Raw genomic sequence first — 72,089 nt, 5'->3', positions numbered from 1 at the left:
ACTGGCACAAAAGTAGACATATAGATAATGGAACAGAATAGAGAACACATAAATGGACCCACAAATATATGGTCAATTAATCTTTGACAAAGCAGGAAAGAATATTCAATGGTTAAAAGACAGTATCTTCAGCAAATGGTGCTGGAAAAACTGGACAACAACATGCAGAAGAATGAAACTGGACCACTTTCTTACTCCATACACAAAAATAATTCCAAAAGGGTGAAAGACCTCAATGTGACAGGAAACCATAAAAATACTAGAGGAGAACACAGGCAGCAACCTCTGACTTCAGCCACAGGAACTTCTTTCTGGACATGTCTCCAGAGGCATGGGAAACAACAGCAAAAATGAACTATTGAGACCTCATCAAGATAAAAAGCTTCTGTGCAGCAAAGGAAACAATCAACAAAACTAAATGGCAACCAACAGAACAGGAGCATATATTTGCAATAACATATCAGATAAAGGATTAGTATACAAAATCTATAAAGGACTTATCAAAATCAACATCCAAAAGACAATCCAGTGAAGAAATGGGCAAAAGACCTGAGTAGATGTGTTTCCAAAGAAGATATCTAGCTTGCTAACAGACACATGAAAAGATGCTCAACTTCACTCACCATCAGAGAAACACAAATCAAAACCACAATGAAATATGATCTCAGACCTGTCAGAATGGGTAAAATGAACAATTAAGGTAACAACAGGTGTTGGCAAGGATGTGGAGAAACGGGAACCATTTCACACTGTTGGTGGGAATGGAAATTGGGTACACTCTGGAAAACAGTATGGAGGTTCCTCAAAAATTCAAAATAGAACTACCCTACGACCCAGTAATTGCACTCCTAGATATTAATCCAAACGATACAAAAATGCTGATTTGAAAGTGCACATGCATCCCAATGCTCACAGCAGTGCTATCAATAGCCAAATCATGGAAAGAACACAAATGTCCACTGACTGAAGAATGGATAAAGAAATTTGGTATGTGTGTATATATAGCATATATATATATATAGCATATATATATATATAATTATATATATAATATGTATAATATATAATATGTAATATATAATATATAATATATATAATTATAATTATAATATATATTAATATATATTAATATAATTATATATATTATATATAATATACATAATATATAATATATAATAATATAATATATCCATAATATATAGTATATATTATATAATGGATTATTACTCCATGATAAAAAAGAATGAAATCTTGCCATTTAGAACAATGTGGAGGGAACCAGAGTGTATTATGCTAAGCCAAATACGTCAGTCAAAGTCAAATATGTGATTTCACTCATATGTCAAATTTAAGAAACCAAGCAGATGAACATAGAGGAAGGGAAGGCACAATAAGATTAAAAAACGAGGGAGGCAAACCATAAGAGACTCTTAAATACAGAGAACCTGAGGGTTGCTGGTGGGGTGTTGGGTGGGATAATGGGTAAATGGGTGGTAGGCATTAAGGAGGGAACTTGTTGGAATGAGCACTGGGTGTTATAGGTAAGTGATAAATATCTAAATTCTACTCCTGAAATCAATACTACATGGTAGGTTAAGTAACCTCAATTTAACTAAATAAATTTAAAAAACAAAGAAAATAATGAAAGAAAATACATATACAGCACTATACTGCATTTATGAACAGAAGTCCATGTATAAGTGGGCATGCACAGTTCAAACTTACATTGTTAATGGGTCAAGTGCAATACTAAAAATCTCTAGGTATAATTTTAACTGACAGAAAACAAGTATCTAAGCATAGTAAAAATACAGAAGGATTAGAACACACCACCCTTTCAAAGTTAATAATTTTAAGATTTCTGTGATACGACTTCATGTTACCCAGGACTTCCTAAGTCGGATTAGTAGCACCAGCCAAAAAAATTAATTTTGTAAAAAATCCCACAAAAGACAAAAAAAAAACTATACTATGCAAATTTCTTTAGGTCGAGACTACATACTATGTTTTGTTAAATACTATTCAGTGTAATGTAATATTTATTATTACAGACAATAAACAAACTAAAAAAAATAAAGAAATAAAAAATGACATAATTTTCCAATCAATATCCTTTTGTTATACATCTAACTACATCTGAATATTCTTATCTTTTATGTTATATAAGCTTATTTTGGGATATTTTTAATATATGTATACTTCAAAGATTGTGGGGTCAATTTCAAGTCACCACAAAAATCCAATATCACAATAAAGACAAATGCATTTATTTTTGTTTCTGCATGCATATAAAAGTTGTTTATAGTATACTGTAGCCTATTAGGCTTGTAATAGCATTATGTGTAAAAAAAAAGTATGTAGCTTAATTAAAAATATTTTATTGCTAAAAATAAAATTAACCATCATCTGAGCTCTCAGAAAGGCCATATCTTTTTGCTGGTTGAGTAGGGTCTTGTCTTGATGCTGATAGTTGCTGACTGGTTAGTGTGGGTGGTTGCTGAAGACTGGGTGGTTGTGGAAATTTCCAAAATAAGACAACAATGAAGTATGCCACATTGATTGTCTTTTTACTTCATGAATGATTTCTCTGTAGCATGTAATGCCTGTTTGATAGCATTTTATCCATAGTAAAACTTTGAAAACTGGAGTCAATCCTCTCAAACCCTGCTGATGATTTAGCAACTAAGTTTATGTAATATTCTACATTCTTTGTTGTCATTTCAACAATCTTCACAGAATATTCACCAGGCATACATTTTATCTCAGGAAACCACGTTCTTTGCTCATTCATAAGCAGATACACCTCATCCATTAAAATTTTATTATTAGATTGCAACAATTAAGTCATATCTTCAGGATCCACTTTTAATTATCTTGATATTTCCAAAACATCTGCAGTTATTTCCTCCACTGAAGCCTTGAACCTGTCAAAGTCCCCCATGAATATTGGAATCAACTTCTTCTGAACTCCTGTTAATGTTGATATTTTGATCTCTTCTCATTAACCACTAACGAAGAAGATTTTTAATTTACTTGCCCAGATCCATCAGAAGAATCAATACTTACAAAAGCCATAGCTTTATACAATGTATCTATTAAATAATAAATGGTGAAAATAAAAATTACTCCTTAATCCTTGTGCTGTAGAATGGATGATTGATATTGTGTTAGCAGGCATGAAAACACTAATATTGTACATCCCCTGCGGATGTCTTGGGTGACCAAAGTGCCTTGTGAATGAGCAATAATATTATTTTGAAGGGATTTTTTTTCCTGAGCAGTAGATCTCAACTGTGGGATTAAGATATTCTGTAAACCATGTTGTGAATCGATATGCTGTCACCCAGACTTTGCAGTTCCATTCTAGATAACACAAGCAGAACAGATTTAGCATAATTCTTAAGGATTTTCAGAATAGCAAATGAGCATTGGCTCCAAATGAAGGTTACCAGCTTTCTTAACCCTTAACAAGAGAGTCAGCCTGTCCTTTGAAGCTTTGAACATAGGTATTGAATTCTCTCTAGTTATGAAAGTCCTAGATGGCATCTTCTTCCAATGTAAGGCTTTTTCATCTATACTGAAAGTCTGTTGTTTAGTGTTCCACCTTTATTAATTATCTTAGCTAGATATTCTGGATAACTTGCTGCAGCTTCTACCTCACCACTTCATGCTTCATCTTGCACTTTTTTTGTTTTGAAGATGCATTCTTTACTCAACCTCTGCTACTTTCAAACTATTCTGCAGTTTCCTCACTTCTATTAGTCTTCACAGAACTGAAGAAGTTTAGGGCCTTACTCTAGATAAGGCTTTGGCTTAAGGGAATATTGTACGTGGTTTACTCTCTTATTCTGACCACCAAAACTTTCTTCATATCAGCACTCTTTTGCTTTCTTATCATTCATGTGGTCACTTGAGTTACACTTTTAATTTCCTTCAAATAATTTTACTTTGCATTCACAACTTGGATTGCTGTTTGGCAGAAGAGGTCTAGCTTTTGGTATATCTTCACTTTTAACATGCCTTTCTTACTAAGTTTAATCATTTCTAGGTTTTTATTTAAAGTGAGAGGTGTGATACTCATTCTTTCACTTGCAAATGTAGAAGCCATTGTAGTGTTATTAATTGGCCCAACTTCAATATTTCGTCTTATGGAATAGGGAGCCTCAAGGATAGAAAGAAAAGTTGGGAAACAGATGACCAGTGGAGCAGTTAGTACACACACATTTACTGATTAAATTTGTCATCTTATATGGGTGTGGTCCAGCATTCCTCAAAACAATTATAATATTAACTTCAAAGAACACTGATAACCACAACAAAATATTTCTATGTCATTATTATATAATAATGAAAATGTCTGAAATATTGTGAGACTTCCCAAACTATGACACAGGGACACAAAGTGAGAAAATGTTGTTGGAAAAATGGTGCCAATAAACTTGCTTAATGCAGCTTTGCAACAAACCTTCCATTTGTAAAAAATAAAATATCTGCAAAGCACAATAAAATGAAGTGTAATTAAACAAAGTAGTTTGTATCTCAGGAATAATTTATTTTCCAGATTTGCACTACAAATCCTCATTATCATCGAAGGGAAATTAATAAAAGCAAAATTTAAAATGTGTACCATATATATGAGGTCATGTAGAAAGATTAATGTCTTTTAAGCTTAAAGTTTCATCAATAACTATATAATGATAATTCCATTTATTAATAGGAATGTTAAGTATATTCCTATGCTTAATAAAAATTTAAAATCAGATATGTATATTATGTCTTTACACACTACTCCTAAGGTGATTTGAATAGACTTGCTGTTTTTTGGGATATTTCTTTGACTTCTCTTGGTGTGTTAGAAAGGAGTTTTGCTTGGGAACCAATATCTTAAAATATTCTGTTTCTGTTTATCATCAAACTCACCATTGTAAAGTCATTATGGTAATTGGTATTTTCCAATGTCAAAAAATTAACGATGAGGTATAAATTACAAAAACTGTTCTTCATAAAAAAATATTTTCCATTCACTTTTATTGAGATGTAACTGGCCTACAGTACTGAATAAATTTAAGGTGTACAACAAATTTAATTGACTTACATATCTGTGAAATGTTTACCACAATAACTTTAGTTACCATCCATCATCATGTAGACACACAAAAAAAGGGGAAAAAAGGTTTTATTACTTGAAATGAAAACCTTTTAGAATTTATTCTCCTAGAAACTTTCAAATACACCAAACAGTGGTGTGAACTATAGCCATAATATTGTAAATTACATCCCCAGTGATTATTAATTTTGGAAGTTTGTATGTTTTAACCACCTTCATCCCATTCCTCCAAACTCTTGTTACCACAAATCTGATGTTTGAAGAGTTTGAGAAGAATTGGCATTAATTATTTAAATGTTTGATAAAATTCACCAGCAAAGCCATCTGATCCTGGATATTTCTTTTTGGGGAGATTTTGGATTATTGAAAGCTATGCAGGTTTCCAAGTGCTGAGATCAGGCTCCTTTTTTGAACAACTACACTTAGCAGAGTGTGAGGCTATTAACTAGCTCCCCTGCCCAGTTAGAGCAGGAGAACCAGCTCTAAAGGTGGCAAACCTCTTTGTTTCTGGTCTTGAGTCCAGACAACCTTCTCCCTAAATCCTCAGGCCAAATGGGCCCACTGGATTTGCTATGCAGATAATCAACCCTGCCTTATGGATTCTCTACTCAAATGTTGCTGCCCTACAAAGCTTCCTAGGTATTGAGGAAAGGCTCTCTGGTTGTGGGGAGCCAGGAGCTACACTCCAGAGTATATAGGGTCATTTGATCTCCCATGCCCAGGAAGAACAGGAAACCGAGATGCAAGCAGCCTCCCAGGTGTTTCAGTCAGGCATTCTGGTCATATTGGAATAGGAATAACACTCATCCATGGTTATGGTTATGAATTATAATCCCTTCCTGATGGTGGGGTGGAGAAGATCAGAGTCTAGGACCTAAAAGGCTCTTTGTTTGAGGTCCCAAATGAGGTAAGCCTGTGTGCTGACAAGTTCCCTAATTAGACTACAGATAAGAAGAGCCATTGATTGAGATACAACTTGAGTGTTAGGTATGATCTGGGTCTGCCACGATTCAAATGCTGATGTTGCAAGCTTTTCCACACTTCTCCATCATAATCCATTTCCTAGTGTTCAAGCTCTGCTGACTCCCCCATAATCCCCATTAGGCCAAACCGAATTAAGACTCCCAGGAAGTAACTCACAATGCTTGGAGAGACAGAAATCAGTTCTGGACTCTCTTTTCCTACTAGAGGAATTTTAGGCTCAAAGGAGACCTTTCAGTGTGATGATATACTGTCCTTGAGGAGAGTCCAAGTAGTCATTGTGTAACTGCTCATATTACACTTCTAATATGATCCATTTCCATCTCTGCAGTTCAAGGGGGTGTTTCAGCCTCACTCCCATATTCTGGGATTTATCCAGTGATGTCTTCTCCATGAACATATGTGACTTATTGATTGTCTCACTATTTTGATGACATCACTAGGCCCATGAATTCTTTATTTAGATTTGTAATGATGTAAACCTAGGCAGAGCACGTATATACAAATGAACATATGTACTTCCACATTCAAGAAGAATGAGTATTACCTTTTTTCTATTCTTCACACTAAGTGTAATTATTTTGTTATGAAGATAAATGAAGAATTAAGAAAATCTCAGCTAAACAAAATATGTCTGTCACTATTGAAACTTCCTTATAACATGTACTAAAAGCAATCCTTCAGGATGAATTGAAAGGTCACTAAAGAATGACTCAAATCTACACCAGTAAATAAAGAACACAAGAGAAGACATCTACATAGGTAAATTTAAATGTTAGTATATGGAAATTTTCTCTCTTTTCTTTTTTTTCTCTTTTTATGGGATCAGGCTTTGTTCCTCTTTTTTTTCCAAGGTTACTTCAACAAGCAAATCAAAGGACACATGTTAAAGGTCCAGACACTCCACCACAGAAGGTAGGAGAGCTATGCAGAGGATTGGCAAGTGAGATAGAGCAGCCAAAATGCAACAGCAGAGTGCATGCAACATACACAAAAAAAACCTTCCTGGAGTGCCAGATTCTGGACACTGTAAAACCCCATTTTAATATAGTAGTACTCTCAAGTGCAGGACACATAAGCTTTTAAAACATGCAAAAGATAGAAAATTAGCCAAAAATACAAAATGGAGGAATTCCCCCCAAAAGAAAGGTCAAGAATAAATCACAGCTAGAGAATTGCTCAAAACAGGTATAAACAATATATCTAAACCAGAATTTAGAATAACAATCATAAGACTAATACCTGGGCTTGAAGAAGGCATATAACACACCAGAGAAACCCTTGCTGCAGAGATCAAAGATCTAAGAACCAGTGAGGCTGAATTTTAAAATGCTATAACTGAGATGCAAAATAAACTTTATACAGTGACAGTGAGGATTAAAGAAGCAAAGGAGAGAATAAGTGAAATAGAAGATAAAATTTTGGAAAATAATAAATCATAAAAAAAGAGGGACAAGAAATTACTAGGACACGAGGAGAGGGGAGATTTAGAGGACTAAATGATTCCATGAAATGAAACTAGATATAGATGATATAGATATAGATATAGATATATAGATATCATAAAAGTCCCAGAAGAAGAGCAAGAAAAAGGGGAAGGGGATTATTTGAAAAAATTATAGCTGAGAACTTCCCTAATCTGGGGAAGAAACAGGCATCAAAGTACAAGAGATACAGAGAAATCCCTTGAAAATCAAGAAAAATAAGTCAACACCATGACACATCCTAGTAAATCAGGCAAAATACAAAGATAAAAAGAGAATTTTGAAAGCAGTTAGGGACAAACAGTCCTTAACCCACAAGGGCATACACATAAAATTAGTAGCAGAACTGTCCAATTAAACTTGGTAGGCCAGGAGTCAGTGGCATATTCAATATGTTGAATAGAAAAAATATGCAGCCAAGAATCATATTTCTAGCTAGGCTGTCATTCAGAGTACATGCAGAGATAAAGACTTTCCCAGACAAACAAAAGTGAAAATAGTTCATGACCACTAAACCAGCACTGCAAGAGAAACTAATGGAGACTCTGAGTGGAAATCAGCAGAGTCTACAAAGGACCATAAAATATCACCACAAACATAAAATCTACACATAACACAATGGCACTAAATTCATATATTTCAATAATCACCCTGAATGTAGATGGAGTAAATGCCCCAATCAAAAGACATAGGTAATCAGAATGGATTACACCTGAGGACACCTGTAGATTGAAAGTGAGGGGATGGAGAACCATCTATCATGATGATGGACATTAAAAGAAATCCAGGGAAACTAGATTTTAAAACAAAGACTGTAAACACAGATAAAGAAGGGCATTATATCATAGTTAAAGGGGTCTATCCATCAAGAAAAGCTAATAATTTGAAATATTTATGCCCCCAACTTATGAGAACCGAAATATATGAATAAATTAATGATAAACATAAGTAAACATATGGATAATGATATCATAATTGTGGGAAACTTTAGTACTCCACTTACAACAATGGAAAGCATCATTTAAGCAGAAAATCAACAAGGAAACAATGGCTCTGAATGACACTTTGGACTAGATGGACTTGACAGATATATTCAGAAAAATTCATCCTAGAGCATAATACACATTCTTTTCATGTACATGGAGCATTCTACAGATTAGATCACATATTGGGTCACAAATCAGCCCTCAACAGGTGCAAACATATTGAGATCATACCATGCATATTTTCAGATCATGATGTTATGAAACTTGAAATCAACCACACACACACACACACACACACACACACACATACACACAAACACACACAAATTGGAGAGCCCTCAAATACATGGAGGTTAAAGAACATCCTACTAAGAATGAATGAGCCAACCAGGAAAGTAAAGAAATTTTTTAAAAATGGAGGCAAATGAAAATTGAAACAAGACAGTGTGATCCCTTTGTTATGCAAAAAGGCAGTCCTAAGAGAAAAATGCATTGCAATTCAGGCCTATCTCAAGAAGCAATAAAAGTCACAAGCACACAACCTAACCTTATACCTAAAGAAGCTAGAAAATACATCCAAAAGCCAGCAGAAGTGATATTATAAAGATTAGAGCAGAAATATGATATAGAATAAAGAAAAAGTAGAACAGATCAAGGAAACCAAGAGTTGCTTTTTTAAAGAATAAACAAAACTGATAAAATCCTAGCCAGATATACCAAAAATAAAAAAGAGTACCCAAATAGATAAAATCATGAATAAAAGAGGAGAGATCTCAACTACTACCACAGAAGTACAAACAATTATAAGAGAATAATATGAAAAATTATATGCCAACAAACTGGGCAATCTGCAAGAAATAGAGAAATTCTTAGGTACTCCCACACTAAAAAAACTCAAATGAGAAGAAATAGAAAATTCAAACAGGCCTATGACCAGCACAAAAACTGAATTGGATATCAAAAACCTCCCAACAAACAAGAGTCCTTGACTTGATGGGTTGCTAGGAGAATTCTACCAGATATTTAAAGAAAAGTTAATACCTATTCTCCTCAAGCTGTTCCAAAAAATAGAAGTAGAAAGAAAGCTTCCAAACTCATTTTATGACAGCATTACTTTCATGAACCTGGATGCAAAAATTCTCAACATGATATTAGCAAACCAAATTCAATAGTACATTACAAGAATTATTCACCAGGATCAAGTAGGATTCATTCCTGGGCTGCAGGTCCGGTTCAATATTTGCATATCAAGTAATGTGATACACCACATTAATAAAAGAAAGGGTAAGAACCATCTGATCTTTTCAATATATGCAGAATAAGCATTTGAGAAAATACAGTATCCTTTCTTGACAAAAACCCTCAAGAAGGTAGGGATAGAAGTAACATATGTTAACATCATAAAAGCCATGTATGAAAGGCCCACAGCTAATATCATCCTCAATGGGGAATAACTGACACCTTTCCCCCCTAAGATCAAGACACAAACTGAATGTCTCACTACTGTTGTTCAACATAGCACTGAAAATCCAAGGCTCAGCTATCAGACAACACAAAGAAACAAAAGGCATCCAAATTGTCAAGGAAGAAGATATACTTTCATTTGTTGTAGCTGACATGATACTCTATGTGGAAAACCAGAAAGCTTCCACCAAAAAATTGCTAGAACTGATACGTGAATTCAGCAAACTTGCAGAATATAAATTCAACATACAGAAATTAGTTGCATTTCTATACACCAATAATGAAGCAGGACAAAGAGATATCAAGAAATTGATCCCATTTACAATTGCGCCAAAACCCATAAAATACCTAAGAATAAACCTAACCAAAAAGGTGAAAGATTTGTACACTGAAAACTATATAAAGTTTATGAATGAAATTGAAGACACAGATAAATGAAAATATATTCCATGCTCACAGATAGAAACAACAAATATTGTTAAAATGTTTATACTACCCAGAACAATCCACACATTCAATGGAATCCCTATAAAAATAACACTAGCAGAGAAGATGGCAGCGTAGGAGGACGCTGGGCTCACCACGTCCTGCTGATCACTTAGACTCCACCCACATCTGCCTAAATAACCCAGAAAACTGCCAGAAGACTAGCATAACAGATTCTCTGGAGCCAAGCATAGACAAGAGGTCCACAGAAGAGGGTAGGAAGGGCAGAGAGGTGGTGCATGCTACATGGACTGGCGGGAGGGAGCCAGGGTGGGGGGCAGCCTGCCCAGCAAGGCAGAGCCCTTGAGTCTGGCTTGCAAAGCAGAGGGGCTGGCAGGAGTGTGTTCTGACAACCAGAGGGACTTAACATCTGGAATGTTATAAGTCAAGAGCTATGCTCGGAGAGTGGGAGGGCTAGAGGACAACGGAAGGGAGGGTTGTTGAGCCCCAGAGGGCAGAGATCAGCTTTGTGGGGAACAAAGGCACTGGCCAGCGCCATGTCCCTCACCCATCCTCCAGCCAAAATCGCAAAGGGAACCAGTTCCTGCCAGGGAACTTGCTTACACTGTGCAAAAACCCAATGCTGTGCTTCTGTGGATCCATCCCTCTGACTGTCTGCCTCCCTCCCAGTGCGGCAGGGCCACTCCTGAAGTAGACCACCGAAGGCAAAGCAAGCTGAGGCTGTCCCTCCCGCCCCTGTGCATCTTGCAGATCCACCCTGGCTAATATGCCAGATCCCATCAAAGCAGCACCACAAGCCTGGCAGTGTGCAAGTAGCCCAGACAGGGGCCACACCACTCCAGTGAATCCTGACCCTGGGAGAGGGGAAGATAAGGTACACACCAGTCTGACTGTGGCCTCAGTGGTGGGCTGGGGGCAGACATTAGGTCTGACTGTGGCCCCGCCCACCAATGCAAGTTACTCCAGACAAGACACAGGAAGAGCCCTGCAGTTCCGTGACACTCCAGGGACTATCCAAAATGAGAAAACAGAAGAATTCTCCTCAAAAGAAATTCCAGGAAGTAGTGACAGCTAACGAACTGATCAAAAATGATTTAAGCAATATAACAGAGCATGAGTTTACAAAAATAGTCGTAAAATTAATCGTTGGGCTTGAAAAAAGTATAGCGGACAGGAGAGAATCTATTGCTACAGATATCAAGGGACTAAGAAACAGTCAGGAGGAGCTAAAAAAATGCCATAAATGAGCTGCAAAATAAAATGGAGGCGACCACAGCTCGGATTGAGGCAGAGGAGAGAATAGGTGAATTAGAGGATAAAACATGGAAAAAGAGGAAGCTGAGAAAAAGAGATTTAAAAAAAATCCTGGAGTATGAGGGGAGAATTAAAGAACTAAGTGATGCAATAAAATTCAACAATATATGGATACTTGGGATTCCAGAGGAGGAAGAGAGAGGGAAAGGTGCTGAAGGTGTAATTGAAGAAATCATAGCTGAGAACTTCCCTGATCTGGGGAAGGAAAAAGGCATTGAAATCCAAGAGACACAGAGAACTCCCTTCAGACGTAACTTGAATCCATCTTCTGTATGACATATCATAGTCAAACTGGCAAAATACAAGGATTAAGACAAAATTCTGAAAGCAGCTAGGGATAAATATGCTCTAACACATAAAGGGAGACAGATAAGACTGTGACAGATCTATCTACAGAAACTTGGCAGGCCAGAAAGGAATGGCAGGAAATCTTCAATGTGATGAACAGATAAAACATGGCCAAGAATCCTTTATCCAGCAAGTATGTCATTCAGAATAGAAGTAGAGACAAAGGTCTTCCCAAACAAACAAAAACTGAAGGAATTCATCACCACTAAACCAGGCCTATAAGAGATCCTAAGGGGGATCCTGTGAGACAAAGTACCAGAGACATCAATAAAAGCATGAAATCTACAGACATCACAATGACTATAAAACCATATCCTTCTATAATAACACTGAATGCAAATGGACTAAATGCTCCAGCCAAAAGACATAGGATATCAGAATGGATAAAAAACAAGATCCATCTATTTGCTGTCTACAAGAGACTCATTTTAGACCTGAGGACACCTTCAGATTGAGAGTGAGGGGATGGAGAACTATCTCCCATGCCACTGGAAGTCAAAAGAAAGCTGGAGTAGCCATATTTATATCAGACAAACTAGACTTTAAATTAAAGGCTGTAACAAGAGATAAAGATGGGCATTATATAATAATTACAGGGTCTATCCACCAGGAAGAGCTAACAATTATAAATGTCTATGCACCTAATACGGGAACTCCCAAATATATAAAACAATTCATCACGAACATGAGCAACCTCATTGATAAGAATGTAGTAATTGCAGGGGACTTTAATACTCCACTTACAACAATTCATAGATCATCTAGACACAGGATCAATAAAGAAACAAGGACCCTGAATGATACATTGGACCAGATGGACTTGACAGATCTATTTAGAACTCTGCATCCCAAAGCAACAGAATATACTTTCTTCTCGAGTGCACATGGAACATTCTCCAAGATAGGTCACATACTGGGTTACAAAACAGCCCTTCACAAGTATACAAGAATTGAGATCTTACCTTGAACATTTTCAGACCACAATGTTATGAAGCTTGGAATCAACCACAGGAAAAAGTCTGGAAAACTTTCAAAAGCATGGAGGTTAAAGAACACCCTAATAAAGAATGAATGGGTCAACCAGGCAATTAGAGAAGAAATTTTAAAATATATGGAAACAAATGAAAATGAAAAGACAACAATCCAAATGCTGTGGGATGCAGCAAAGGCAGTCCTGAGAGGAAAATACATTGCAATCCAGGCCTACCTCAAGAAACAAGAAGAATCCCAAATACAAAATCTAACAGCACACCTAAAGGAAATAGAAGCAGAACAGCAAAGACACCCCAACCCAGCAGAAGAAGAGAAATAATAAAGATCAGAGCAGAAATAAACAATAGAGAATCTAAAAAACTGTAGAGCAGATCAATGAAACCAAGAGTTGTTTTTTTGAAAAAATAAACAAAATTGATACACCTCTAGTCAGGCTTCTCAAAAAGAAAAGGGAGATGACCCAAATAGATGAAATCATGAATGAAAATGGAATTATTACAAACAATCCCTCAGAGATACAAGCAAGTATCAGGGAATACTATGAAAAATTATATGCCAACAAATTGGACAACCTGGAAGAAATGGACAAATTCCTAAGCACCCACACACTCCCAAAACTCAAACAGGAAGAAATAGAAAACTTGAACAGACCCATAACCAGCGATGAAATTGAATCAGTTATCAAAAATCTCTCAACAAATAAGAATCCAGGACCAGATGCCTTCCCAGGGGAATTCTAGCAGACATTTAAAGCAGAGATAATACTTACCCTTCTAAAGCTATTCCAAAAAATAGAAAGGGAAGGAAAACTTTCAGACCCAATCTATGAAGTCAGCATTACTTTGTTTCCTAAACCAGACAAAGACCCATTAAAAAAAAAGAGAGAGAACTACAGGCCAATATCCCTGATGAATAAGGATGCAAAAATTCTCAATAAGATACTAGCAAATCGAATTCAACAGCATATAAAAAGGATTATTCACCATGATCAAGTGGGATTCATTCCTGGGCTACAGGGCTGGTTCAACATTCACAAATCAATCAACGTGATACATCACATTAAAAAAAGAAAAGAACCATATGATCCTCTCAATCGATGCAGAAAAAGCATGTGACAAAATTCAGCATCGTTTCTTAATAAAAACCCTCAAGTAAGTCGGGATAGAAGGAACATACTTAACCATCATCAAAGCCATTTATGAAAAGCCCACAGCTAATATCATCAATGGGGAAAAACTGAGAGGTTTCTCCCTGAGATCAGGAACACGACAGAGATGTCCACTCTCACCTCTGTTGTTTAACATAGTGTTGGAAGTTCTAGCATGAGCAATCAGACAACAAAAGGAAATCAAAGGCATCAAAATTGGCAAAGATGAAATCAAGCTTTCACTTTTTGCACATGACATGAGATTATACATGGAAAACCCGATAGACTCCACCAAAAGGCTCCTATAACTGATACATGAATTCAGCAAAGTTTAAAGATACAAAATCAATGCACAGAAATCAGTTGCATTCTTATACAGTAATGAAGCAACAGAAAGACAAATAAAGAAACTGATCCCATTCACAATTGCACCAAGAAGCATAAAATACCTAGGAATAAACCTAACCAAAGATGTGCAAGAGCTGTATGCTGAATACTATAGAAAGCTTATGAAGGAAATTGAAGAAGATATAAAGAAATGGAAAAACATTCCATGCTCACGGATTGGAAGAATAAATATTTTAAAATGTCAATACTACCCTAAGCTATCTACACATTCAATGCAATCCCAATCAAAATTGCTCCAACATCCTTCTCGAAGCTAGAAAAAGCAATCCTAAAATTTGTATGGAACCAGAAAAGGCCCTGAATAGCCAAAGTAATTTTGAAGAAGAAGACCAAAGCAGGAGGCATCACAATCCCAGACTTTAGCCTCTACTACAAAGCTGTAAACATCAAGACAGCATGGTATCGGCACAAAAACAGACACACAGACCAATGGAATAGAATAGAAACCCCAGAATTAGACCCACAACTGTATGGCCAACTAATCTTTAACAAAGCAGGAAAGAATATCCAATGGAAAAATGACAGATTCTTTAACAAATGGTGCTGGGAGAACTGGACAGCAACATGCAGAAGGATGAAACCAGACAACTTTCTTACACCATTCACAAAAACAAACTAAAAATGGATAAAGGACCTGAATGTGAGACAGGAAACCATCAAAAGCCTAGAGGAGAAATCAGGAAAAAACCTCTCTGAAGTCAGCCATGGCAATTTCTTACTTGACACATCTCCAAAGGCAAGGAATTAAAAACAAAAATGAACTATTGGTACTTCATCAAAAGAAAAAGTTTCTGCACTGCAGAGGAAACAATCAACACAAGCAAAAGGCCACCGATGGAATGGGAAAAGATATTTGCCAATGACTTGTCAGTTGAAGGGCTCGTATCTAAAATCTATAAAGAACTCACCAAACTCCACACCCAAAAAACAAATAACCAAGGAAGAAATGGGCAGAAAACATGAATAGACACTTCTCTAAAGAAGACATCCAGATAGCCAACAGGCACATGAAAAGATGCTCAACGTTGCTCCTCATCAGGGAAATACAAATCAAAACCACACTGAGATATCATCTCACACCAGTCAGAGTGGGTAAAATGAACAAATCAGGAGACTATAGATGCTGGAGAGGATGTGGAGAAATGGAACCCTCTTGCACTGTTGGTGGGAATGCAAACTGGTGCAGCCGCTCTGGAAAGCAGTGTGGAGGTTCCTCAAAATTTAAAAATAGACCTCCCTATGCCCCAGCAATAGCACTGCTAGGAATTTACCTAAGTGATACAGGAGTGCTGATGCATAGTGGCACTTGTACCCCAATGTTTATAGCAGCAATCTCAACAATAGCCAAATTATGGAAAGAGCCGAAATGTCCATCCACTGATGAATGGATAAAGAAATTGTGGTTTATGTACACAATGGAGTACTACGTGGCAATGAGAGAGAATGAAATCTTGCTTTTTGTACCAACGTGGATGGAACTGGAGAGTGTGATGCTAAGTGAAATAATTCATACAGAGAAAGACAGATACCATATGTTTTCATTCTTCTGTGGATCCTGAGAAACTTAACAGAAGACCATGGGGGAGGGGAAGGAAAAAAAGAGGTTAGAGAAGGAGAGAACTAAAGCATCAGAGACTCTTAAAAACTGAGAACAAACTGAGAGTTGATGGGGGGTGTGTGGGAGGGGAGGGTGGGTGATGTGTATTGAGAAGGGCACCTTTTGGGATGGCACTGGGTGTTATATGGAAACCAATTTTACAATAAATTTCATATTAAAAAATAACGGTAGCATTCTTCATAGAGCTAGAACAAACAATCTTAAAATTTGAATGGAAACACAGTAGACCCTGAGTAGCCAAAGTAATGTTGAAAAAGATAACCAAAGCTAGGGGCATCACAATTCTGGACTTCAGGCAGTATTACAAAGCTGTAATTATCAAGATTATTATTAATTATCAAGACAGTAAAGTAACAAAAAGATAAATGTTTCTGTGTACATATATCAATAGAACAGAAACAGACACATATATCAATGGAACAGAATAGACAACCCACAAATTCACCCACACATATATCACCAACTCTTCTTTGACAAAACGGAAAGGGTATCCGTTAGAAACAAGTATTTTACCAAATCGTGCTGGGGAAACTAAACAGCAACATGCAGAAGAAAGAAACTGGACCACTTTCTTACACCATACAAAATAATAAATTTAAAATGGATGAAAGTCCTAAATGTGAGACAGGATATCATTAAAATCCTACAGGAGAAAACAGGCAGCAAACTCTTTGAACTCGGCCCCTTCAACTTCTTACTTGACACAACTCCAGAGGGAAGGGAAAATTAAGCAAAAATGAACTCTTGAGATCTCATCAATATAAAAAGCTTCTGCACAGCAAAGAAAAAAATCAACATCTCTAAAAGTCAACCAATTGAATGGGAGAAGATATTTGCAAATGACATATCGAATAACGAGTTAGCATCCAAAATCTATAAAGAACTTAATCAAGCTCAACACCCAAAAGCAAATAATACAGTAAAGAAATGGGCAGAAGACATGAACAGACACTTTTATGAAGAAGACGTCCAGATGGCTAATAGACACATGAAAAGATGCTCAACATCACTCATCATCAGGGAACTACAAATCAAAACCACAATGAGATACCACCTCACACCTGTCAGAATGGCTATAATTAACAATTCAGGAAACACCAGTTTTGGCGAAGATCCAGACAAAGGGTAACCCTTTTGCAATGCTTGTTGGAAGGCAAACAGGTTATGCCACTTGAAAAATTATGGAAGTTCCTCAAAAAATTAAAAATAGAACTACCCTATGACCCAGATATTGCACTATTGGGAATTTAGCCAAAGGATACAATAATGCTGATTCAAAAAGGGCACATACATGAACCCCAATGTATATAGCAGCACTATCAACAATAGCCAAATTATGAAAAGAGCCCAAATATCATGTCCATCGACTAATGAATGGATAAAGATGATGTGGGGTGTGTGTGTGTGTGTGTGTACACACATATATACATACATAGAATGGAATACTATTTGGCGATTAAAACAAATGAAATCTTGCCATTTGAAACAATGTGGATGGAACTAGAGGGTATTATGCTAAGCCAAATAAGTCAGATAAAGACACACATCATATGATTTCACTCATATGTGGAATTTGAGAAGATCAACATATGAACATAAGGGAAAGGAAGGGAATAATATAGAGAAAAGTGAGGGATGATCTATGTTTATATATACATAACAGATCAAAGAAATCAGATGCCACATCTTTGAAAAAATAATAAAACGGAAAAGGGAAAGAACCAAAACTAATAAAAACATATCTGAGAAAGGAGAAATAACAATGAAAACCACAGGCATACAAACAATCATCAGAGAATATTATAAAAACTATATACCAACAAAGTGGACAATTTGGAAGAAATGGATAAATTCCAGGAAATATATAAGCTATCAAAATTGAGACAAGAAGATAATAATCAGCAAAGGAATGAATCAGTAAACAAAAATCACCCAAGAAACCAAATGCCCGGGCCAAATGGCTTCACAGATGAATTTTATCAAACATTTAAGGAAGAGATGATACTTATCTTCTAAATATGAAAAAAAAATAGAATATATAGGAACTCTTCCAAAGTTGTTATATGAGGCCAACATAACCCCAATACTAACACGAGATAAAGAAAAACCAACACTGAAAAAGAAAGGTAAAGGCTAATATCCCTGATGAACAAAGATGCAAAGATTCTCAAAAACATATCAGCAAACTGTCTCTAACAATACATTAAAAAAAATCATTCAACAATCACGTGGGACTATTGCTGGGTTACAAGTGTAGCTTGATATTTTCAAATCAATCAATGTGACACATTACAGTAATAAATGAAAGGGCAAGGGTGCCTGGGTGGCTCAGTTGGTTAAGCATCCAACTTCAGCCTAGGTCATGATGTTGCCATTCCTGAGTTCAAGCCCTGAAGCAGGCTCTGTGCTGACAGTTCAGAGCCTGGAGCCTGTTTCAGATTCTGTGTCTACCTCCCTCTCTCTGCCACCCCCTCCCCCACACTCTGTTTCTGTCTTTCTCTCTCAAAAATAAATAAACATTAAAAAACTAAAAGAAAGAGCAAGAACTATATGGAGAAGTTAAGGTGATGGAGTAGTTAGAGGAGCCTATGCTTGCCACATCCCTCTAACACTGCTAGATAGATATCAAATCTTTCTAAATACCCAAGAAATCAGTCTGAGGACAGACGGAACAGACTGCACAACTAGACAGAGAGAAGATGCCACATAGTGAGAAGGTAAGAGGTGCAGAGACATGGTTTGGGAGAGAAATAGATCATGGGTGCTGTAGAAGAGAGGGAGCCCTGGTCACAGAGGGGAGAGAAAGAGAGATACAGGGAGAGAGAGAGATAGCACAGGGTATTTCACAAGGAAAACACTTCCCAACACCTTTGACTGGGAAAATAAGAGAGGCTGGGAAAAACTTTCTGAGTTTTTATAACCAGCAGGGCTCAAAGTCTGGAGTTGTAGAGGTCCACAGAGTGGCTAGTGTGGAGCTCTGGGGACACAGTCATGCTACTCTGAGGAAGGACTGCAGAAAGTCTGAGAGCAAATGGCATGACCTGAGGATCCCCTGGGATGCACTGAGATAGATGGTTACCCCTTCTTGGAGTGCATCTGGTAGAGATGGCATTACATCTTTAGGAACAAGAGATAGCAGGTGCTGTTTCCTTACCCTACCATGCAGCATAGGCACCAAAACACCTGCTTAGGTTAGCTACTGTGGATATTGGATCTTTGCTGAACTTTGCTCCACACCCTTGTACTTCGGTGTGACTGCCCTTCAGGAACAAACCTGCGTGAGTCCCAGCATTGAGAGACCCTCCCCCAGAGGACCAGTGTGGGTTACCACCATACCAGGTCACTAAAGTTTGGAGTTTTAAAAGTCAGCTGGCCTGCTTAGGATAGAGTCCAAGGTGCACTGCACTGGCAGGTGGGCAGGTGGCCTAGACACAGACAGGGTGAAAGCAACTATCAGAGAGATGCCAGGGATGTACAAGGAGAGATTGTTCGGTCTTTTGGGAGGGCTCTCAAGACAGCAATTGAAGCGAACTCCCCTCACCAGGAATAAGGAACTGGCTGGCCCCATTCCCCTCCCCCTCCACTCAGCATAAACTAACTTCAGTCAGCAGCACAGTGCAAACACTGATAACAAAATGCTATCCTAAACTGCTTACAAAAAGACCTACCCTGCTGCACTCTGCTGGTGATGGTTTTTTTTTTTTTTTTTTTTTTTTTGGCAAGTGTGCTTCAGAACCAGCAAAATGGCTCACACCTCCAAAAGACCAGTACAACGCCCCCCTACACAAACACATCACATCTACTGACCATAGATTTCTGCAAAGGTCTTCAGGTCTATTGGAAATACCATCAGGTCTCTTTTAACAAGCTGACCAAAGCACACCTAGTTAAAACTCGCCACTCTCTGTCCAAGGTCAAAACATTCTCCACTACAGACAAGGAGAAACTCTGCAGAAGAATGGCCTGAGGAAAACAGCAGCCAAGACACAGCAGAAGAGTGCACACAGCATACACCAGTAACACTTCCAGAATCAGTAGGCCCTGGACAGCATATGCCCTTTCCTTCATAACACACTATCCTGACACACAGAAGAAGACAGAGAACTAGAAAAAATATGTCAAGATAGAGGAATTCATCCCAAAAGAAAGAATAAGAGGTCATTGCCAAGGATGTAATTGAAACAGATATAGGTAATATATCTGATCCAGAATTCAAAACAACAAAAATGAAGATACTAACTGGGCTTGAGAAAAGCATAGAAGAAAACAAGGAGTCCCTTATCACAGGGATAAAAGACCTAAAAACTAGTCAGGCACAAATGAAAAATGTGATAACTGAGATTCAAAACTGACTGCATATAATGACCACAAGTATGGAAGAAGCAGAGGAACAAATAAATGATATAGAAGATAAAGTTATGGAAAATAATGAAGCTCAAAAGAAGTTGGAAAGTAAAATATTGGATCATGAATATAGACTTAGGGCACTCAGTGACTCCATGAAACATAACATTTGTATCATAACAGTCCCAGAAGAAGAGAAGTAAAATGGGGGAAAAGGTTTATTTGAGAAAATTATAGCTGAAAACTTCCCTAATCTGGGGAAGGAAACAGGCATCCAACTCCAGGAGGCACAGACAACTCCTATCAAAATCAACAAAAGCAGGATAATACCAAAATATATTGCAGCTAAATTTGCAAAATATTGAGATAAAGAAAAAATCCTCAAAGCAGCAGGACTAAAGAATTCCCTGATTTATAAAGGAAGACAAATAAGGTTAGCAGGAGATCTCTGCACAGACACTTGTCAGGCAAGAAAGGAGTGGCAGGATATATTCAACGTGCTGAATGGAAAAAAAATGCAACCCAGAATGATCTATCCTGCAAGGCTAGATAAAGAGTTTCCAGACAAGCAAAACTAAAGGAGTTCCTGACCACTAAATCAGCCCTGCAAGAAATATTAAAGAGGACTCTTTGAGTGGGACAGAAAGACCAAAAGCAACAAAGACTAGAAAGGAACAGAGAAAATCTCCAGATACAATGACCAAAAATTTAATAAATTTGGACTAAATTTATATTTATCAATAATTACTCTGAATATAAATGGAATAAATATTCTAATCAAAAGACATAGGGTTTATAGATAGATTTTTAAAAAAGACCTATATATATGCCAACTACAAGAAACTCATTTTATACCTAAAGACATCTGTAGATTAAAAGTGAGGGGATGGACAAATACTTAACATGCTAATGGATGTAAAAAAAAAAAGCCCAAGTATCAATACTTATATTATAAAAACTAGGTATTTAACTAAAGACTGTAACAAGAAGTGAAGAAGGGCCCTATATCATACTAAAAGGGGTGTATTCCACAAGAAGATCTAACAATTGTATCTATGCCTTCAACTTGGAACACAAACACGCACACACACACACACACATATATGTATGGAATTTTTATTTATATATATTTAATATGTAATATTATAATATAATATATAATATTATATAATAATAAATATATATATACACACATAAAACAATAAATAACAAACATAAAGGAACTCACTGATAATAATACAATAGTAGTAGAGGAATTTAACACCCCATTTACATCAATGGATAGGTCATCTAAGCAGAAAATTGACAAGGAAATACTTGCTTTGAATGACACACTGGACCAGATGGGCTTAACAGATATATTCAGAATATTTAATCCTAAAGCAGCTAAATAAACATTCTTTTCAAGTGCACTTGGGACATTCTCCAGAATGGATCACATAGTAGGTCATAAATCAGGTTTCAACAAGTACAAAAAGATTGAAATCATACCGTGCATATTTTCCAAGTACAATGCCATGAAACTTAAAATAAACCAGAAGAAAAAATTCAGAAAGACCACAAATACATGAAGCCTAAAAGCACCCTACTAAGGAATGAATGGGTCAATCAGGATTTTGCAGAAGAAATTAAAAAATGCATGGAAACAAATGAAAATGTAAACACAATGGACCAAAACCTTGGGATTCAGCAAAGGTATTCATAAGAGGGAAGTTTATAGTAACAAAGGCATGGCTCAAGAAGCAAGAAAAATCCTAAATACACAACCTAATCTGACACCTAAAAGAGATAGAAAAAGAACAACAAATGAAGCCTAAAGCCATCAGAAGATCAACAATAAAGATCAGAGCAGAAATTTATGTTATAGAAACAAACAAACAAACAAACAAACAAAAGCCGGTAGAACAAGTCAATGAAACCAGGAGCTGGTTATTTGAAAAAAATTAATAACATTGGTAACCTCCTAACCAAACTTATCAAAAAAAAAAAGGACCTAAATACATAAAATCACAAATAAGAGAAGAAAACACAACCCACACCACAGAAATACAAACAATTATGAGAACATTATGGAAAATTATATGCCAATAAGTTGGGAACTCTTAAAGAAATGGATAAATTCCCATAAACATAAACCATCAAAACTGAAACAAAAGAAAACTTGAACAGACTGAAAACCAGCATAGAAATTGAATCAGTAAACAGAGATCAACCAACAACCAAAAATCCAGGGCCAAATGGTCACAGAGTAATTCTAACAAACATTTAAAGAAGAGTAAATATGTCTTGAGTGTAGGCTGTTCCCAGTCTCATCATCCTCCTTGAACAGCCATGGGGCTCCCAATGAAGGCAGAACCTTGTGCCCACTTGATGGGTTGCCTGGGCCCAGGGATGGTTAGCCAAAGTGGAGCCAGGGTGAGTGTCTTTGTTCTGGGCCAGGAAGCACAACCCTCTGCTGGATGGTTGCCCCAAGCTGGAGGAGTGTCATAGAGTTTGGTTCCACACAGAGGTGGGCACCAGAGCCCATGTCCTGCACCCCACAGGCCCACCCATGGCCTCCAGGAACAGGCCTACTGCTTACAGCAGGAGACCACCTGCTCCATGTTTCTGTAACCAGATCACGATTCCCAACAGGGGCCACAACATCTGTTGCACATGCCTCACCTACTCTTAGGGTAAGGTGGAGACCAAAATGTGGTGTCCTCAGTGCCTGGAGATCTTCCTGCAATGGCACATGGGCTCAACCAGCACCAGGCGAGTATCACCCAGCTGGTGTAGTAACTGCTCTGCCAGCTGCTGTTAGGGCCTGAGGGCAATATGGGCATGTGCAAGAAGCACCACAAACCCCTGAAGCTGTACTACAAGGCGGACCAGATGTTCATCAGATGGTGTGAGACTGGTACCACCAGCACAGTGGCCACAATGTGCGGCCACTTGAGGAGGCAGTGGAGGACTTCAAGGAGCAAATAAGCTGGATCACCTGATAAGACTGAGAGACTTAAAGAGGTGTTAGACACAGGGGGAGAAAGCATGAGCTGAACTCTTGAGTCTGACACGTATGGAGAAGGAGATCATCTGGGAGTTTGAGAAGCTCTATCATTCTTTGGGGGGGCGTGAGTATTGCCTCTTGGCCTGTCTTGAGGAACTACATTTGTCTATCTACAACAGCATCAATGGCACCATCACCCAGTTGCCTTGCAACATCTCCCACATGAGTAGCCCGATTGTCCAGCTGGAAGGAAAGCAGCAGCACCACAACAGGGAGTTCCTGCAGGATATCAGGAATACATTGAGCAGAGCTGAAAGAATAAGGATCTCTTAACCTTGGATCACACCTTCAGATCTGCAAGATAAAATTTACATTTGTGCCCAAAAATGTCCGTTCTTGACCAAAAATCTGAAGCAGTTCACAGAAAAAAAATGCAGTCAGATATAGAGAAAATCTAAGAATTGAAAGAAGCTCAATTATACTCAGTGGAAGTGACTCTGGACCCAGACACAGCCTTTCCCAGCTTGATCCTCTCCTGCAGGAAGTGCAGTACCATTACCTCCAGCAGGACCTGCCCAACAACCCTGAGCAGTGACATCTGTTTCCATGTGTCTTGGGTTCTCCATGTTTCATTGCTGGCACATATAATTGGGAGGTAGAGTTGGGAGATAAATCAAAGTGGACCATAATTCAATGTGCAGAAAATGTGGAGTAACTTTGGCCATCCAAAAGAGATTATGGGCAGTGTCCTTGTGGACACAATTCTATGGGCAATTAAACTTTCACAAAGCAGGAACAATATCCGATGCAAAAAAAGACACTCTCTTAAACAAATAGTGTTGGGAAATCTGGAGAGAAAAATGCAAAAGAATAAAACTGACCACTTTCTTACACCATACACAAAAATAAATTCAAAATGGATAAAAAAGCCAATGTCAATCCTGAAACCATAAAAATCCAAGGGTAGATCACATCAGCCACAACATCTTTGACATCATAACATCTTTGACATCAGCCATAACAACTGTTTACTACATATGTCTCTGTATAAAAGGGAAACTAAAGCAAACAGAAACTATTGGGATGTCATCAAGATAAAAAGCTTTTGCACAGCAAAGAAAAAACTCAACAAAACAAAAAGACAACCTTTGGAATGGGAGAAGACATATGCAAATGATATATCTGATAACAAGTTAGTATTCAACATATATAAAAATCTTATGAAACCTAACACCTCCTCCACAAATAATCCAGTAAAATATAACAGAAAACATGAATAGACACTTTTCCAAAGAGGACATACAGATAGCCAATGGACACAGGAAAAGATGCTAAAAATCACTCATCATCAGAGAAATCTAAGTCAAAACTGAAATGAAATACCACCTTATACCTGTAAGAATGGCTGTAATTAACAACACATGAAACAACAGATGTTGGTGAGGATGAAGAGAAGGGAAACCTCTTATACTGTTGGTGGGAATGCAAGTGGTGCAGCCAGTCTGGATAAAATTATGGAGGTTCCTCAAAAACTTAAAAATAGAACGAACCTATGAACCAGCAATTGCACCACTAGGTATTTACCCACAGGGTAAAAAATACTGATTCAAAGAGATACATGCACCCCGATGTTTATAGCAGCATTGCCAACAATGGCCAAATTATGGAAAGATCCCAAATATCCATCGACTGATGAATGGATAAAGAAGGTGTGGTGTATACAAAGAATGGAATATTACTCACACATAAAAACCAGTGAAATCTTGCATTTACAATTACGTGGATGGAGCTAGAGACTATTATTGTAAGCATAATAAGTCAGTCAGAGAAAAACAAGTACCATATGATTTCATTCATATGTGGAGTTTAAGAAACACAACAACTGAACATAGGGAGAAAAAGAGAGAGAGGCAAACCATAAAAAGACAACTATAGAGAACAAACTGAGGGTTACTGGAGGGGAGGTCAGCGAATAAATGTTTTAAATGGGTGATGGGTATTAAGGAGGGTACTGGTTGTGATGAGAACTGGGTGTTGTATTTAGGTAATGAATCAATAAATTCAACATTTGAAATTAATATTATACTGTATGTTAACTAACTGGAATTTAAATAAAACCTGAAATTAAAAAAAATAAAAAACATGATTATTTCAAAAATGAAGAAATAGCATTTGACAAAGTACAACATCCATTCATGATAAAAACCCTGAACAATGTAGGGTTTGACAGAACAAACCTCAAAATAATAAGGGCCATATATGAAAAACTTATAGCTAATATCATATTCAATGAGGAAAACCTGAGAGCTTTTCCTCTATGTTCAGGAACAAGAGAATTATGTCCACTCTCACCACTGTTACTTAACATACTACTGGAAGTCCTAGCCACAACAGACAACTAAAATAAATAAAAGGCATACAGATTGGCAAGGAAAAAGTCAAACTATTTGCAGATGACATGATACTGTATACAGAAAATCCCAAAAGATTCCACCAAAAATCTGCCAAGACTGATACATGATTTCAGTAAAGTTGCAGGATAAAAAGTCAACATACAAAAACCTGTTGCATTTCTATATAAGAATAATGAAGCAGCAGAAAGAGAAATTAAGGAATGAATCGTATTTACAATTGCACAAAAGATACCCATAAGATACCTAATAACAAACTTAACCAAAGAAGTGAATGATCTGTACTCTGAAAACTATAGAACTGATTAAACAAAATAAAGAGGACACAAGGAACTGGAAAGACATTCCATGCTCATGGATTGGAAGAACAAATATTGTTAAAATGTCTATATTACCCAAAGCAATCTATAAATTTAATTCCATTTCCACCATCTCTATTTTTCATAGAGCTACAAAAAAATCATAAAATTTGTATTGGACCACAAAAGACCAGAATTGACAAGGAGACTTTTAAAAAGAAAACCAAAGCTGGAGACATCACAATCCCAAACTTCAAGTTATATTACAAAGCTGTAATGATCAAAATAGTATGGTACCAGCACCAACACAAACACATAGATCAATAGAACAGAAGAGAAAACCCAGAAATGAACCCATAACTATATGGTCAATTATCTTTTGTCAGAGCAGGAAAAAAGTATGCAATGGAAAAAAGACAGTTCCTTTAACAAATAATGTTGGGAAAACTAGATGAAAACATGCAAAAGAATGACATTGGGCCACTTTCTTCCATCATACACAAAAATGAATTCAGAATGTATTAAAGATCAAAATGTGACACCTGAAATCATAAAAATCCCAGATAAGAACACAGGTAGTAACCACTTTGACTTTGGCCGTAGCAACTTATTTCTAGGTATATCTCCCGAGGCTAAGGGGAAAAAAATTCACTATTGAGAATTCATCAAAACAAAAATATTCTGCACAGCAAAGGAAACAATAAACAAAACTAAAACACAATTTACAGAATACTAGAAGATATTTGCGAATGACATGTCTGATAAAGGGTTACTATCCAAAATATATAATGAGCTTATAAGATGTAAACCTCCCAATAATCTAATTTAAAAATGGGCAGAAGACATGAATAGACATTTTTCCAAAGTAGACATACAGATGGCTGACAGACACAAGAGAAGATGCTCAACATCACTGATCGCCACAGAAATTCCAATCAAAATTACAATAAGATATCACCTCACACTGACAGAATGGCTAAAATCAACAACACAAGAAAAAACAGGCATTAGCGAGGAGAAAGAAGTAGACTCTTGCACTGTTGGTGACAATGCAAAATAGTACAACCACTCAAGAAAAGACTATGGACGTTCCTCACGAAGTTAAAAATAGAACTACTGTATGTTCCAGCAATTGCACTACTAGGTACCCAAAGAATACAAAAATACTAATTCAAATGGATACATGCACACCAATGTTTATAGCAGTATTACCTATGATAGCCAAATTATGTAAGCAGTCCAAGTATCCATTGACTGATGTATAAAGATGTGATATATGTATACAATGAAATATTTTTCAGCCATAAAATAATCAAATGTTGTCATTTCCAACAATGTAGATGGAACATAGAGAGTATTATGCTAAGTGAAATAAGTCAGAGAAAGACAAATACTATGTGATTTCACTCATATGGGGAATTTGTGAAACAAAACTATTAAGCAAAAGATGAAAAAAAAGAGGGAGATGCAAACCAAGAAACATACTCTTAATTAGAGAATAAACTGATGGTTACTAGAATGCAGGTGTGTGGGGATGGGGGGGATAAAGAGGTCATTGGGTTGAGGAGTGCACTTGTCTTGAGCACCAGGTGTTGTATGGATGTATTTAATTACTATATTGTACACATTAAACTAATATTACACTATAGTAACTAACTAGATTTATATATATATTATATATATATATTATATATTATATATATTAAAGACATATATATCTATATAATATATATAGATTATATTATATATTATTATATATCCAGATTATATGTATTGTATTATATATATTATATTTTATATATATTATATATCCAGATTATATAATATATATAGATTATATATAATATATTATATATATTAAATATATATATTATATATATTATATATATTAAATAGATATATTAAAAGAAGAGAAAATGGAATTAAAAAGATACAAGAGAAAATATCTACTTACAAAAAGATAGTAATAGAGGGACTTAGAACAAAAAAAGATATGCAACATAAAGAGAACAAAAAGCAAAGTGACAGGGTTAAATTCCTTCATATCAGTAATAACATTAAATGTAAATTGGTCTAAAATCCGTAATTTAAACTCAGATATGCTGGAATGAATTTAAATATATTTGGTTCAACAGAGACTCACTTTACATTCAAAGGCAAATTGGCTGAAAGTATGGAATGGAAATTATTCCATGCTAACAGTAAACTAAAGAGAGCTGGATTGAATATACAGATATAAATATAAAATAGATTATATGTAAAATTGTTAAAAGAGATAAAATATATAATTCTATAATAATTAAGGGGACAATCCCTCCAAAACTGTAATAATTATAAACATGTAAGCACTTAACGACAGAGATCCAAAATACATGAAGCCAAAAGTAAAAGAAGAAAAGATGAAATAGACATATATTTCAACAGTGTACATGAAACACTCTTAAGAACAAGGCATATGTTAGGAAACAAAACAATTATCAATAAATTTAAAATTGTTGAAATCATGGAATGTACTCTGAGTACATGGACTGTAACTAGAGAGAAATCATCAAAGTAGATTTAGAAAATCAAAAATGAATGAAACTTAGAAACACATTTCCTTGAATAGGTCTAAGAAGAAATCACAGGGAGATTTAGAAAATATTTTGAATAGAAAATTAAAATGCAGCAAACTAAAACTTAAGAAATGCATTAAAAGCAGTGTGAAGAAGAAAATTTATACCCCTAATTATCTAGATTATCAAATAAAAATCTCAAATCAATAACACCAAAATACACACACACACACACACACACACACAAAACAACTAAAATAAAAGAAGGAAGGAAACATAAAGAGTGAAGAGGAAAGGAAATAATGAAGTTACTATAAAAATAAACAAAATTGAGAATATAAGCACAATAGAAGAAATTTAAAAAAACTACAAGTTGGTTTCTTGATTTTTTTTTTTGAAATTGGCAAAATTTACAGCTTTGGTTAGGTTTATTCCTAGGTATTTTATGGTTCTTGGTGCGATTGTAATGGGATCAATTTCTTGATTTCTCTTTCTGCTGCTTCATTATTGGTGTATAGAAATGCAAACGATTTCTGTACATTGAATTTGTATCCTGCAACTTTGCTGAATTCATGAATGAGATATAGTGGCTTTTTGATGGAGTCTTTCAGGTTTTCCATAAAGTATCATGTCATCTGTGAAAAGTGAAAGTTTGACTTCTTTGCCAATTTAGACGCCTTTTATTTCATTTTTGGTTTCTGCTGAGATCTGTATGATGAAAACTATAGAAAACTTATGGAGAAAATTGAAGAAGACACAAAGAAATGGAAAAATATTCCATTCTCATAAATTGGAAGAACAAATATTGTCAAAATGTCAATACTACCCAAACCAATCTACACATTCAATGCAATCCCAATCAAAACTGTACCAGAATTCTTCTTAAAGCTAGAACAAACAGGATGAAGATTTGTATGGAACCACAAAAGATCCCAAATAGCCAAAGTAATATTGAAGAAGAAGACCAAAGCGGGAGGCATTACAATCCAGATGTTAGCCTGTACAACAAAGCTATAATCATAAAGACAGTATGGTATTGGCACAAAAAACAGACACATAGACAATGCAATAGAAGAGAGAACCCAGAATTGGACCCACAAATGTATGGCCAACTAATCTTTGACAAAGCAGGAAAAAGTATCCAATGGAAAAAAGTCTCTTTAGTAAATGGTCCTGGGAGAACTGGAGAGCAACATGCAGAATGAAACTGGGCCACTTTCTTACACCATACAGAAAAATAAACTCAAAATGGATGAAAGGCCTCAATGTAAGACAAGAAGCCATCAAAATCCTTGAGGAGAAAGCAGGCAAAAACCTCTTTGGCCTTGGCCACAGCAACTTCTTACTCATCACATCTCCAAAGGCAAGGGAAATAAAAACAAAAATGAACTGTTAGGACCTCACCAAGATAAAAAGCTTCTGCACTGCAAAGGAAACAATTAACAAAACTAAAAGGCAACCGACGGGATGGGGAAAAAAAATATTTGCAAATGATATATTGGATAAAGGGTTAGTATCAAAAATCTGTAAAGAAATTACCAAACTCAACACATGAAAAACAAGTACTCCAGTGAAGAAATGGGAAGAAGACATGAATAGGCACTTTTCCAAAGAAGTCACCCAGATGGCTGACAGACACATGAAAAGATGCTCAAAAATCACTCATCATCAGGGAAATACAAATCAAAACCACACTGAGATATCACCTCATGCAAGTCAGAGTGACTAAAATTAACAACTCAGGAAACAACAGAGGCAAGGATGTGGAGAAACGGGAACCCTCTTGCATTGTTGGTGGGAATGAAAACTGGTACAGCCACTCTGGAAAACAGTGTGGAGGTTCCTCAAAAATTAAAAATAGATCTACCCTATGACCCAGAAATAGCACTTCTAGGAACTTACCCAAGGGATACAGGAGTGCTGATGCATAGGGGCACATGTACCCCAATGTTTATAGCAGCACTTTCAACAATAGCCAAATTATGGAAAGAGTCTAAATGTCCATCAACTCATAAATAGATAAGGAAGATGCCATTTATATATACAATGGAATACTACTTGGCAATGAGAAAGAATGAAATCCTGCCATTTGCAGCAACATGGACAGAACTGGAGGGTATTATGCTAAGTGAAATAATCCAGTCATAGATAGACAGATATCATATGTTTTCTCTCATATGTGGAACTTGAGAAACTTAACAGACGACCATGGGGGAAGGGAAGGGGCAAAAATAGTTACAAACAGAGAGGGAGGGAGGCAAACTATAAGAGACTCTTAAATACATAGAACAAACTGAGGGCTGATGGGGGCATGGGGGAGAGGGAAAATGGGTGATGGGCATTGAGGAGGGCACCTGTTCGGATGAGCACTGGGTGTTGTATGTAAGCGATGAATCATGTGAGTCTACAACCAAAACCAAGAGCACACTGTATACACTGTATACTAGCCATCTTGACAATGAATTTATTTAAAAAATAAAAATTAAAAAAATTGACAAAATTTTCACCAGTCAAATAAAACAGAGAACATCAAATTAATAAAATCATAAATGAAAGATATATTACTTCCAACCTTGTGTAAATAAAAATTACATGCATATAGTATATACAAATATACATATATGAAGAGTTGCATGGCAGTTTACTAGATAACTTAGGAAATGGAGAAATTTCTACAGACAAATAGTAACACTAACTCAAAAGAAATATTCACATCAACAAGATTACAGAAAAGAAAGCTCCAGGTCCTCCTTCATGCATATAGACATTAAGATAACAGGAATATACAAATCAAAAAACCTTTGGTAGATCCCCAGAAACAAGTTAAGCACTGCAACTTCCAGATAAATGCATAACCAAGAGACAAAACTGTACCAAGATATGTAGAAAATTTTGAGATATTTGTTTGTACTGACCCTTTCCAAAACCAGCATAACAGTGCAATCAGTAGTAAATATCCCACTTCCATGCACTTCTCTCTTTTTTTAAATATGAAATGTATTGTCAAATTGGTTTCCATACAACACCCAGTGCTCATCCCAACAGGTGCTCTCCTCAATACCCATCACCCATCCTTACCTCCCTCCCACCCCCCATCAACCCTCAGTTTGTTGTCAGTTTTTAAGAGTCTCTTATGTTTTGCATGCACTTCTCTTTAGATGAACATAAAGGAGTGGAACTTTCACCCAACATTATGGGCTGCATAGGGTTGCCAAGAGATGGATACCCAAAGCACATGGACTTTGTCTCATATAGGATAGGTAACTGAAGGAAATACTGACATAATTTAAATATAAGGTGGAGGACTGATAAAAACAAATGTCAACACCATAAATCCTTGAATAAGTAAGTCCATTCCACAGTAATTCCATTCCACAGTAATTGGGGAAATCAACAGATTGTGGGCAGAGGGATACAAGAGAAAAAGAAATTCAAAGCTCCTGAAAAATAGATGATCTGCTTATGGACATTAAGATAATTAAAAGTAGCTATACAGTAGAATAAAAGCACACACACAAGACTGGAGAAGTCACACACACAGAAAACATTTTAGATCACAGAACCTCTAGAAAGTCTGACTGGTGAAGGTCTCTCCTTCAAGAAGCCAGTCCAGAAGGACTGGAGGAAGTGCCTATTTTTTCAAGTGACCAAATACCCCCTCAAAAAAAATCACAAAGTATTCAAAGATACAGAGAATATGGCCCAATAAAATGAACAAAGTAGCTTCTAGAAACCAACAATAAAGAAACAAAAACTCTGAATTAACTGAAAAAGTATTTAAAAGCTTCAAATGATCTAAAAGAGAATGTAGATAGGCAAATAAAGAAAATCTGGAAAATATTTGCATGAGCAAAATGAAACCATTAAAAACAACAGACACTACATTCCAAAAAATAGTGATTCCAGAGATTTAGAGAAAGTAAAATTTAAAACTCACTACAAATCTTGAACAGCAGATTTACCAATAAGAAAAAATAATCAGAGAACTTGAAGATATTTTTGTTGAAATTATCAAGTCAGAGGAGCAGAAAGGAAAAAAAATGAATAAAAGTCAAGAAAGCCTAAGAGGATTATGTTTCACCATCAAGACAACACCTTGGTGAGGAGAGAGTAAAAGATGGAGTAAAAGTAGGGAAACCCTGGGACTTCCTCATCCCTCAAACACCGGTATATTGAGGTCAGATTGTTTGTAACACCCAGGAAATTGATCACTGGAGTGGCAGAAGGATCTCCATAGTTGGATGGAGAGCGTGTGGGAGATGCAAGGTGTGTGAAAAACTATGGTGCCATGAAGGGGAGGGAAATATTTCCATGGAGAGTCAAAAGGGAGAGAAAAAAGAGAATGAGTTGAGAAAGTGTGGCATCGAGGATGCACAAGAGGAAAACCTCTCTGGACCATGGACTGAGAAGTAAGAAGGAGTAAGAAGTACTGATTGTCAAGATTTTTTTTTATTTCAAACAGCATTTGGAGCTCAAACTCTGAGGTTTTGGAAGTGCACAAGTTTCTCTGGAGCAGAGTTGTGGCGTGGCTCCTGTGGAGGGAGGAGTTGACCCTGGAATGCATAGTATGGGATTTCCTGGTCGCACTGGAAGAGAAAATTCCCCTTACTGGAGTACTTTTGGAAGAGGGTATTTCCGCCTCCCCAAGGACAAAACACCCTGAAGGCACCAGAAAAAATGCCTTTCACCAGCAGGGGACAGAGGCACACCCAGAAGAAATATAACTTGGAAGTTTTTAGTGGTGCTACACCATAAATTCCATGCATTGTGCGGGCATGAGACTATTTTTCAGGGACAAAGAATTTAAGACACAGTGTGGAGAGTGTACACCAGAGGAGAAGGGCATATCCAAGTGGTGCCAGATCCTATAAGACTTTAGGTTTTGAATCATAACTGTACACCAAAGGGCGAGCTGACTGCCCTCATTGTTCTGTGAGGGCAGCCTGAACAATGGAGGGTATGAGATCCCCTCTCCAGGGATTAGGGATTGGGGTGGCACCATTTTCCCTCAACACCAACACAGTGGGACTTCAGACAGCAACACAGTGGCTCACAGAGGAGGCAAGAGGCACTTACACCAAACCCCGCTCCCCCCACACCTCATGCCTGGCAACTGCTTATTTATGGGGGCAAGAGAGACTATGAGGCAATGCAATGGGCCTCTCTTCAAGAAGACCAGCAGAGCCAGTACCCTGCATGCACCAAGTATATTGAAAATCAAGTGATTCCAAACGACAGCTGCAGTATACATGGAAATGGAAACAGACCTACTTTTTCACCCCTTATTTTCCATCGTAGTTTTTTTTTTTTTTTTGAGTCAGGCTAATAGTTTCTTGTTTCTTTTTCTCATTCTCTTTTCCGTTTTTGTTGGATCAGACAGTTTAATTCCCATGGTCCTTTCCTTTTAATATTCTTCTTTTTTAACAGTTTCTTTATTTATCTTGAGAGAGAAAGAGAGAGCAGGAGAGATGCAGAGAGAGAGTGAGAGAGAGAGAATCCCAAGCAGGCTCCATACTGTCAGTGCAGAGCCCAATGTGGGGATTCAACTCACAAACCGTGAGATCTTGACCCAAGTAGAAATCAAGAGTCAGTCTCTTAATCAGCTGAGCCACACATGTGCCCCTCCTCCCTTTTTTCCTTTTCTTTTTCTTTTGAAATAGGTTTATAGTTGTTTAATTATATTTGTTTGTTTGTTGTATTGTGTTGTGTTCCCTTTCCTTTTCTCTTCTTTTGGGAACAGGCTTGACTTCCTTTTTTCCCCCAAGATTTTCTTCATGAAACAAATCAAAGCACACCTAGTTAAATGATCAAACACTCTCCACTGCAAGGAAGGAAGAGCTCTGCCGAGGACTGACCAGTGAGAAAAAGGAGACAAAACACAATAGGAAATTACACAAAACATACTGCAGAAACACTTCCTGAAGTGCCAGTCCCTGGACAGTGTATGACCCCTTTGTAATATAGTATTACCCTCAAGTACAGGACACAGAACAAGCATTTAAAACACATAAAAGACAAATATTTGTGAAAATGACAAGATGGAGGAATTTTCTGCCAAAAGAAACATCAATAAGAAATCACACCTAGAGACTTCCTCAAAACATATAAAATCAATATATCTGAATGAGAATTTAGAACAGCAGTCATAAATATATGTCCCTTTCAGCTGGGCATGAAAGAGGCATAGAAGACACAAGAGAGACACTAGCTGCAGAGATCAAAGACTTAAAACTGGTCAAAACAAAATAAAAAATGCTCAAACTGAGATGCAAAACTGACTGGATACAGTCAAAATGAGGATTTAAGAAGCAGAGGAGAGAATAGGTGATATAAAAGATAAAATTATGTAAAATAATGAAGCTGAAAACAAGAGGAAAAGAAGACTATTAGATCGAAGGGAAGACCTAGAGAACTTAGTGATTCCATAAAAGGAAAAAAAATATATCTGTATTATAGGAGACCAAGAAGAAGAGAGCATAAAAACAGGGAGAAGGTTTATTTGAACAAATTACAGCTGAGAACTTTCCTAATATTGGGAAGGAAACAGGCATTCATGTACAAGAGGCACAGAAAAGTCCCCTCAAAGTCAACAAAAACAGGACAAAACCAAGACATACCATAGCAAAATTTGAAAAATACAAGGATAGGAGAGAAGATGGTAGCATAGGAGGACGCTGGGCTCACTGCGTCCTGCTGATTGCTTAGATTCCACCCACATCTGTCTAAATAACCCAGAAAACCGCCAGAAGAGTAGCAGAACAGAGTTTCTGGAGCCAAGCATAGACAAGAGGCTCATGGAAGAGGGCAGGAAGGGTGGAGAGGTGGTGCGTTCTACACGGACTGGTGGGAGGGAGCCGGGTTGGTGGAGGGGCAGCCCACCCAGCAAGGCAGAGCCCCTGAGTCCAGCTTGCAAAAGCAGAGGGGCCAGACTGCATGAGTTCTGACAGCCAGTGGGACTTAATATCTGGAATGTTATAAGTCAACAGCTCTGCTCTGAGAGCAGGAGGGCGAGAGGACACCTGGAGGGAGAGGTTTTGAGCCCTGGAAGACAGAGCACAGCTTGGTGAGGAACAAAGGCGCTGGCCAGTGCCGTCTCCCTCTCCCATCCCCCAGCCGAAATCCCAAGGGGAAGCAGTTCCTGTCACTGAACATGCTTACACCATGCAAACACCTGATGCTGTGCTTCTGTGGATCCATCGTTCTGAAGGGTCTGCCTGCCTCCCTCCCGGTGCTTCAGGGCCTCTCCAATGGCAAAGCGAGGTAAACCTTCCCCTCCCACCCCAGTGCACCTCGCAGATCAACCCTGGCTAATACGTCAGATCCCATTGAAGCATCACCACAAGCCTGGCAGTGTGCAAGTAGCCCAGACAGGAGCCACACCACTCCACAGTGAGTCCTGCCCCAGGGAGAGGGGAAGATAAGGTACAAACCAGTCTGACTGTGTCCCCAGCAGTGGCCTGGGGACAGACATCAGGTCTGACTGCACCCCGCCAACCAAGACAAGTTGTTCCAGACAGCACAGGGGAAGTGCCCTGCAGATCGACGCCACTCCAGGGACTATCCAAAATGACGAAACGGAAGAATTCTCCTCAAAAGAAACTCCAGGAAGTACCAACAGCTAACAAATTGATCAAAAAACGATTTAAGCAATATAATTAAACAAGAATTTAGAATAATATTCATGAAATTAATTTCTGGGCTTGAAAAAAGTATAGAGGACAGCATAGAATCTACTGCTACAGAGATCAAGGGACTAATAAATAGTCATGAGAAGCTGAAAAATGCAATAAATTAGGTACAAAATAAAATGGAGGTGGCCATAGCATGGATTGAAGAGGCAGAGGAGAGAATAGGTGAATTAGAAGATAAAATTATGGAAAAAGAGGAAGCTGAAGAAAAGATAAAAAAATCCAGGAGTATGAGGGGAGAACTAGAGAACTAAGTGATGAAATGAAATGGAAAAATATCTGTATCCTAGGAATTCCAGAAGAGGAAGAGAAAGAAAGGGGCTGAAGGTGTACTGGAATAAATCATAGCTGAGAACTTCCCTGATCTGGGGAAGAAAAAGGCATTGAAATCCAATAGGTACAGAGAACTCCCTCCAGACTTAACTTGAATCGATCTTTTGCATGACATATCATAGTGAAACTGGCAAAATACAAGGATAAAGAGAAAATTCTGAAAGCAACTAGGGATAAACATGCTCTAACCTACAAAGGGAGACCCATAAGACTAGTGGCAGACTTATATACTGAAACTTAGCAGGCCAGAAAGGAATGGCAGGAAATCTTCAATGTGATGAACAGAAAATATATGCAGCTGAGAATCCTTTATCCAGCAAGTCTGTCATTCAGAATAGAAGGAGACATAAAAGTCTTCCCAAACAAACAAAAATTGAAGGAATTCATCGCCACTAAACCAGCCCTACAAGACACCCTAAGGGGGATTCTGTGAGAAAAATGTTGCAAGGACCACAAAGTACCAGAGACATCACAACAAGCATGAAACTTACAGACATCACAATGACTCTAAACCCATATCTTTCTATAATAACACTGTATGTAAATGGACTAAATGCTCCAACCAAAAGACATAGGGTATCAGAATGGATAAAAAAAACAAGACTCATCTCTCTGCTGTCTACAAGAGACTCATTTTAGACCTGAGGACACCTTCAGATTGAAAGTGAGGAGATGAAGAACTATCTATCATGCTACTGGAAGTCAAAAAAAAGCTGGAGTAGCCATACTTAGAGAAACTAGAGTTTAAATTAAAGGCTGTAACAAGAGATGAAGAAGGGCATTATATTATAATTTACAGTGTCTATCCATCAGGAAGAGCTAATAATTATAAATGTCTATGTGCTGAATACAGGAGCACCCAAATATATAAAACAATTACTCACAAACATAAGCAGCCTTATTGATAAGAATGTCGTAATTGCAGGGGAATTTAATACCCCACTGACAACAATGGCTACATCATCTAGGCACAGGATCAATAAAGAAACAAGGGCCCTGAATGGTACATTGGATCAGATGGACTTGAGAGATATATTTAGAATTCTGCATCCCAAAGCAACAGAATATACTTTCTTCTCGAGTGCACATGGAACATTCTCCAAGATAGGTCACATACTGGGTCACAAAACAGCTCTTAATAAGTATGAAACAATTGAGATCATACCATGTACACTTTCAGACCACAATACTGTGAAGCTTGAAATCAACCACAGGAAAAAGTCTGGAAAACCTCCAAAAGCATGGAGGTTAAAGAACACCCTATCAAAGAATGAATGAGTCAACCAGGCAGTTAAAGAAGAAATTAAGAAATATATGGAAACAAATGAAAATGAAAAGACAACAATCCAAACGCTTTGGGATGCAGCGAAGGCAGTCCTGAGAGGAAAATACATTGCAATCCAGGCCTATCTCAAGAAACAAGAAAAATCCCAAATACAAAATCTAACAGCACACCTAAAGGAAATAGAAGCAGAGCAGCAAACACACCCCAAACCCAGCAGAAGAAGAGAAATAATAAAGATCAGAGCAGAAATAAACAGTACAGAATCCAAAAAAAATTGTGGAGCTGATCAATGAAACCAAGAGTTGGTTTTTTGAAAAAATAAACAAAATTGATACACCTCTAGCCAGGCTTCTCAAAAAGAAAAGGGAGATGACCTCAATACATAAAATCATGAATGAAAATGGAATTATTACAACCAATCCCTCAGAAATACAAGCAATTATCAGGGAATTCTTATGAAAAATTATATGCCAAAAGACTGGACAACCTGGAAGAAATGGACAAATTTCTAAGCACCCACACAATTCCAAAACTCAAACAGGAAGAAAGAGAAAGCTTGAACAGACCCGTAACCAGCGAAGAAATTGAATCAGTTATGAAAAATCTCCCAACAAATAAGAGTCAAGGAACAGATGGCTTCCCTGGGGAAATCCACCAGACATTTAAAGCAGAGATAATATCTATCCTTCTCAAGCTATTCCAAAGATAGAAAGGGAAGGAAAACTTCTAGACTCATTCTATGAAGCCAGCATTACTTTGATTCCTAAACCAGACAGAGACCCAGCCAAAAAAGAAAAATACAGGCCCAAATCCCTGATGAATATGGATGCATAAATTCTCAAGATACTAGCAAATCGAATTGAACACCATATAAAAAGAATTATTCACCATCCTCAAGTGGGATTCATTCATGGGCTGCAGGGCTGGTTCAACATTCCCAAATTAATAAATATGATACATCACATTAATAAAAGAAAAGAACCATATGATCCTGTCAATCGATGCAGAAAAAAGCATTTGACAAAATTCAGCATCCTTTCTTAATAAAAACCCTCGAGAATGTCAGGATAGAAAGAACATACTTAATCATCATAAAAGCCAATTATGAAAAGCCCACAGCTAATATCATCCTCAATTGGGAAAAACAGAAAGCTTTCCCCTTGAGATCAGAAACATGACAGGGATATCCACTCTCACCACTGTTGTTTAACATAGTGTTGGAAGTGCCAGCATCAGCAATCAGAAACAAAAGGAACTCAAAGGCATCATAATTGGCAAAGATGAAGTCATCTTTTACTTTTTGCAGATGACATGATATTATACAAGGAAAACCCAATAGACTCCACCAAAAGTCTGCTAGAACTGATACATGAATTCAGCAAAGTCACAGGATACAAAATAAATGTATAGAAATCTGTTGCATTCTTCTACAGTAATAATGAAGCAACAGAAAGACAAATGAAGAAACTGATCCCATTCACAATTGTACCAAGAAGCATAAAATACCTAGGAATCAACCTAACCAAAGATGTAAAAGATCTGTATGCTGAAAACTATAGAAAGCTTATGAAGGAAATTGAGTAAGATATAAAGAAATGGAAAAACATTCTATGCTCATGGATTGGAAGAATAAATATTGCCAAAATGTCAATACTACCCAAACCCATCTACACACTCAATGCAATCCCAATCAAATGTGCATGAGCATTCTTCTTGAAGCTAGAACAAGCAATCCTGAAATTTGTATGGAACCACAAAAGACCCCGAATAGCCAAAGTAATATTGAAGAAGAAGACCAAAGGGGAGGCATCACAATCCCAGACTTTAGCCTCATCTACAAAGCTTCAATCATCCAGACAGCATGGTATTGGTACAAAAACGGACACATGGACCAATGGAATAGAATAGAAACCTCAGAATTAGACCCACAAAAGTATGGCCAACTAATCTTTGACAAAACAGGAAAGAACATCCAATGGAGAAAAGACAGTGTCTTTAACAAGTGGTGCTGGGAGAGCTGGACAGCAACATGCAGTAGAATGGAACTAGACCACTTTCTTACACCATTCACAAAAATAAACTCAAAATGGATAAAGGACCTGAATGTGAGACAGGAAACCATCAAAACCCTAGAGGAGGAAGCAGGAAAAAAACCTCTCTGACCTCAGCCATAGCAATTTCTTACTTGACACATCCCCAAAGGCAAGGGAATTAAAAGCAAAAATGAACTATTGGGACCTCATCAAGTTAAAAAGCTTCTGCACTGCAAAGGAAACAATCAACAAAACTAAAAGGCAATCAACGGAATGGGAAATGATATTTTCAAATGACATATCAGACAAAGGGCTAGTATTAAAAATCTATAAAGAACTCACCAAACTCTACACATGAAAAACAAATATTCCAGTGAAGAAATGGACAAAAAACGTGAATACACACTTCTTTAAAGAAGACATCCGGATGGCCAACAGGCACATGAAAAGATGCTCAACGTCCCTGCTCATCAGGGAAACACAAATCAAAACAACACTCAGATACCACCTCATGCCAGAGTGGCTACAATAAACAAATCCGGAGACTATAGATGCTGGCGAGGATGTGGAGAAACGGAACCCTCCTGCACTGTTGGTGGGAATGCAAACTGGTGCAGTTGCTCTGGAAAACAGTGTGGAGGTTCCTCAAAGAATTAAAAATAGATCTCCCCTATGACCCAGCAATAGCACTGCTAGGAATTTACCCAAGGGATACAGGAGTGCTGATGCATAGGGACACTTGTACCCCAGTGTTTATAGCAATACTTTCAACAGTAGCCAAATTGTGAAAAGAGCCTAAATGTCCATCAACTGATGAATAAAGAAATTGTGGTTTATATACCGAATGGAATACTATGTGTCAATGAGAAAGAATGAAATATGGCCTTTTGCAGTAACGTGGATTGAACTGGAGACTGTTATGCTAAGTGAAGTAAGTCATACAGAGAAAGACAGCTACCATATGTTTTCACTCTTATGTGGATCCTGGAGACTTAACAGAAGACCATGGGCGAGGGGAAGGAAAAAAAAAGTTAGAGATGGAGAGAGCTAACGCATAAGAGACTCATAAAAACTGACAACAAACTGAAGGTTGATGGGGGGTGGGAGGGAGGGGAGGATGGATGATGGGTATTGAGGACAGCACCTTTTGGGATGAGCACTGGGTGTTGTATGGAAACAAATTTGACAATAAATTTCATATTTAAAAAAGAAAAAAAGAAAAATACAAGGATAAAGAGAATTTAAAAGCAGCTAGGGACAAAAGGTCCTTAACCTACAAGAGTATACACATAAGTTTACCAACAGGCCTGTCCACTGATACTTGGCAAGCCAGAAGGGAGTAGCAGGAAGTATATAATGTGCTGAATTGGAAAAATATGAAGCCAAAATTCTTTATCCAGCAAGGCTGTTATTCAGAACAGAAGGAAATGTAAAGTGTTTCCCATATAAACAAAAACTAAAAGTTTGTGACCACTAAACAAGCAATGAAATAAATTCTAAGTGGGACTCTCTGAGTGGAGTAAAATGAAGAAGAAGAAGAAGAAGAAGAAGAAGAAGAGCAAAAAACTCTATACAGCACCAAAGAACATCACTGGAAACACCAGCTCTACAGGCATCACAATGGTACCAAATTTATACCTTTCAGCAATCACTCTGAATGTAAGTGGTTTAAATGATCCAATAAAAACATGTAGGGTATCAGAGTGGATAAAAAGCAAACAAACAAGATCCATCTATATACTGCCTCCAAGAAACTCATTTTAGACCTAAGGACACCAGCAGATTGAAAGTGAGGGGATGGAGACCCATCCATCATTCTAATAAATGTTAAAAGAAAGCCAGAGTAGCCATACTTATATCATACAAACTAGATTTTAAAACAAAGATTGTAAATAGAGATGAAGAAGTGCATTATATTGTAAATAAAGGATCTATCCATCAAAAAGAGCTAACAATTTGTAAATGTTTCATATGCCCGCATCTTGGAAACCCCCAAATGTAGAAATCAGTTAATCTCAACCATAAAGCAACTCAATAATATTAATACAAAAATACTAAGGGACCTTAATAGCCCACTGATAGAAATGGAGAGATAATCTAAGCAGAACATCAATAAGGAAACAATTCCTTTGATGAGACACTGGACCAGATGGACCTAACAGATATATCCAAAACATTTCATCCTAAAGCAGCAGAATACACATTCTTCTCAAGTGCACAGGGAACATTCTCCAGGATAGATCACATATTGTGTCAAAAATCAACCCTCAACAGGTACAAAAGATCTGGATCTTATCATGCATATTTTCAGATCACAATGCTCTGAAACATGAAATAAAGCACAAGAAAATATTTGGAAAGCCCTCAACTACATGGAGAATGAAGAATATCTTACTAAAGAATGAATGTGTCAAGCAGAAACTTGAAGATGGACATCTGGATAGCTCAGCAGGTTAAGCATTAGACTCTTGTTTTCAGCTCAGGACATGATCTCAGTTTCTTGAGTTCGTGTCCCGCATCAGGCTCTGTGCATTCACTGTGCAGAGCCTGCTTGGGATTTTATGCCTCCCTCCCTGTCTGTCTGCCCCTCTCTCCCACTCAGGCTCCCTCTGTCTCTCCTATATATATATATATATATATATATATATATATATATAATTATTATTAATAGTAATTAATATAATTTATATTAATAAATAATATAATATATATTTATAACTATATATATTAATATTTTTTTAAAAATATATATGGATGCAAATAAAAATGAAAACATGAAAACATGACAGCCCAAACCATTTGGAGTATTACAAAGGCAGTCCTAAGAGGAAAGCACATTGCAATTCAGGCCTATCTCAAGAAGCAGGAAAGGTTACAAAGACACAACATAACTTTACACCTAAAGGAGTTGGAAAAGGAGCAGCAAATAAAATCCAAAGGAAGCAGAAGAAAGGAAATTATAAAGATTAGAGCAGAAATAAATTATATAGAAACAAGCAAACAAAAACCACAGTAGAACCGATCAATGAAAGGCAGAGCTGGTTTTCTAAAAAAGTAAGCAAAATTGATAAATCCCTAGCCAGACATATTAAAAAGAAAAGAGAGACAAAACATACATATAAAATCACTAATGGAGGAGGAGAGATCACAACCAACACCACAGAAATACAAACAATTAGATTATGAAAACCTATATCCCAATGAACTGAACAATATGGAAGGAATGGAGAAGTTCCTAGACCCTCAAATGGTACCTAACCTCAAATAGTAAGAAACAGAAAATTTGAACAGGCCCATAATCAGCAAAGAAATTAAGTCAGTTATCAAAAATCTCCCAACAAAAGAGAGTCTTGGGCCAGACAACTTCTCAGGACAATTCTAGCAGACATTTAAAGAAGAGTTAATACCAATTCTTCTCAAACTATTCCAAATAACAGAAGTGGAAATAAAGCTTCCAAACTCATTGTATTAATCCAGCATTACTTTGATTCCAAAACCACAGAAAACTCGACTAAAACAGAGAATTACAGTCCAATATGCCTGATGAACCTGATGCAAAAATTCTCAAAAGTTAATCCCAAATTGAATTCAACAGTACAATAAAAAATTACCCACCATGATCAAGTGGGATTTATTCCTGGGCTGAGGACTAGATCAATATTTGCAAAACAATCAATTTGATACATCACATTAATGAGGAAAGGATAAGAATCATATGACACTTTCAATAGATGTAGAGAAGCATATGACAAAATAGAGCATTCTTTCTTGAGAAATAGCCTCAAGAAAGTAGGGACAGAAGGAACAGACCTCAACACTCATAAATGCTAATATCATCTTCAAAGGGGAAAAAGCGACAGCTTCCCCCCTAAGATCAGGAACACGATATGAATGTCCATTCTCACCACTGTTGTTCAACATAGTACTGGAAGTCCTAGCCTTAGCAATCAGACAACAAAAAGAAAAAAAAAGCACCCAAATTGCAATGGAAGAAGTAAAGCATTCACTCTATGCAGAAGACATGACACTCTACATGGAAAACACGAAAGAGTACACCAAGTAACTTCGAGGACTAATACATGTATTCAGCAAAGTCACTGGATACAAAATCAATGTACAGAAGTTGGCTACATTTATATACAAAAATAATGAATCAGCAAAAATAAAAACCAAGGAATTGATCCAATTTACAATTTTACCAAAATCCATAAGATACCTAAATATAAACCTAACCAAAGACATAAAAGATCTATATGGTGACAACTATAGAAAACTTATGAACAAAATTGAAGAAGACACAAAGAAATGGAAAAACATTCCCTGTTCAAGGACTGGAAGAACAAATATTGTTAAAATATCAACACTACACAAAGCAATCTATATATTCAATGCAATCTCTATCGAAATAACACCAGCATTCTTCACAGAGCTAAAGCAAACGATCCTAAAATTTGTATGGAACCATAAAAAAAACTCCAAAGAGCAAAAGTAATGTTGAAAAAGAAAAGCAAAGCTGAAGGCATCACAATCCCAGAATTTAAATTGTATTACAATGCTCTAATCATCAAGACAGTATGGTACTGACACAAAAACAGACACATAGATCAGTGGAACAGAATAGGTAACCCAGAAATGAACCACAAATGTATAGGCAACTAATCTTCAATAAATCAGGAAAGAGTATCTAATGGAAAATAGACAGTCTCTGCAAGAAACGGTGCTGGGAAAACTGGAGAGCAACATGCAGAAGAATAAACCTGGACCACGTTTTTACACCATACTCAAAAATAAATACAAAATGGACAAAAGACCTAAATGTGAGACAGGAACCAGCAAAATTCTACAGGAGAAAACAGGCAACAACCTCTTTAACCTCTTCCACAGCAACTTCATACTAGACATGTCTCAGTAGGCAAGAAAACAAAAGCAAAAATAAACTATTGGGACCTCATCATATAAAAAAGCTTCTGCATGGTGAAGGAAACAATAAAACTAAAAGGCAACTTATGGAATGAGAGAAGATATTTGCAAATGTCATATCTGAAAAGGGTTAGTATCCAAAATCTATTTAAAAAACTTACCAAACTCAACACCCCCCCCAAAAATTAGGAACCAGTGAAGAAATGGAAAGAAGACATGAATAGACACTTTTTCAAAGTCATCCAGAAGGTTAACAGACACATGAAAATATGCTGAACATCAATCATCAGGGAAATACAAATTAAAACCACAAGGAGATGTCACCTCACACCTGTTAGAATGGATAAAATTAACAACTCAGGAAACAACAGATTTTGGCCAGGATATGGAGAAATGGGAATCATTTTGTACTGTGGGTGGGAATGCAAACTGGTGCAGCCACTCTGAAAAACAGCATGGAGGTTCTTCAAAAAATTTTTAAGAATAAAGACTGGGTTTTTCACTTTGGATACTATTTCCTACTTTAAGCTGCACTACAAAGCTATAATCATCAAGACAGTATGGTATTGGCCCCAAAACAGATACATAGATCAATGAAATAGAATAGAGAATCCAGCAATGAACCCAAAAATGTATGGCCAACTAAACTTTGATAAAGTAGGAAGCTGATATCATACTGCCTTGATTATTATGGCTTTGTAGTACAGCTTAAAGTCTGGACTTGTGATGTCTCCAGCTTTTTCTTTTTTCAACATTACTTTGGCTATTATGGGTCTTCTCTGTTTCCATATAAATTTTGGGATTGTTTGTTGAAGCTTTGTGAGGAATGCTGGTGTTAGTTTGATAGAGATTGCATTTAATATATAGATTGCTTTGGGTAGTGTCAACATTTTAACAATATTTGTTCTTCCAATTCTTGAACAGGGGATGTTTTTCCATTTCTTTGTGTCTTCGATTTCTTTCATAAGCTTTCTATACTATTCAGCATACAGATATTTTGCCTTCTTGGTTAGGTTTATTTCTAGGTATCTTATGGATTTTGGTGCAGTTGTAAATGGGTTAGATTCTTTGATATCTATGTTGCTTCATTATTGTTGTATGGAAATGCAACCAATTACTCTACATTGATTTTATATCTTGTGTCTTTGCTGAATTCATGTATCTGCTGTAGCAGTGTTTTGGTGGAGTCTTTTGTGTTTTCCTTTTAGAGTATCATGTCATCTGTGAAGAGTGAAAGTTTGACTTCTTCCTTGCTGATTTGAACGCTTTTATTTCTTTTTGTTGTCTGATTGCTGAGGCTAGGACTTCCAGTACTATGTTGAACAACAGTGGTAAGAATGGACAACACTGTTGTGTTCCTGATCTTAAGGGAAAACTCTCAGATTTCCCCATTGAGGATGATATTAGCTATGGGCCATTCATATGTGTCTTTTATGATGTTGAGAGATGTTCCCTCTATCCGTACATTCTTTGAGGGTTTTTATCAAAGAAAGATGCTGTATTTAGTCAAATGCTTTTTCTTTTTTTTCTTTTTTCCTTTTTTTTAAGTTTACTTATTTTTGAGAGATACAGAGTGTGAGCATGGGAGAGGCAGAGAGACAGAGAGAGACAGAATCCAAAGCAGGCTCCAGGCTCCAACTGTCAGCATAGAGCCCAAGACGGGGCTTGAACTCACAATCTGTGAGATCATGACCTGAGCTGAAGTCGGATGCTTAACTGACTGAGCCACCCAGGTCCCTCAAATGCTTTTACTGCATCTATTGAAAAGATCATATGGTTCTTACCTTTTCTTTTACTGGTGTGGTATATATCACATTAATTAATTTGTGAATATTGAACCATCCCTGCATTACAAGAATGAATCGCACTTGATCAGGCTGAATAATTCTTTTCATATACTGTTGAATTTGATTTGCTAGTATCTTGCTGAGAATTTTTACATCCAGTTTCATCAGGAATATTGAGCTGTAATTCTCCTTTTTGGTTGAGTCTTTGGATATAGATATAGATTAGATATAGATATAGATATAGATATAGATATAGATATAGATACAGATATAGATATAGACACACACACAAATACAGTGTAATACTACTCAGTAATCAAAAAGAATTAAATCTTGCCATTTGCAACAACATGGAAGGAACTAGAGTGTATTACGGTAAGGAAAATAAGTCAGGCAGAGAAAGACAAATATCATATGATTTCAATCATATGTAGAATTTAAGAACCACAACAGATGAACATAGGGGAAAGGAAAGAAAAGTAAGATAAAAACAGTGAGGTAGGCAAACCCTAAGGTCTAAAATACAAAGAACAAACAGATGGTTGTTATAGAGGAAGTGGGTGGGGGGATTGGCTGAATGGTGATAGACATTAAAGAGGGCACTTGTTGGGATGAGCACTGAGTGTTATATGTAAGCAATGAATCAGTGGGTTCTGCTCCTTTTACCAGTACTACACTGTGGTATTATTTAAATTATTTTATATTTAGAGGGCTGTTTTGTGACCCAGTATGTGATCTTTCTTGGAGAATGTTCCATGGGCACTTGAGAAGAAAGTATATTCTGCTGCTTTGGGATGAAAAGTTCTAAATATATCTGTCAAGTTCATCTGGTCCAGTGTATTATTCAGGGCCATTGTTTATTTACTGATTTTTTTGTCTAGATAATCTGTCTATTGTTATAAGTGGAGTATTAAAGCCCCCTGAAATAACCACACTTCTTACCAATAAGAATGCTTATGTTTGCAATTAATTGTTTTACATATTTGGGTGCTCCTGAATTGGTGCATATTTATAATTGTTAGCTATTCCTGATGGACAGACTCTGTAATTACTATATAATTCCCTTCTTCATCTCTTGTTAAAGCCTTTAATTTAAAGTCTAGTTTGTTGGATATAAGTATAGCTACTCCAGCTTTATTTTGATTTCCACTAGCATGATAGATAGTTCTCCATCCCCTCACGTTTTTTAAATTTTTAACACTTATTCATTTTTTCAGAGAATGAGAGAGCATGAGTGGGGGAGGGGCAGAGAGAGAGGGAGACACAGAATCCGAAACAGGCTCCAGGCTCTGAGCTGTCAGCACAGGCCAGATGTGAGGCTCAAACTCATGGACTGTGAAATCATGACCCGAGCCCAAGTTAGATGCTTAACCAACTGAGCCACCCAGGTGCCATATCCATCCCCTCAAGTTCAATCTGAAGGTGCCCTCAGGTCTAAAATGGGTCTCTTGTAGACAGCAAATAGCAGGGTCTTGTTTTTTTTTTTAATCCATTCTGATACCCTATGTCTTTTGGTTGGAGCATTTAGTTCAGCATTATTACTGAATGATATGGGTTTAGAGTCATTGTGTTATCTGTAGGTTTCATGCCTGTAGTGATGTCTCTTGTCATTTGTGGTCCTTGCAACATTTCACTCAGAATCCCCTTTAGGATCTCTTGTAGGGCTGGTTTAGTGGTGATGAAGCCCTTCAGTTTTTGTTTGTTTGGGAAAACCTTTATCTCTCCTTCTATTCGGAATGACAGGCTTGCTGGATAAAGGATTCTTGGCTGCATATTTTTCCTGTTCATCACATTCCTGCCATTCCTTTCTGGACTGCCACGTTTCAGTAGATAGGTCCGATACTACCCTTATGTTTCTACCTTTGTATGTTAAGACCCATTTATCCCTAGCAGCTTTCAGAATTCTCTTTATCCTTGTATTTTGCCAGTTTCACTATGATATTTCATGCAGAAGATTGATTCACGTTATGTCTGAAGGGAGTTCTCTGTGCCTCTTGGATTTCAATGTCTGTTTCCTTCCCCAGATTGGGGAAGTTGTCAGCTATGATTTGTTGAAGTACAACTTCCACCCCTTTCTCTTTCTCTTCTTCTTCTAGAATTCCTATGATATGGATATTGTTCTGTATGTATCACTTAGGTCTTTAATTCTCCACTTTTGATCCTGGATTGTTTTTCTCTCTTTTTCTCAGCTTCCTCTTTTTCCATAATTTTATCTTCTAATTCACCTATTCTCCCCTCTGCTTCTTCAATCCACACTGTGACCATCTCTATTTTATGCACCTCATTTATAGTATTTTTTAAATTCATCATGACTATCTTTTTAGTTCCTTGATCTCTGCAGCAATAGATTCTCTGCTGTCTTCCATGTCTTTGTTCAAGCCCAGCGATTAATCTTATGACAATTATTCTAAATTCTTGTTCAGCTATATTGCTTATGTTTGTTTTGATCAATTCTTTATCTTTCACTTCCTCCTGGAAGTCACTTTTTTTTCAGAATTATTGTGTTTCATCATTTTGGTTAGTTTTCTGTCCCTTTTGAGTTTTTTTTTTTTTAATTTTTTTTTTCAACGTTTATTTATTTTTGGGACAGAGAGAGACAGAGCATGAACGGGGGAGGGGCAGAGAGAGAGGGAGACACAGAATCGGAAACAGGCTCCAGGCTCTGAGCCATCAGCCCAGAGCCCGACGCGGGGCTCGAACTCACGGACCGCGAGATCGTGACCTGGCTGAAGTCGGACGTTTAACCGACTGCGCCACCCAGGCGCCCCTGTCCCTTTTGAGTTTTAAAAGTTTGTTATGTGCTCTGCACCTGCAAGCACTGCTATATTAAAGGGGGGGGGTCTTACATTGTACAGGGCCTGGCCCTTCATGAGGTGTTTCTTGGAGAGTGTTATTTGCTCTCTGTTGTGTGACTCTGGTTATTTTTTTTCCCTACTTATAGTGCTGTTTTGGGCCCTCCACCAGGTGTGCTTTGATTTATTTGTTGAAGTAGCCCTAGAAAGGAAAACAAACAAATGAACAAAAGAAACCAACAGAAAACAAAAACACACAAACACATACACACACACATACACACCAAACGACAACAACAACAACAAAAAAAAAACAGAAACACCAGCTACAGCTAAACAACAGGGTGGAGGCGGTGCTGATGGAAGAAGCCTTATCCCATATGTTTTCACTCTTATGTGGATCCTGAGAACCTTAACAGAAGTCCATGAGGGAGGGGAAGAAAAAAAAGAGGTTAGAGAGGAAGAGAGCCAAAGCATAAGAGACTCTTAAAAACTGAGAACAAACTGAGGGTTGATGCGGGGTGAGAAGGAGGGGAGGGTGGGTAATGGGTATTGAGGAGGGCACTTTTTGGGATGAGCACTGGGTGTTGTATGGAAACCAATTTGACAATAAATTTCATATAAAAAAAAAACAGAAATGACAGGGGAAGGGAGAAAGAAAGAATAAAAATTGACCAGAGAAACTATAAGGCTTAATCTAGAGATAGAGAAAGGAAAATAAAGAAAGAGGTGTGGGAAAAGAAAAATAAAATAAAGTAATCCAGCCATAAAAACTATAAAGCTTAATCCAGAGAGAGAGAATGGAGAATGAAGAAGGTGTGGAACATTTATCAAGAGAATGGATTAAATATGTCTGATTAAACAAACCAACAACCAGAGTAACCAGACTAGAGGAGGGAAGAGATAAGAAGGAGAAAAGGAAGGAAGAATATATCTATATAATAAGAACTGTCTGAAAATTAAACCAGGCAATGTAATAGTCCTGGTCTGGGGGAGGGGCCACCTGGTTCATCAGTGTCAATCCCTCTCCACTAGATATGCAGTTACCAGGGGTGGAGGGGCGTGGTTTGGAGTAGGTGTGTCCTGCCTCCACTGTGGGCCCTACTGTCTGATCCCTGAAGCCCCACCTTCATGATGGTGGAGAGAACAATGGCGACCCTCCAGTCTCTTCTCCACAGACCCACTCTGTTCCAGCCGCCCTCACTGTGCCACGGGCACAAACAAGGACGTTTATCTCACTCTGCCACCTCCTGTGCCTGGAGCTTGGCTATGATTCAAACTCTTGCTCTGCACCCCCTGGTACTGGGGAAGCACTGCTCAGCACTGTCTGGTATGTGGTCCCTGGCTAGCGCATGTAGGCACACTTTGTCCTGTCCCACAGCACTCCAGGGAGGGGATCGCTTTCTCCTACTGTTGACTGTGCCCCTGACCTAGCCACTGAACCCAGAGCTGGCTTCCCTCTTCCCCAGGTACCTGATCTGGGCCGCTGGCCCCAGTTCAGAGAATACACCACAGTTGGATCTTTCTCCGTCCCAGTCAGAGGTTTTTCTCATCCAAATACTGTACTATGCTTCCCCAAACTCTCTTTCTCTTCCCTTCATCTCTCTGCAGAAGGGGATCCATCCCCTCCATTCGTTTTCTCTCTTCCAATTCACAATTATGCACTTATGGCCCGTTAGGTTGTCCAGTGGGTCCCTGGAAGCATGACTGTCTCTTTTCCTCCCAAGAAAAGAGGGGTTTAAAGTCCTTTGACTTCAACACTTCATTGTTTGAGAGAGAAGGGAAGTTCGGATCCCCCTACTTCTCCACCATGTTGGCTCCCTTTCCAGTTATAGCATTTTTCTAATTCATCCTGGATAGTTCTTAAGTTATTTGATCTGTGCAGCAAAGGTTTTTCTGGTGTCCTCTATGCTTTTTTACAAGCCCAGCTACTAGTCTAATAAATTATTTTAAATTCTTATTCAGATATATTGATTATATCTGTTTTGATCCATTCCCTAATTGTGATTTCTTCTTGACCTTTTTTGGGGGAAATTCCTCCATCTTCTCATTTTGGCTAAGTTTCTGTCTTTTGTGTGTTTTAAAACCTTGCTATGTTTCCTGCACCTGAGAGTACTGCTATGTTAAAAAAGAGGTCATACACTGTCCAGGACCTGGCACCTCAGAAGTGTTTCTGGTGTATTCTGTGTCATGCCACTTACTTTAGAAATCATAGCAACTGTAGCAATCACACATATACTCAATTAACTGCAATGATGATATATTACTTTTATACTTTAAGAAAATAACTAGAATGTGTTATTGCAAAAAAATGGTTTCATTAAGATATTTCTGGAGAAGCTAACCATATGAATAGGCATCAAAATAAGTGATATGAAGCACACACATATACACAATTGTAATCATGACACAGGCATGGCAACAATATACTGATATACTGTCACATAGTATTTATGTTGTTATACAAACTTATTTTAACATAAGGGAAAACACAGAAACAAAAGTCATATCTATATATCTATATCTATATCTATATCTATATCTATATCTATATCATCTATATCTATATCTATATCTGTAGGTAAGTATGTAGGAATAGATGGGTGGATAAATGTATACATACATAGGCATACTTTTGAGCATAAAATATGTGTAAAGGATACACGATAAACTCAGGGAAAGGGAGGAGATTCTTTACTGTATTCATTTGTGTATTATTTCGATTCTTACAATGAGCTTAAACTGTAAATACCATCGTTGTTATTAAAAAATCCCAATAAATAAAAAGCCTGGCACGTATTTAATGATTACTATAACCCTACAAATAAACAGAACAAAGGTTGCTAATTGTGTACTCCTTATTTCTCAAGAATAATATTGAGAATATTTCTTCAACTGAATGCATGGTTTCCTAGAATAAAGTCTATATTTCCCAGCCTTTGTTGTCCTGTATGGTCATGAAAATAAATTCTGGTCAATGAGTTTTAAATAGAAGGATTATATGGCAGATTCCTGATAGCTTCTTTAAAAGGTAACTGGTATGCACCATTGTGTATATATATATATATATATATATATATATATACCACATTTTCTTTATCCATTTACCCATTGATGGACATTTGGGCTCTTTCCATACTTTGGCTATTGTTGATGGTGCTGCTATAAACATGGGGGTGCATGTGTCCCTTTGAAACATCACACCTCTATCCCATGGATAAATGCCTAGTAGTGCAATTGCTGGGTCATAGGTAGCTCTATTTTTAGTTTTTGAGGAACCTTGACAATCAAAAAGAATGAAATCTTGCCATTTGCAACTAACTACGTGGATGGAACTGGAGCGTATTATGCTAAGTGAAATTAGTCAGTCAGAGAAAGACAAAAATCATATGACTTCACTCATAAGAGGACTTTAAGAGACAAAACAGATGAACATAAGGGAAGGGAAACAAAAATAATATAAAAACAGGGAGGGGAACAAAACAGAAGAGACTCATAAATATGGAGAACAAAGTGAGGGTGGCCGGAGGGGTTGTGGGAAGGGGGACGGGCTAAATGGGTAAGGGGCATTAAGGAATCTACTGAAATAATTGTTTCACTATATGCTAATTGGATATAAATTTTTAAAAATAAAAATATATAAATTAAAATAAATAGTAGAGACAAAAAAAAAAAGGTAACTGGTATGCAACTTTTAAACCTGTACCATTTTTTCTTCCTGCCACAAAAAGTATGGATTGACTGGTAGAGTTCCATGAATTATTTTCAAATATGAGATTAAAGATCACATCCCAAGGATTGTGAAAAGGGTTTGATTTATAGAGTAGGCATACTTAGATGACCTACCTGTAGACTTTTTCCATGAGGGAGAATAAACTATTTTATGTAGCCATTGTTACTTGGGAATTTACTTTCAATTGTACCAAACTTAATTCTAACAACTACAATACAAACTTTGACTATCTTTATTTTACTGATGAGTTTATGTAACTAATCCAAGATCTAGGAAGCTCATAAGTCCATTTATGTTGACTCCAAAGTCCACATAAGTTGCTCTTAACACTATGCCATTCTGCTTCTTGAACAATGGTCCTTCTCCTCAAACTGTCCTAAATAGATATTGTAATACTGGAAAGATTGTGATTCTAGCATAAATAACAGATAAGAGCATACATATTTTTTAAATGGTTGAAGTACCATATCCATTTAACTGCCTTGAGTAATGATAATTAATAAGTCAGTAAATTGGGGCATCTGGGTGGCTCAGTTGGTTAAGCATCCAACTTCAGCTCAGGTCATGATCTCACAGTTCGTGGGTTTGAGGCCCACATGGGGATCTGTGCTGACAGCTCGAGCATGGAGCCTGCTTCCGATTTTGTGTCTCCCTCTTCCTGTGCCCCTCTCCTGCTCATGCTCTGTCTTTCTGTCTGTTTCTCTCTCTCTCTAAACAAACATTTTAAAAAATTAAAAAAGTAATTCAGTAATAATTACTATATCATGTTAAGTCAGTATATGAAACATTATAGTCAAAATTCATATTACTATTCTCTTTTTAATATTTCTACTTCTGAAATACTATATTTTAAGATCCTTAGTTTAGGAGTATTTTAATTATTAATATATATCCATAAAAATTGATGCATATTTTAGAATTTGAATATGTTGCAAAATTATTATAATGTGGCAAATTCCATGTGCAGTATATTGCCTTAGTGTTCTACATTATTTGCAACTGCTCCCTGTAAGAAGATTACTCGTTGTGAAGACTTTAAAAAAATACTCTGTGGTTTCCATGTAACTGGAATAAAATTGCTCTTGCATTCCAATTTTATTTATTTTATTTTATTTTATTTATTTTATTATTTTATTTTTTAATGCTTATTTTTGAGAGAAAGAGAAAGTGCATGCAGGGGAAGGGAAGTGAGAGAAAGAGGGAGACACAGAAACTGAAGCAAGCTCCAGGCTCTGAGCTGTCAGCGGAACCCAATGTGGGGCTCAAACTCACAAACCAGCGAGATTATGACCTGAGCTGAAGTTAGACACTTAACTAACTGAGCCACCCAGGCACCCTGTATTACAATTTTAATGTGAGGAAACCTAAAGGTAATGTTTATGATATCTCTTATCAAATATTGTTTGGGGACAAATGTAATTAATAGTATTAGGTTATGGTAATAATAACAATAATAATATGTTGCTATATTAGTATTATACTTGGCCCATCATAAATAGCCTTAACACCTGTGAGGACTGGCAACAATGTGCTGGTTGTGAGAAGTTCACAATTTGTAAAGGGTGGTTTTGGCAACAATATAGAATGTTTTAAACTTTGCTCATTTTATTCTTAAAAGTTACATGGTACAAGCCTATTACAAGATGGTAAAGGGACAAATCTTAGGAGAAAAAGTTAGTGAATAGATTTGCATACTCTCAAAAAAATTTCATGTTTGACTAGGAAGATGGTGGCATAGGAGGACGCTGGGCTCACCGCGCGTCCTGCTGATCACTTAGATTCCACCTACACCTGCCTAAATAACCCAGAAAACCGCCAGAGGATTAGAAGAATAGAGTCTCTGGAGACAAGAGCAGACAAGAGGCCCACGGAAGAGGGTAGGAAGGGCAGTGAGGCGGTGCGCGCTCCACGAACTGGCGGAAGGGAGCCGGGGCAGAGGGACAGCACCCCGGCCAAGCAGAGCCCCTGAGTCTGGCTGGCAAAAGAAGAGGGGCCAGACGGAGTGTGTTTCCACAGCAAGCGGGACTTAGCATCTGGGAGGTCATAAGTTAACAGCTCTGCTCAGAAAGTGGGAAGGCTGGAGGACAAAGGGAGGGAGAGTTGCTGAGCCCCGGGACGACAGAGCTGTTTGGAGGGGAACAAAAGTGCTCACCAGTGCCATCTCCCTCGCCCATCTCCCAGCCAAAATCCCAAAGGGAACCAGTTTCTGCCAGGGAACTTGCTTGCACCATGCAAACACCCAAAGCTGTACTTCCACGGATCCATCCCTCCGGCGGGTCTGACTCCCTCCCCATGCCACAGGGCCCCTCCTGAAGTGGATCACCTAAGGAGAAGCGAGCTAAGCCTGCCCCTCCTGTCCCCTTGCACCTTGCCTACCCACCCCAGCTAATACACTAGATCCCCAGCACCACAAGCCTGGCTGTGTGCAAGTAGCCCAGATGGGCCACGCCACCCCACAGTGAATCCCACCCCTAGGAGAGGGAAAGAGAATGCACACACCAGTCTGACTGTGGCCCCAGCGGTGGGCTGGGGGCAGACATCAGATCTCATTGTGGCCCCGCCCACCAACATCAGTTATACACCACAGCACAGGGGAAGTGCCCTGCAGGTCCCCACCACTCCAGGGACTATCCAAAATGACCACACGGAAGAATTCCCCTCAAAAGAATCTCCAGGAAATAACAACAGCTAATGAACTGATCAAAAAGGATTTAAATGATATAACAGAAAGTGAATTTAGAATAATAGTCATAAACTTAATCACTGGGCTTGAAAACAGTATAGAGGACAGCAGAGAATCTCTTGCTACAGAGATCAAGGGACTAAGGAACCGTCAGGAGGAGCTGAAAACAGCTTTAAATGAGATGCAAAATAAAATGGAAACGTCCATGGCTCTGATTGAAGAGGCAGAGGAGAGAATAGGTGAACTAGAAGATAAAATTATGGAAAAAGAGGAAGCTGAGAAAAAGAGAGATAAAAAAAATCCAGGAGTATGAGGGGAAAATTAGAGAACTAAGTGACACACTAAAAAGAAATAATATACGCATAATTGGTATCCCAGAGGGGAAGAGAGAAGGAAAGGTGCTGAAGGGGTACTTGAAGAAATAATAGCTGAGAACTTCCCTGAACTGGGGAAGGAAAAAGGCATCGAAATCCAAGAGGCACAGAGAACTCCCTTCAGACGTAACTTGAATCGATCTTCTGCACGACATATCATAGTGAAACTGGCAAAATACAAGGATAAAGAGAAAATTCTGAAAGCAGCAAGGGATAAACGTGCCCTCACATATAAAGGGAGACCTATAAGACTCGTGACTGATCTCTCTTTTGAAACTTGGCAGGCCAGAAAGGCATGGCAGGAGATCTTCAATGTGATGAACAGAAAAAAATATGCAGCCGAGAATCCTTTATCCAGCAAGTCTGTCATTTAGAATAGAAGGAGAGATAAAGGTCTTCCCAAACAAAAGCTGAAGGAATTCGTCACCACTAAACCAGCCCTACAAGAGATCCTAAAGGGAATCCTGTGAGACAAAGTACCAGAGACATCGCTACAAGCATAAAACATACAGACATCACAATGACTCTAAACCTGTATCTTTCTATAATAATACTGAATGTACATGGATTAAATGCGCCAACCAAAAGACATAGGGTATCAGAATGGATAAAAAAACAAGACCAATCTATTTTCTGTCTACAAGAGACTCATTTTAGACCTGAGGACACCTTCAGATTGAGAGTGAGGGGATGGAGAACTATTTATCATGCTACTGGAAGCCAAAAGAAAGCTGGAGTAGCCATACTTATATCAGACAAACTAGACTTTAAATTAAAGGCTGTAACAAGAGATGAAGAAGGGCATAGATAATAATTACAGGGTCTACCCATCAGGAAGAGCTATCAATTGTAAATGTCTATGCGCTGAATACGGGAGCCCCAAATATATAAAACAATTACTCACAAACATAAGCAACCTTATTGATAAGAATGTGGTAATTGCAGGGGACTTTAACACCCCACTTACAGAAATGGATAGATCATCTAGACACACAGTCAATAAAGAAACAAGGGCCCTGAATGAGACATTGGATCAGATGGACTTGAGAGATATATTTAGAACTCTGCATCCCAAAGCAACAGAATATACTTTCTTCTCGAGTGCACATGGAACATTCTCCAAGATAGATCATATACTGGGTCACAAAACAGCCCTTCACAAGTATAGAAGAATTGAAATTATATCATGCATACTTTCAGATCACAATGCTATGAAGCTTGAAATAAACTACAGGAAAAAGTATGAAAAACCTCCAAAAGCATGGAGGTTAAAGAACACCCTCCTAAAGAATGAGTGGGTCAACCAGGCAATTAGAGAAGAAATTTAAAAATATATGGAAACAAACGAAAATGAAAATACAACAATCCAAACGCTTTGGGATGCAGTGAAGGCAGTCCTGAGAGGAAAATGCATTGCAATCCAGGCCTATCTCAAGAAACAAGAAAAATCTCAAATACAAAATCTAACAGCACACCTAAAGGAAATAGAAGCAGAAGAGCAAAGGCAGCCTAAACCCAGCAGAAGAAGAGAAATAATAAAGATCAGAGCAGAAATAAACAATATAGAATCTAAAAAAAAATGTAGAGCAGATCAACGAAACCAAGAGTTGGTTCTTTGAAAAAATAAACAAAATTGACAAACCTCTAGTCAGGCTTCTCAAAAAGAAAAGGGAGATGACCCAAATAGATAAAATCATGAATGAAAATGGAATTATTACAACCAATCCCTCAGAGATACAAACAATTATCAGGGAATACTATGAAAAATTATATGCCAACCAATTGGACAACCTGGAAGAAATGGACAAATTCCTAAACACCCACACTCTTCTAATAGGGAATAGAAAGCTTGAACAGACCCATAACCAGGGAAGAAATTGAATCGGTTACCAAAAATCTCCCAAAAAATAAGAGTCCAGGACCAGATAGCTTCCCAGGGGAGTTCTACCAGATGTTTAAAGCAGAGATAATACCTATCCTTCTCAAGCTATTCCAAGAAATAGAAAGGGAAGGAAAACTTCCAGACTCATTCTATGAAGCCAGTATTACTTTGATTCCTAAACCAGACAGAGACCCAGTAAAAAAAGAGAACTACAGGCCAATATCCCTGATGAATATGGATGCCAAAATTCTCAATAAGATACTAGCAAATCGAATTCAACAGCATATAAAACGAATTCTTCACCATGATCAAGTGAGAGTCATTCCTGGGATGCAGGGCTGGTTCAACATTCGCAAATCAATCAACGTGATACATCACATTAATAAAAGAAAAGATAAGAACCATATGATCCTCTCAATTGATGCAGAAAAGGTCTTTGACAAAACTCAGCATCCTTTCTTAATAAAAACCCTTGAGAAAGTCGAGATAGAAGGAACATACTTATTCATCATCAAAGCCATTTATGAAAAGCCCACAGCTAACATCATCCTCAATGGGGAAAAACTGAGAGCTTTTTCCCTGAGATCAGGAACACGACAGGGATGCCCACTGTCACCGCTGTTGTCTAACATAGTGTTGGAAATTCTAGCATCAGCAATCAGACAACAAAAGGAAATCAAAGACATCAAAATTGGCAAACATGAAGTCAAGCTTTCACTTTTTGCGGATGACATGATACTATACATGGAAAATCCGATAGACTCCACCAAAAGTCTTCTAGAACTGATACATGAATGCACCAAGAAGCATAAAATACCTAGGAATAAATCTAACCAAAGATGTAAAAGATCTGTATGCTGAAAACTATAGAAAGCTTATGAAGGTAATTGAAGAAGATATAAAGAAATGGAAAGACATTCCCTGCTCATGGATTGGAAGAATAAATATTGTCAAAATGTCAATACTACCCAAAGCTATCTACACATTCAATGCAATCCCAATCAAAATTGCACCAGCATTCTTCTCAAAACTAGAACAAGCAATTCTAAAATTCATATGGAACCACAAAAGGCCCCAAATAGCCAAAGCAATTTTAAAGAAGAAGACCAAAGCAGGAGGCATCACAATCCCAGACTTTAGCCTCTACTACAAAGCTGTAATCATCAAGACAGCATGGTATTGGCACAATAACAGACACATAGACCAATGGAATAGAATAGAAACCCCAGATCTAGACCCACAAACGTATGGCCAACTAATCTTTGACAAAGCAGGAAAGAACATCCAATGGAAAAAAGACAGTCTCTTTAACAAATGGTGCTGGGAGAACTGGACAGCAACATGCAGAAGGTTGAAACTAGACCACTTTCTCACACCATTCATAAAAATAAACTCAAAATGGATAAAGGACCTGAATGTGAGACAGGAAACCATCAAAACCCTAGAGGAGAAAGCAGGAAAAGACCTCTCTGACCTCAGCCGTAGCAATCTCTTACTCGACATATCCCTAAAGGCAAGGGAATTAAAAGCAAAAATGAATTACTGGGACCTTATGAAGATAAAAAGCTTCTGCACAGCAAAGGAAACAACCAACAAAACTAAAAGGCAACCAACGGAATGGGAAAAGATATTTGCAAATGACATATCGGACAAAGGGCTAGTATCCAAAATCTATAAAGAGCTCACCAAACTCCACACCCGAATAACAAATAACCCAGTGAAGAAATGGGCAGAAAACATGAATAGACACTTCTCTAAAGAAGACATCCGGATGGCCAACAGGCACATGAAAAGATGTTCAGCGTCGCTCCTTATCAGGGAAATACAAATCAAAACCACACTCAGATATCACCTCATGCAAGTCAGAGTGGCCAAAATGAACAAATCAGGAGACCATAGATGCTGACAAGGATGTGGAGAAACGGGAACCCTCTTGCACTGTTGGTGGGAATGCAAATTGGTGCAGCCACTCTGGAAAACAGTGTGGAGGTTACTCAGAAAATTAAAAATAGACCTATCCTATGACCAAGCAGTAGCACTGCTAGGAATTTACCCAAGGGATACAAGAGTACTGATGCATAGGGGCACTTGTACCCCAATGTTTATAGCAGCACTCTCAACAATAGCCAAATTGTGGAAAAAGCCTAAATGTCCATGAACGGATGAATGGATAAAGAAATTGTGGTTTATATACACAATGGAGTACTACATGGCAATGAGAAAGAACGAAATATGGCCCTTTGTAGCAACGTGGATGGAACTGGAGAGTGTGATGCTAAGTGAAATAAGCCATACAGAGAAAGACAGATACCATATGTTTTCACTCTTATGTGGATCCTGAGAAACTTAACAGAAACCCATGGGGGAGGGGAAGGAAAAAAAAAAGAGGTTAGAGCGGGAGAGAGCCAAAGCATAAGAGACTCTTAAAACTTGAGAACAAACTGAGGGTTGATGGGGGGTGGGAGGGAGGGGAGGGTGGGTGATGGGTATTGAGGAGGGCACCATTTGGGATGAGCACTGGGTGTTGTATGGAAACCATTTTGACAATAAATTTCCCATATTGAAAAAAAAAAAATAAAAAAAAAAAATTTCATGTTTGACTTTTTCAAAATTATATATATGTATATGTATACACACACACATATAGTGTTCACTGCAATGTTTTTTTAAATTTTATTTTATTTTTTAATTTACATCCAAGTTAGTTAGCATACAGTGCAACAATGATTTCAAGAGAATATTCCTTAATGCACCCATTTAGCCCATACCCCCCTTTTTTTTTTTAAATTTTTTTTTTCAACGTTTATTTTTGGGACAGAGAGAGACAGAGCATGAACGGGGGAGGGGCAGAGACAGAGGGAGACACAGAATCGGAAACAGGCTCCAGGCTCTGAGCCATCAGCCCAGAGCCCGATGCGGGGCTCGAACTCACGGACCGCGAGATCGTGACCTGGCTGAAGTCGGACGCTTAACCGACTGCGCCACCCAGGCGCCCCAGTGCGCCACCCAGGCGCCCCCATCCCCCCTTTTTGATTACAAAAGTAATACACAGTATAAAAATCAAACAATATCAAATATATAGGGGGAAAAGTAAAAGTCTCATTTCACCAAATCCCACCCCTCAGAGGCAACCATTTTAACAATTTGGAGCCTATCTATATGCACAAACACACACACACACATATATAGACATGTATAAAGAAAATAAACTTTTTCCTACTTGAACTATATATTTTATTCAATAATTTGCTTTCTTTAGTAATCATTGTAACAGAGGAATCTTTCCATATCAGTACAGATAGGTATCCCTCATTCTTTCCCAAAATTTCATAGTGTGAATATCTTAGAGAGTAATCTCCATCATGTATTAGCCCATTTCCTGTTCGTGGGCACTTAGACTATTACCATTTTTCCCCATTATCAACCATGCTGCAATGACATGTTCATACATTATCAGTTTAGAATATTGCAAAACAAATCCACTACCAAAAAGTAATGGCTATTAAACCCCAAACAGGATCCAGATAATTTGCCCTTCTTGCTTAAATGGGTGAAAAATGCATGAAGATGACTACATAAACACTATTAGGTAGCACTCTTATGATGAAGATGGAATGAAGATAATAGTGATAACTCATATTCAGTGAATACCTATGTGCCATGCATTTGACAGTTATTAATCTTTTTTACCTGTCAAAATACCCTATATATTAGTTACTACTATATTTTGTTAATTCTAAGATTCATAATTTTCATATTTTATCAGCTCTGAATTCAAGATGTGCATGAGTATATTTGGAAGTGGTTTTTCTTCCATGGTGGAACAAAAATAATACTGTGCCTTACTATTGACTGGATTTGATAATACACAGTATTATTCTCATTTCATAAAAGGGGACACTGAGACTCAGAGAATTTAAAAGTCCTGCCCAACATTTGACAGCTAGTAAATGGCAGAGATGGGATCATTACCCAGGAGGTCTGACAGGGAATTTCAAAATTATTTTTATTACATTCTTCCATAATTTCCAGTTTTTTAACTTGAATTATTTTTTCCTAACTTATGACAAATTCTGAACTCATACAAAAGTAGACAGAGTGCTAACAATGAACCTTCCATGTTCCAATCACCCAGCTTCAACAATTATCAATTTATTTTTTTCTTAACCAATTAGCCAACATTAATTATTCAGGCAAATCACAGATACCACCAAATTATTCTCCATGTCATTATTCTGATTGAATCCCTAAGACAAAGATTCTTTTTTTTTTTTCAACATTTATTTATTTTTGGGACAGAGAGAGACAGAGCATGAACGGGGGAGGGGCAGAGAGAGAGGGAGACACAGAATCGGAAACAGGCTCCAGGCTCTGAGCCATCAGCCCAGAGCCCGACGCGGGGCTCGAACTCACGGACCGTGAGATCGTGACCTGGCTGAAGTCGGACGCTTAACCGACTGCGCCACCCAGGCGCCCCCAAAGATTCTTTTAAAACATAACCATGTACTATTATCACATACAAAAATAAAAATAGTCTTAATATCATCAAATATTCAGGGTTCAGATATACCCCATTGTCATTATAAATAATGCTATAATAAATGCATTATATGTGCATGTATGAGTATGTATTTTTATTTTTATTAGTAATGGTGTTGGATGAATTCCTATAAGAATTTCAAGGTCAAGAGTAACAGGTTTCCAAGTTGTTACATAAGCCAAATTGCCATCAATAAATTGTTTTGCTAATTTACACTCTTACCAACACTGTAATTGACTGCTAGTTTTCCCAAACCCTGCACAGCATTAGACAGAAACAATCTTTTTCTGCCCTTGTCATTCTTAATATGCCATCTTGTTTTGTATTCCATATGTGTTTATTGGTTAAGTGACTTTTCAAATGTCTACTGGCCATGTGTGAAAAGGTTCTTCTGATTCTTTGTCCATTTTCCCATATTTTAACACGTTCTTTGTACCTGACAAGAAGGTTAACAGAGAACTGGCTCAGGAGCCAAATTGCTTACATTAGAATTTGGGTTCTGTAGCAACAATAAAAGGAGTGAGAGAGGAACAACAAAATAGGACTAGATTATTGTCTCTGGATCCCCTCATCTGCTGGCCCCATTCCTTGTACCAATCTTCATTCTCCCACCTCCACTCCCACCCATAGTGACTCCCTGGTAAGGTCAATGTCACTCCGGAAAAAAGTAAACCATAAAGATCTGAGTCTGAGTTTATCTTCCCTTCCTGACTCCCACCAGCTGTTCAAATCCAACTTACCCCGCAGTCGCCTTCATTCCATTGCCTGCCACTCGCCACTTCACCAAGGTCTGCGCCCTCAGCCCCAGGATCCAAACCTTCCAGCCCATACAGGCAGCCTGTCCAGAGCCTTCACCAGGGCTGTCCACTTCCTGCCATCAGCACTCTGCTCCCACAGCACCCACCGGTAGCGCAGACCCCAGCTCAAGTCAGGTTACCTGCACCTAGTTTGGGTTCAGAGGTTCCCACGTGACCTCGTTTCCCTGGCAACGGTTCCTTCCTCCTGAAGGTAACCACCTCAAGAAACCAGGGGAGAGCTTCTCTGAAAGAAAGCTTAGCCATGACGAGTGAAATGTAGACTGGCCTGCTGAAAGTTGTGTCTATTGCTATGGCAGTAAGTTGGGAAATATAAAGAATGGAAGGAATTGGAGACTTTTTACCAATGCACAGCTCTGCATTGTTAGGATTCTTAGAATGAGTATGTGTTATTTTTGTAATTAAATCAACAAAGCAAAAATAAATAATTATGAAATAAATACAAATGGATTATGTATACAGAGAAACCTTATGCTTACAGCAACTTCTGTAGCTTTAGAAATATGTAATGTTTTGGGGCGCCTGGGTGGCTCAGTTGGTTAACCTTCTGACCTCAGCTCAGGTCATGATCTCACGGTCCGCGGGTTCGAGCTCCGCATCAGGCTCTGTGCTGACAGTTCAGAGCCTGGAGCCTGCTTCTGCTTCTGTGTCTCCCTCTCTTTCTCTGCCCCTCCCCTGCTCATACTCTGTCTCTCTCCATGTCTGATAAATGAATAAACATTAAAAAAATTAAAAAAAAAGAAATATGTAATGTTTTATAAAAAGGGTCATGACAATGAGCAAATGTTAGTTCAGACTTCAAGCAGAAATAATCTTCACATGAGGGGTTTTAAAAAGCCCTCTGTTATTATCAGGGGGCCTAGGAAAACCTGATAGTCTGAGCACTTCTGTCAGAAAGGGCTAGTGTATGTTGCACATGTGTCAGAGTTAACAGAGAACCTTTGTGACTGGTCATAAAATAAAATCCCTGAGGGATGAAATACAGAAGAAAAACATGCATATTAGAAATAAGGAGACTTAGACTTTGCAAAAATAGTAAGCTCAGAGACTCTGAAGCCAAGCTACCTTGGTTAGAATCCAGTTCTGCTCTTCACTAGGCTATGAGATCTTCAGCAAGTTAAACTCTCTGTGTCTCAGTTTCTTTGTTGTAAGGATTAAATTAAAAAATGAATATTTATAAGGCATTTAAAATAATGCCTGGCAAGTGGGAAGTCCTATAGTTGTTAAATAGGTAAAATTTGGGACACAAAGAGTCAAAATGTGCTGGAACAGAACTGTTAGCCACCCTTAGTAATAGGAACCACATGACAAAGCCTTTTATTGAGTTCATTGCTGTGGCTTCAACAAAGCCTTTTGTCATTCACAGGACTTTATCACGTTTTGTCATAAAGTCCAGATTGACCAATTCCACCAGCACCAGATGGGCCCCATATGGGTATTAAAAACAATATTTGGTACTGAAGGTGGGTAAAATCAGGTAAGCATCCTCACTTATACAAATATGTTTTTATGAGTTCCATTTCTGGTTTTCTCTGTTAAAACCTTAAGCAAACACAAAATGTCCAGCCATCTTCATTCCTAAGTTGGGAGGAGTACAAGAAGGCCCTTACATGTGATGCAAATATATCATGTCTGGCACATAGTAAGATCACAAATATTTTTAAAAATCAGATCTTTAGAACAGTTTTAGGGATGTTGATACAGCCCATATTTCCTTTCTCAAAAGCTTATGGTGCTCTATAAACACGTAACAGATGTGTCCTGAACATTCTAATATAGGGACATTCCTATATGAAGCAACCCTGACCATTCCTTCATAACGATCTTAAATTTTTCAAACATGGCACCTCTGTCTCCAACTTTTTATTCCCCTCTCTTTGGAGCATAGTGACAATCATTTTATAAGGAAGATCAGGGCAGATAAAGACAAAATGCTCTCCTAAGATAAGAAGGCTTCTGTCATAGGCTCAAAAGAAGTAGGGTCTAAGTTAGTTAATGTGATGATTAGAAAGAGGGATAGGAATTTCTCAGGGACTTTCATAAGAAAATTAGCCCTTGAGGTGGGCAATGTACAGAGGTGACGATTGAGCACTTGAAATGTGACTAGCCCAAATTGAGATGGTCTGTAAATATAAAAAATATACCAGATTTCTTAGGCTAAGTACAAAAAGAGACATAAAACATTTCATTTATGAATTCCTTTTATAACAGTGGTTACAGGTTGGAATAATACATTACATATAGTAGATTAAATAAAATATGTTATTAAAATTAATTTTATTTTTTTACTTATTCACTTTTTTCATATGACTCCTAGAAAATCTAATATTGCAAGTGTGGCTCACATGTTTTTATTGGACAGCATGATTCTAGGATTTATGGTGTATTTAATTATTAATACTATAAATCAAATTTATAATTACAAAAGCAGGTAGTACACATATGCTAGAAGATATACATGCACATGCACTTTTTATTTCATTATTTCTTAATGTTTAATTTATTATTTTTGAGAGAGAAAGCATGAGCAGGGGAGGGGTAGAGAGCAAAAGGGAGACACAGGATCTGAAACAGGCTCCAGGCTCTGAGCTGTTAGCACAGAGCCCAACGTGGGGCTTGAACTCGGGAATGGCAAGATCATGACCTGAGCCAAAGTCAGACACTTAACCGAACTGAGCCACCCAGGTGCCCCATCATATGCACTTTAAAATATATTTTTATTTAATTTTCATCTCATCACTTTTAGTGTTTGTGTATGTTTTAAAATGTAATAATATAAAAGTACAGGAATGCATGTTACATATTATATATACATATATATGTATATATAACATTTTATATGTTTATAAAAATATGTGTATATGTATATGTTTATAAACATATATATGTTTATATTTTATATGTTATATATTATACATTATATATTATATTATATTATATATTATATATATTTTGTAAAAAACACTTTACATATTTACACTTTTTTATTGACAAAGGTGAAACAACCTTTTTCAACCACACAAACTAATTCTTGCTTTAGGACTTTTTCACTTATTATTCCCTCTGCCTGAAACATCTGTCTCTAGGGGTGCCTGGGTGTCTCAGTCGGTTAAGCCTCTGACTCTTGATTTTGGCTCAGGTCATGTCTCACAGTTTGTGGGATCAAGCCCCACGTCAGGCTCCATGTTGACAGTACAGAGCCTGCTTGGGATCCTCTCTCTCCTTCTCTTTCTGCCTCTTTCCCTTTCCCTTTATCTCAAAATAAATAAACTTAAAAAAAGAAACATCTGTCTCAATACCTTTGAAAAGTTAACTCCGTTTTGACATTTGTGTCTTGATTGAAATGTCATCTAGTCAGGGCTTCTCCCTAATCTTCTAACCCTATACAATCACTGTAGTCACTCTCAGTCATATTCTCTTAACACCCTATTCTATTTTCTCTTTAACAAAGCTTCTTTCTGAAAGGTTTTTGCTCATTCATTTATTTAAATAAAATCTGGAAATCAAAACCCTTCTTTTTTGTTCAACTGAACACCATTTCAGAAGAAAAAGCATAGCATGTGGAGCCAAACAGATTTGGAGCACATAGTTCAGATTAAGAAATTTAGAACCATGGGGCGCCTGGGTGGCTCAGTCGGTTGAGTGTCCGACTTCAGCTCAGGTCATGGTCTCACGGTTTGTGAGTTTGAGCCCCGTGTTGGGCTCTGTGCTGACACCTCAGAGCCTGGAGCCTGCTTTGGATTCTGTGTCTCCCTCTCTTCTGTTCCTCCCTCGCTCGCACTCTGTCTCTCTCTCTCTCTCTCTCTCTCTCAAAAATAAGAATTAAAAAAATAAAAAAAAGAAAATTTAGAACCTTTAATTTAATTTAATTTAATTTAATTTAATTTAATTATTTAACCTTGTGAGGGTGAAACTTAACCAGGTCTCTGAATGTCCTCACTAATGTGGCATAAGAGTACTTTCATCAGCAGTCCTAAGCTGTCCAAGAATGCTGGTCATGCTAATTTATCTGCACAAGAGGGAAGTGTCTTGGGTGGTTGGCATAAAGATTGCAGGGTTTGGAAAAGAGTTTTTCTCTTTTATTTTTAGTGTGAAAAAACATACTAAGTTTTGAAATACAAAAAAGACTTTGGATCCAGGTGGCTTAGATGTGGATCCCAGCTCTACTACTTAGTAGCTGTGCTATTAGATCAAGTTACTTAATCTTTCTGAGCCTCAATTTCCTCATATGTAAGATACAGATTATAATTGTGCCTATTTAATAAGTTTTTTGTGAGTAATTAGCATACATAATATAGGTATAATAATGCCTTGCCAATACGTACTGTATAAATATTGATTGAAATGAAAAATAAAAGATAGGAAAGATTGAGAAAGTTAAAAGGTAAACCAACACATTACTACATCCTCAGCCTAAATGCATGGACACTATCTCATGAAGGTATTTAAGGTAGGGAAATCTTGTGCAATTATTGTATTGTGAAGCTTGTAGGATTGTAATGTCCTTAGAAAACAATGACAGATCCCTTAGTGATATGGAGCAAGGATATTCACAACAAAAATTGGAATCCAACCTGACTAAGGTTGGGAAATTCTAATGTACTAAGCATATGTCAATAAACATCAGTTCAATGGCCAAATCTGGTGTTCAATCAGTGTATGACCAGAAAGCTAAGAATGATGTTTACATTTTAAGTGATTGAAAAGATTTAAAGAATAATATTTCATAACATATCAAAATTATATGAAATTAAAATTGCAATATCCAAAATTAAATTTTTATGGAACACAGCCACAATAATTTATTTACATATTGTCTATGGTTGTTTTCACACTACAACTTCAAAGTTGAATACTTAAACATCAGAGCAAGGTAGAAAGAGCTAGGTCCCTGTTACTATAGAGTCACCACACAGACCTTGGATGACTTAGACTATTACATTTTATTTTGGGTATTGTTATGTCAGCTAAGTAATCTGCATTATGACTTATAAAGATTACAAGCAAATTTACACAACTAATTTGGATAACTTTATATATAAACATGTTCAGAAGATATTGGTTTAAAAGTTTGCAAAGTTCTTCTGGATGCAATTTAGCCAAAATTCAGCAAAAACAAATTAGTTGTCTCTATATCATTCTCATGAGCAGCTTTGTTCCAAAGATGATAACAATGATAAGTCATACAGAGAAGGACAGATTCCATAAGTTTTCACTCTTATGTGGATCCTGAGAAACTTAACAGAAGACCATGGGGGAGGGGAAGGAAAAAAATGGTTAGAAAGGGAGGGAACCAAAACATAAGAGACTCCTAAAAACTGAGAACAAACTGAGGGTTTATGGGGGGAGGGAGGGAGGGGTGGGTGGGTGATGGGTATTGATGAGGGCACCTGTTGGGATGAGCACTGGGTGTTGTATGGAAACCAATTTGACAATAAATTTCATATTAAAAAAATAAAATAAAATAAGGAAGCTAAAAAACACAAAGATGATAACAATGACTAATGGTCTCAGATTCCTGATTAATTAATAATTTCCACCTCGTGTTGTTTTATATAAGACTAATATGCAAAATATTACATCAAAATTGTCATGAAGAAACCCAAATGCGTATGAAAATAATGGGAAAGTTACCAAAGTTATTTGCAACAATGACTCAAATAATCCCAAGCTTGCTTAAATTTATACTGGTTACTGCAAAGAAAGGCCCAAAGAGAATCACTAAAGCATATAGTAGGTATTAAGTAAATACATGATTGACCTGATTTCCCAGGGGAGTAATCCTATATGCAATAAATATAGGTGCCATGTAGTATGGGGTAGTGCCAGAGGGAAATGTTAGTTTACTATACTCACATAGCTAGCTGTGTGTGATTAATGGCTTAATCTGATGGACAGGGACAGAAAACCCATTTCCAATTCTTTATGCACCCTCTTTCCTTATCCCCTTTGGAAAGAGGCATAAGAAAATCAGTAAGCCAGTAATCAGATAAATATCAAATAAAATTAAAACCAGAAAGAAATAATGCATCAATGTATTACTTAGGTAAGTTTTAAAATAAAAGTGATCGGGGCGCCTGGGTGGTGCAGTCGGTTAAGCGTCCGACTTCAGCCAGGTCACGATCTCGCGGTCCGTGAGTTCGAGCCCCGCGTCGGGCTCTGGGCTGATGGCTCACAGCCTGGAGCCTGTTTCCGGTTCTGTGTCTCCCTCTCTCTCTGCCCCTCCCCTGTTCATGCTCTGTCTCTCTCTGTCCCAAAAATAAATAAACGTTGAAAAAAAAATAAAAAAATAAAATAAAATAAAAGTGATCATTAAAAATAACTTCTGTTGTAGGGGAGTGACTTCAGCAAAATGGTAGAGTAGTATCTTAGACCATTTGGGCTTCTATAACAAAAATTTCATAGACTGGGTGGGTAAAACAACAAATATTTATTTTTCACAATTCTAAAGGCTAAATTCAAGGTCAGGGTGTCAGCAGACTCGCTGTCTTGTGAGGGCTCACTTTCTGGTTCATAGCAAATTATGTTTACACTCTATCTTCACATGGTGGAGGAGAGGAAATCTCTGAGGTCTCTTTTATAAAGGCACTAATCCCATTTATGAGGGCTCACCCCACCTTTATGACCTAATCACCTCCCAAAGGCCACACTTCCCAATACCATCATAGTGGGAATTAGGTTTCAACATAGGAATTTTGAGGGACACTGCCTCTCCAAAGTTCATGTCCTCCTTTCATGCAAAATACACTTCTTTTATCTCAATAACCCCAGAAGTCTTAACTCATTCCAGTATTAACCTTAAAGCCTATGTCCAAGGTCTCATCTAACTATCATATTAATCATATATGGGTAAGTCACAGGGTATAATTCATCTTCAGGCAAATTTCTCTCCAGCTGTGAAACTGTGAAACTAAACATGTTATGTGTTTACAAAATACAACGGTGGCACTGGCATAGGTTAGACATCCCCATTACAAAAGAGAGAGATAAGAAAGAAGAAGTGACAGTTTCCAAGTAGTAGTCCAATGTCTGTCTAATGGGGAAAACTTCATTAGAATTTAAGGTTCAAGAATAATTTGGGGCATCTGAGTGGCTCAGTCAGTTAAGTGTCTGACTTTGGCTCAGGTCATGATCTCATGGTTCGTGAGTTGGAGCTCCTCATTGGGTTCTGTACTGACAGCCCAGAGCCTACTTCAGATTCTGTCTCCCTCTCTCTCTGCTGCTCCCCCGCTCATGCTCTGTCTCTCTCTGTCTCAAAGATAAACACCAGAAAGAGAAAGAAAGAAAGAAAGAAAGAAAGAAAGAAAGAAAGAAAGAGGCATCTTTGGATGCTTTGAATTCCAGACCCACTGGGGTGACAGTTTCACCCCCATGGCTTAGAGGAACGGCCTTACAGTGGTTTCTTCTGAGGTTCCATCACTGTGGATGTTCTCTGCTGGCCCTGCCTTCAAGGTGGCTCTCTGACCCAGCTGCATGATTCTTCTGGGCTGAAGTCCGACATCCATGGCTCTCCTGGTTTGGTGTCCTGCACCTATCAGGCAGTCCCATCCTTTGAAACCTAGGAAGAGGTATCCATGCTCCCTGGGGCTCTGAACCTGGGACCTTATAAGAGTGGCAGCCCTGAAAATCTCTAAATAACCATTGGGGTTATTCCATTGTCGTGAAGAAGAGCACCTGTATACTGTTGAGATGGATGATCCATACTAATTTCCTACTCTAACAAGTGGGTTGGCCTCAACTTAAGTGCTGTCCATTTTTGCAATATGGTTAGACTGACAATTTTTAAAAATCTTAAACTGTTTCCTTTTTGCTTAACAATTCTGTCATTAAGTCATTTCTCTGTTCTTGTGGTTTACTATAAGTAGTAAGGCCAGAGTGTCCTTCAACAGTATTCTTAGAGATAAGTTCAGCTAAATATCCAGTATCATAACTTGCAAATTATGCCTTCTACAAACACTAGAATATGCACACAATTTAGCTAAATCTTTTGCCACTTTATAACAAGGAAAGCCTTTCCTCCAGTATCTAAAAACCAAGTTCTTCACTTTTGTCTAATACCTCATCAGAATATCCTTTACTTTCCATATTTCATCTAACATTAAAAATTAGGTTTTGACATATAAATGGAGGGGGTACAAAGAGGCAGCTCTAAGCTCATATCTCCCCACAAAAATATTGAAACCGTCAGAAACAACTTTGTTAAAAAACTGGAAAATAGTCAAAAGTTTACAGCAACCAATTGAATGATGAATCAAGACAGAGATAAATTCAAAATGGTAGGAAGATGTGGTGAATCATTTTAAAATTTATTCATTTATGAGAAACAGAG

At 37.5% G+C, this 72,089-nt stretch overlaps 1 pseudogene; it reads left to right on the top strand.

Annotated features, from left to right (window-relative positions):
* The first annotated feature begins 23,192 nt into the window (after nucleotides 1–23,192).
* On the top strand, nucleotides 23,193–63,855 carry LOC124521556 (zinc finger protein RFP-like; annotated as a pseudogene).
* The last annotated feature ends 8,234 nt before the right edge of the window (nucleotides 63,856–72,089 follow it).

The sequence above is a fragment of the Lynx rufus genome, unplaced genomic scaffold (genome assembly GCF_022079265.1).
Source record: "Lynx rufus isolate CCGP_SWC_20201006 ecotype Redwood Valley unplaced genomic scaffold, mLynRuf1.p SCAF_30, whole genome shotgun sequence".
Classification (NCBI taxonomy): Eukaryota; Metazoa; Chordata; class Mammalia; order Carnivora; family Felidae; genus Lynx; species Lynx rufus.
This window is presented reverse-complemented; position numbering and strand designations above follow the sequence as displayed.